Genomic DNA, 71,772 nt, shown 5'->3' with positions numbered 1-71,772 from the left:
GATCCCGGAGCAGCAGAGTGCATCGAGGAAACAATTTGCAGGAGCTCCGACACGTCGACCTCAGGATAGTCCGAGCGGGGGGTGAGAGTGTGCAAAGGTTCTGCTTTCTGTACCTGGAAACGTAAGGCCAGCCCCTGCGCGATGCGTTCAAGGTTTTGCTTAGCCTCCTGCGGAGACATTACCATTGACCTTATGCGATTGGAGGCCGGAGAGCTGTTATTCTGCGCCATGAATCTATAGAGAGCCTTCTTATTCTGGGGTTTTGAGAGATACGTGTTTAAATTTTGATTATAATCCTCCTTTGCCTTTTTAACAGTTCTTTTGAAACATGCAGAGAAGAACTTATAATTTATCCAATTAGCTGGGCTCTGATTATAGGAAAGGCTTTTCCAGGCTGCTTTTCTACGACGATAAGCTTTCTCACACTCCTCCGTCAACCAAGGAGACGGCTGTCTGGCAGGAGCAGTAGTGCACACCGAAAATACAGAGCTCTCAGCAGCATCTTGCAGAAAGGTAATTGTCCGCTGAGCTCTTTGTGCTCGACCTGAGCTAACTATGGAGGGGAGTGAGGCAGATATCAATTTTTTGTACATAATGTGGCTTACAAATTTTATGGTTGCACCACCTTTTCTGATAGGCGAGGATATAATAGAAAAGGTTATTGGAAAGTGGTCACTAGATGTACCTGAGTCTTCAGTTGACCATGCAGATACGCCAACCCCACGAGATGCTAATGTTAAATCTATGATTGAACGGGATCCTCCTCGCATAAAGGTGACTGCTTCGGAATTACAGCAGCGCACGGCATTCATTGACATCCAGGACCACAGAAGGTGGCCGCAGGAGTCAGAGCGACTTTCCCAGACTCTGTGGTGCGAATTAAAATCTCCTGCGATGACTGTGCTGTTTGCGCCGCTCAGTAAGGTATCCAAACAGTCAGTCCTGTGAAAACCGATTGGGAAGTAGACGTTAGCAATAGTGACTTTGGCGCACTGTGGAAGGGAGATTTCAACCGCCAACAACTCACAGTCAGGTCGCATAACTGTCTGCGAGATTGATGCCCGGTGACATATTTTCGTAGAGATCATAGTTATTAACCCACCACCCCTGCCATTAACGCGATCTACCCTGAAAACACGAAACTTTTTAAATGTGAATGATTTAAGTGGAGAGAGCCACGTTTCTTGTAAAAGCACAATATCTGGATTATGTTTATGAAGAAGTAATTCAAGATCCGGTAAAGAAGAAAGTACAGAGCGGCAATTCCACTGCATAACTTTTAGACCCGCCATGATTATTGACTGGTTAAAGAGGCATCAACAGCCTCCTTCAGCACATCAGTCTGGGGAATTAATTTGGGGGGTCCTTTCTTTGCTTTGACTTGCAGAACAGCTGACTTCGAGGGTGAGGAAGAAGCTCGACGCTTCTGGGAAGTGGTGAGCATTTCAACGTCCATGCTACAAGTATCTACGTGAGCGACACTGTCAGGAGCGCTGTTGGCAGGCGGTACTTGGGGCACGGTAGGAGGCGACATGGAATGACTCTTACTAGCAGCACTTGGGAGTGATGCCGGCGTAGCCGCCGAAACATGTGATTCAGTAGGCAAAGATTGGCCAGCAACAATTTGAGATAGAGCCTCGGTGAAACTGCCCAGCATTCGCTCGACCACCACAGAAAGAGCCTGTTCTACTGAGGACACTATTGAAGTAGTCAAACTTGACGGTATATCAGCAACAGAGCTTCGCGCACGGCTGGCATATGTAGTATCCCTCCGATCCAGAAGTGCATAAGCATCTGCTCTCGAACATCGTTTCGCTTGAATGATATCGAGCAGGCTTTGTTCGTCGGCTTGTTTCGAGCAGTTGACATCATCAGCTGAGTGGTTGCCCTTGCATAGGCAACACTGGGGCTGATCAGAGGCGCACCTGTCATCTGAATGCCCTTCTCCACAAACCCGGCAGCGGGTCGCCGACTTACACGCTTTACCACTGTGACCGAAACGCCAACAGCTGTTGCACTGAAGAGGACGGGGCTGCAGAGGGTCCACACGATACACTATCGGCCAAACCTTGAGTTCAGAAGGACAGGAGGAACCAGCAAACGTAGTGATAACTGACTCTGTCGCAACGCGCACACCATTGAATTCTCTACTGCACCGGTAGACAGAAAGAACCCCCACACCTGCATCCTGAAACTCCTTCAGTATATCCTGCGGGGAAGATGCTGGGTCCACGCCACGAACAATACCTTTGGAACATGCGAGCTGTTCCGGGATGAAGGCTTTAACCGCTAATGACTGAAAAATTTTGCACTGGAGCAGGTCTGTGACACAATCAATGTCAGCGGACCTGCAAACAATGCCTCTCCGGCCGAACGGTCGCACCTCAGAGATCTGGAGGTAGTGGGTAGTGAGAGATCTTAGCTCCTGCTGAAGGGCTTTGGGGCTTTGCATCTTGATCGTTCCCTCACCGATCGGCACGATAGCCACAGGGATGATGTCAATTCCATTTTTACGAAAATTTTCTAGCGGCAAGCTTTGGGTGGGCAAGCTGGCAAACCAGGTTGCCGACCCTCCACCCGGGGAGGTCAGCGACATACCTGAGCCAAACGCACCCTCAAATGCACATTAACCTGGCCTACAGACCTAACCTGAGACCTGGCCAAATCCCCCACACAGAACGGCCTCACCAGAGATGACCCCGTAGGCACCACCAGGACACCACAGTTGAGCTCGAAGCCAAGCACCAGCAAGAACACGTCAGCACAATACAACACCTCGCATCCCACGCTGTTTTCTGTTCCTGCCCTGTTCCTTGCGCGAGGTACGTGCCGAGTGAGTGATGATGATGATGTCCTTACGCTTCATGGCAACAACAACATACCCACGGCGGGGGATATTGGCCAGGGTGCATTGCGGAAACAAACGCACTCGTGGACAAGGAGTGGAACATTTGGATAATTTTGTGTTAAGACTAGAATTTGTACCAAAAAATGAAAAAGAAACGGAAAAGAAAAAGCAGTGAATTCTCATTCTAGCAGAGGAATCTAGTTGATGGAATCATACAGTCGTGAATACAATCGCGCACTGGTTTATGGTCATATCTGGTGCTTGCCACCAAGGACAGGAGAATAGGAATATATAGTGGAAGCCCTAGTCGAGCGAGAGGGATCCCCAAGTAAATTCTACGGAGAGAAGCGAACCACCGGCAGAAGAGGAAAAAGAAACCTATGGACTCAATTTCGCCACAAGACTCACAAAGGCTGGTCATAAATAACTCCGATCGACGTAAAGATTTAGTCGCGGTATTCTGCAGAGCAAGAGAGTCATGGACACCTCACATTACCTTGAACTGTACATCCTCACAATGTAAGGAAATTCCAAGTGTTAAAAATCCGCTGCATCAAGGCTAATCGCTCAAGTAGTGGAGACGCTGGCATTGTTGACAGCGTGCTATCTGTAGTCAAGTTCACAATATTTAGTACGAACGTGACAATAGGTCTGCGAAAGGCACACTTTGCTAAAAAATCAGCCCTCATTAGAAGCGATGGGCATATTCGATTTTCCAGTCCCGGACTACTTGCTGAGTGGTCTCGGCTTCCGCTGTGACAAGAAACTCCGTCTTGGTCACATGACCTACTTGGGAGGGACTGCTTGCGGGCTCGCCGCCGCAGCCGGGCTCCTTACCGTAGTCTGCTTGCTAGCAGATGACGCGACGCAGGGGCGAACGCAGTTCTTTCGCAGCGACGCCGCCCGTATGTTTGTCTCCTGACGTCCATGTGATGTATAATCTTCACACCAGAGGCGAGAATTATTCGCTCCTACTCGCCAATGAAGCATGGAATGCCTGAATGCCAAGCGTAGCAATACCGTGAGGCGGACCACCCGCCGCCAACATGGCCAAGTAGACGCCTGCGTTACACTGAACTAGAATATTCTAGTTAACTATACCTGCGTGGTCCCAGCCGACGGAGGCGTTCTCACAGCCCACGAGCAAATAGCCCTGGACTAGGTGCATTGTAAATAAAGGTTGTTTACCACCACCACCACAAGAACAGCTTCCCTACCCCGAAAAGACAATCTACAGATTGCTCCGCAATTAAACACGAGCCGTAGAATGCTCCTCTCAGCTAAGCCAGTAAATTGTTCGAGCTCAAATCTCAGAGATAAATGGAATTTGGTGGGCAGAGTGGTTTTATACCGCATTTATTTGGGCAACTTGCCTGAATCAATAAGAAGAAGTCGAATATTCGCATCGTCTGCGTGACTAGGAAACGAAACGGGTCGCTCTCTCAGTGATTGCACTGGTGGCGCCATCTGGTTGGCCGACCGTGAAGATTAGGCGAAGGACAGGGGTCTTGTGCGGGAGGTTTGAAGACTTTTCAGCAGATGCTTTATCAATGATCATAAAAAGCTTACTGTGGCCAAAATTGCACGAAGTTCGAAGACTTTCGTGGTACATCATCGTCAAACCTCCCGAAAAACACTCCCCAATTTCCTTTCCTAAATCTTCACGGCCGACAAACGAGAAGGCGCCACTGGTGAAATTGCTTAGAAAGCGTCCCGATTAGTTTCGTCGTCGCCGCAGACGATGCGAAAATCCGACTTTTTCTTAATGACGCAGGCAAGTACCGCAAACAAATGGGGTATAAAACAATTCTGTCGACCAAATGCCCACGAATTGAAAACAAAAAACATCCTCTATGCTCCTTGGTTTCGGTGACTGTTGGCTTCCATCATGCTGTCATAATGAGCCCCTCTTTTCCCTTCCCTTGTCTGCTCTGTCTTTAGTATAAGATAGAACTATTGGCGTTTTTCCCCTGAGAACACGGCTTCATATCAGATATAACTGAATGAGCAGGCTGTGTGAATAAACAAACTCTGTTACAATGTGGTAAAAATAACTTCTGATTGTAATTCTTCCTCTTGAATATGTCGTATCACACACTCGCGGGAAGAAGCCCTATGTGTACGTGCAATAAATTAATGATCTGAAAAAAAATGGATATGTGCATAAGTAGGTTGGCGTCGGCTATAAATGACAGCAAGGCCCAGTGTTGGGGCCCATGCATCCAGATTCTTGTGTCTGATGGTCGGCTGGAGTAGTAACCCTGGCTGCCGAGGTGGAGTTGCGTGCTGTCAGAAGTCTCGGGAAAGTTAGCAAAAAGCGTCCTGCCATCACCTCTGTAGCGGGAGAGGGGCAGATGTGCAGGTCGGAAGAGTGTGTTGTGTTGTGCTAGGTTCAATGGCGCCTAAGTAGCTAAGGTTATCATGCGCCAATCTCAAGGTATAAGAAAATTTGTTTTCTACAGATTTTTAGAAATATTTAAAAAAGTACGGTAGTGTGGAAAGCTTAAAAAGCTCTTTCCTTCTACCTAGTATTGAGAGCAAAAAGAAGATTTATAAAAGGCTAACATTAAAAGCTTTAAATGAGGTCGGGTAACTTCAGCAGCCGTCCTTGGCTGGGCAGGATTGGGAGGCTCCCAACCAATCAAATAAAAACTTCAGCCTTTTTCTCAGGAATGAGAAAGTTGCTGACGAGCATCAGGCGAAGCACTGGGTAATGATTTACACTTTGTTCAAGAAAACCTTCTTCTGTTAAAAATCTTAAAAACACAGACATGTTCACATTTGCATTATCACCTAACAGCAGTGCTGCATGAAAAGGAATGCATTGGTAATAAAACAGAGAAAAGCACTTTTCCCCCAGCTATTCTAGTGGCGAGCATGAAAAAAAAATGTGATTAACTGTAAGTTCACCTCCACGTGTACAAACTGGTTTGTCTCGTTTTGCCAGCAGAAAGTTATGTGCAATGGTGTGTGTGGCCTATACGGAGACGGCAGATAATTGAAGCATTTCTGAAGAACACATGACTGCTATTCGCCTAAAACTGGTTTAAGTGTAGTTTGCTATTTATTTCGTTTCAAGTGGACTGACATTTTTTCCTTGCTTTACAGTGCACTAAGTTCATAAAATCTTTATAGGGCATGTTTACATTTTTAATTTGCTTGCTACAACCTTGAGCAGCGCACAAATTTGCTCTTTCGTTGCCTATTATGCTGACATGCCAACCCAGCGAAGTTTTATGTTTTGTCCATAAGTTCTGGCGGCTATTACGTTGTGTATGATGTCGCCTAGCAGCGGAGTGATTGCATTATGTAGTTAAGGAATGTAAGCACACTTATCAAGTTTATGTAAATAATGGTTTGCGAGGTTCTCATTTATTGTTTTTTCTACGGCTTCACAGACGGCGTAACATTCGGCAGTGAAGATGCATGCACACTGTGGAAGTCTTACCAGTTTATTCCAATTGCCCTTTTACCACTGCGCTTCCAATGTAAGCATCTGTTTTTGAACCGTCTGTATAAAAAGCTCTCAAAGTACTGTATTTTTCCTCGAGTGGAAGAAATTCTTTTGGTACAGCTGGCTGTGGAAATTGTTTTTTTCGGAAAAGTGTAAGAGTGAAATCGCATATTGCAGGGAAATTGTACTATGGCGGCAGTGAATCTCGTCTTCGAGCAATGCTTGGCAAAGCGTCTAGTACGCCGAGGTTTTGGCACATCTCTTGAAAACGCAAGAGCAGTGGCCGGGTAGCTTGAGGTTTGTTGTTAAAGCGTGTTCTATATGGGCACTTTGTAGCGAGGGGGTAACAGATTCTTCTGCAGTGAAAAGATTTTTAGAATGTATGAGCATGTGAGCATGGCTCTTTTGTCTGTAAGCAATGGTTTGTAGGTTTCTACATACAGACTGCGGGTTACGTCCTGTATGCACCAGTGGAAAGACGCAAACCTAAATTACGTACTGGATCCAGTTTTTAAGGTACAATAGTCTCGCTGACCCATAAAGTATATATCCATAAACTAAGGTAAAGCTTACGACAGAGCGATATATGTGCAAAAGATATGTCCTATCAAGACCGCAGTGCTTTCAAGAGAGTATTCTAATGGTGTCTTCGATTGGTCGCTGCCGCGATCCGGTTAAGATCTGGCAGAGTGGGAGCCGCTCTCCCTCTGAGCGCATAGCGAGACTAGTCAAGCCGAATGGTCAGCGCGTTTTTAAAGCGGAAGCGCAGGAGGCAGAAGGGGGACGTAACTTCCGGAACCACTACGCGGCAGCGCTGCTGATGTCAACAGTAGCCGCACGTAAGGTCCCTTGATTACATTTAGCCGCACGTGGTCGCACATAGTTTGCATCGCGGTCGCCGCTTAGTCTGTATTGATCGCTACCCCGGCTTTCCGTCCCACGGGACGCTCATTTTTCGAACATCGCATTGTGGATAGCACTGTCGTCCTCGTCTGAGCTGCTGCTGCAATCGCTGTCGTCATGCGACAGCAACACAGACCGCGTTCCTAGCGTATATGCTTATCCGGCGTTTCTTGAACATTTTGCCTCACACAGCGCGGCACCCGCAAAACACAGCGCAGCAAGCGTGACTGCGTCAAAAGCCTACACTTGCTTGTGCCTACGCGTAGGGAACGCCGAGGCTTCGCACCGCTTTCGCGAAATGGCGAAAGTGGCTCTGTCAAGTGGACACATCTCGGAGCCGCTCCGACTTTTTTCTCGGAGCGCGTCGGAGCGATCTGAGCTGGAGGCGAGCGCTCGGAAAGAACCAGCCGAATGTAGTCAGAGCGGCCGGTTTCGACCAGCCGAATGTGCGGTCGCCTCTCAGAGCGATCTAAAGCGACCAGTCGAAGACACTATTAATATATCCAGGGTTTTAAAAGCTTTCTTTTATAGGGTGTTTATATATGAGAGGAATGTGAGTTTTTTGTCAAAAGTTATTCCGAAAAATGTGTGCTCATCTTTTACTGGTAGTTTGACTTGTGGAGAACCTGTTTCCTCTCCCATTTGGACGCGGCCCACCTTCATCAACGTGCGTCAGGACCGCACCGGCTGGGCGAGGAGGGAAGTCTCCCTCACGGGAGAAGCGAGAGCAGCTACGGGAGCGCCACCTCGAAGGCTGTGCGGAACTCCGCGGAACCGGTTAGAGCCTCTTCGGGATCCGGCCAACGTCACGAGCGGTTGCAGCCGCACGCTCTCGTCGCCTCTGCTTCGGGACACCACCCTGGTCCTCAAACAGTGAATTCTGCCCTCCCTCACCCTCGCCCTCACCTCACTGAGTGAAATCCTCATGGTGAGGGTGAGGACGCCCTCATGAGGGTTTACCATCGTGTGGGTTGAGACGAGCGGACCGGATTGCGGATGGTCCGCGCGCGTCAGCGCAGTTATCGCGACACGTGACCAAGCATCCGCGACTCGGTCCGGACGTCGAGCATTCAGTCGGATGCCGCAGACAATCCGCGCGTCCTCTCTCCCCCAGGGTGCTTGCTCTCTTTGCACAACTCCGAAAACTCTGCTACCCAGAGTTTCAACAAGGACGCCGAGCGAAAATGTCGTCTCGCTGCACTGGCTGTAGTTATTGAAGTGTCTGAGGACGACGAGGAAGCCTTCGCGGCTGAAAAGCGGTTATGTTGGATGAAGCCATAGTTGGAAAATAGCAAGAGTAAAACCTCAACTTGCCAGCACAAACTACGTCGGTGCCCCGGCCGCTTTTCGTCGGTCTAAATTTTTTACGTTCATTTCGAAACGTCCGGCGCTTATTTCCAAACAGCGCCTTCAGGAATCTTGCGTAGGGAATCGTAATCAGAGGTGGGCAAATGCCCTCATTTTTACTTTTCCTCCATCACCCTCACTTTTGAATCCATGGCCCTCCCTCACATTTGCCCTCATTTTGAAAAGCTCTCCGGCCCTCCCTAGCCCTCACCCTCACTTCGAAAAATTTTCTGGCCCTCCCTCACCCTCACCCTCACATCGTTGGCCCTCCCTCACCCTCGTTAACAGTCAATTTAAATTTCAAGTTATATTTTCTTGTATGCAACTTCTAGCGATATCACTGAGTAAAAAACATACAAGACAAGCCATCAAGGCTCTGTTGAACGAGAGGCTAGATGCTTATACTGTTGTGTATGTGCGGGTACGTGTGTGTGAGATGTTTTGAGCTAATACATGAGACAAAAACCGAGACAGTTACGAGTTGGGCCCTAAATATCACTCTGGCTTTACTTCCGGCAGGCACTTCAATCATACATGTGCCCTGCAGTTATAACATTTCATTGTTATCTATATTTATTTGCTTATACCGAAATTTCCACTGGTTTTTTTAGCAGGGTGGAATACAGATAAGTAAACACAATGTAATAGCACAGGCAATGAACACATGCAAGAACAAAGTAGAGGAATGTAGCTTGAAAATCTTGGAAAAAAAGCATACACAACAGATTTCGAAACAATACTGGAAAGAAAACTGGCCATAGATGATTTCAAAACGTGGTAATTGGTTAAGAGATTCCCTTCAATTACTGTTCGTGGAAAGGATACCTAAAACGGTTATTACGCGTGGTAAATGGCGTTTCTGAGCGGCTATTTCTTGCCTAGTGGCGTAAGGAGATGAAAAAGAAATTCTTCTCGTGAGGTCTGTCTTATAGCGGCCGTTAATAAACTGAAAGACAAATTTTTTTCGTGACACGCGGTTTCTTTGTGATAATGAGGGCAAGTCCGCTTTGGTTAATAGCTCTGTCACTGACGTATGTCCAAATCTATTTTAAATGAAGCGAGCTGCTTTTCTTGGCACCATTTCCATTTTATTAGTGTATGTTTTAGTGAAAGTGTCCCAAATAACGCATGCATAGTCTAGTATCAGCAGAATTATGTTTTTGTATGTGAGCAGCCGGACAGGAGTAGGAAGCTTGTTTTAGGTTTGGTTTAGGGGGTTTAACGTCCCAAAGCGACTCAGGCTATGAGAGCCGCCGTAGTGAAGGGCTCCGGAAATTTCGACCACCTGGGGTTCTTTAACATGCACACTAAACACGAATCACACGAGATGGGAGGTTTATCCGTGTTCGTCCGCTTTAAAACACCGCATCGCCAGACGAGAACACCGGTAAAACGGTGCACATGATATCATAAACACCGAAGCAACACCAGCTAGAACTGACGGTGTGCTAACGAGGTCGCAATCATTCATCAGCCGTCTCCAACGGAGTGGTTGTCGCCGTTCGGAAGGTAGAAAAAACACCGTACGGCATCTGAGACGGAGCGACGTCGAATTCCTGCTGCTGTTCAAAAGAACGCGCCAGTGGAACTCTTTACTTTTATCTGTTTCGCTTAGTTAAGGAAGGAAGCAGCAAGTTTGGGTTTCGGTCGAGATGCAATCGACAGCAGGCGGCGCAAAGGATCAGAAGACGGCGAGAGAGTCGTGAGTGCGGACGCTGTGACTGTGAGCGACGTAGGCGCTAGGCCTAGCAGCGCCAGCGGGGACGTCTCGGGTTGCGTCCCAGAATTGAGCGCGGTGGGTTGTCTGGAGCCTCTCTTGGAACGGATATCGTGAGCGGCGACTGTGCGTTTGCCGCTGCTGCTTTTCTATGCGCGACAGAGAAAGGATGAATGGATGCTTAACAATTCCAATCTGATTATTTGTTGCTTTCAGTCAATGGAGCAATCTCTTTGTCACTGGAACACGAGTGAAAGCGAGAGAGCAACGGCTGTCAGTTCTTGCCTTATGTGCTGCGGTTCGTTGCCGCCTATCTTCGATGGGTGCAGTATAAACATGCTGTCACTATTTGTGAAAATATAACAGCTGCTTTAATTTCAAAGCATCACGTACATCATTGCCTTGTTCACCTTCTCATTATTGGAGTGAGTACTTCGAACAACATACATTTTATTCATAATGATTTGTTTAGTATCAAACCTGACTGGACATTGTTCTATACAGGTTCTAATCTATGAAGAACTCCAAGGTTGCATCAGTTTAAGCTACAAGCAGTACCAAACAGTTCATAGTTAAGTCGCAAAGAAAGATGCCCCCTGCAACACTTGTAGGTATTTTTGTGCAAATTATTGGTGGACATAGGTGGGAACTGAAATTTGGTATGAAAATAGCAGCTCAGCATTTATCTGAGCATCTGATGACTGCCTTTTAGGCGCAGAATTTGCTCAAATTTAGTCATTGATGTCACGAGCCTTAGCAAAGCTTGGGTTCTGTGATTATTTATTTTAGAATGGGGCTGGCACAAAGCCCTGGTGTTTCGTTATCATGCAAAGAGGCGAGATGCAAACAGTGATAGTAAGGAGCTGCTGACCCCCAAGGGATTTTCGTTAAAATTCACGCATAGTTCCTTGTGCATTTAAAAAAAAGACAATAGTAGGAATAAGGAGCAAGTGTAACTGCTGCAAATATGCTTAGTTCTGAAAATAGAGTGATTTCACGACTAAACCAGATACAGCGTACTGACACGCTGCTACTTTGGGATTTGCATTGCTTTTCATGCGTGTTCACTACCACTCTTTTCAACTAACCAATTATCCAATATTGAGACGGTTGTGGTTTCTTTAGACTTGCACGAAATTATGGAGAGGTGATCACCATTATTTGCTTTTGCGACTGTGGTTTTGTCATTTTATTGACAAATGGTAATGAGGTCTGGATACGGTGCTGCTATTTTTATTTTCAATTGGAAAATAGTGTTTTGTGTTGTAGTCTTCGATGGCATCCAATAATTGTATAGTGCTACTTCCCATGCTGTGTATAATGGCGATATACACTTTGATCAACACCATACCAGTTTTTTATTTTTAGGTCTTCATTATACACACGCAAATATAATTCATGGGGAGTACTGATTGTTGCATCCCGGGCTGTTATAGGTGCTCAAAATGTGATTCCCTAGAGAACATTTGCTTCTTCGATGCTCAGCAAAAATTCCTGCAGTCGCCATATGTATCAAATGTCACGGATAAAGCAAGAGTGGTATATTTCGTGTGCAGCTGTACCTTTCGAATACGCACTTTCTATCACGCTCCCTTATGAGCAGTGGCTCACCATTGTTTCTTTAGCCTCAAGTTCGATTACAGTTAGGCTGTTGCTGCACTGGTTGCAATTAAATGAGATATTTCGTTTTTAATTTTGCAGGACCAAGCACTTACAGCATGCCTCCTCACCTATCAAGGCGCAGTTTTCCTGTTTATTGGCCATCACCCTGTAGTGAAAACCTCATCGCTTCTTTGGGGATTCTGCTGTTTGCAGCCTTCTGGGTGTTCCGTTTGGAAAATCTAAAGAAGGCATTCTATCTGCTGACTTTCTTTAGAGTGTTTTAGATATTTGGCTTAAAATAAACCACGCTTCGATACTTTTGAGCTCATCAGTTTTTAAAAACACATCGTCGTTCCTTCACAGCTGCCTCTTCTATCTGCCTGTACATGTTTTACATGTTTAGTTTTTTAGTACTGTTTGGAATACTGGTAGTGGAACACAAACTGTGCTGCTATAACTTATCAATGTTCACATGATACAGTTGGCCCGAGCGAAGAAAAAGGAAAACAATGTCAGCATGAATCTGTGGAAAAACTGATGTATAGCCTTTGTCGAAAAGTACAGAGCCAAAGGGTTTGGCTTCTAAGCCGTGTAATAAGGCCGCTGAGCATCCATGGATGCCCAACATTTACAGTGGTCAGGGCAAAATTTTCTGTACCTTCAAGAGATGTGGAATGCTAGCGATGCACAAGGCTCAGAAGCGAGTTCTTTGGACTCTAAACTTCGACAAATGCTGTACTCGCATTATGTGACAGCATGGAAAGACATGACAAACAGGAACAGCAACATTTCGTTGACACTAAGCATCATCACCCCACTGGTTTCTTGTCCCTGCATGGGCTAGTCATGGTTTTTATCTTTTTGCATCTAGTTCGGACAGCTTCCTGGGAGCACTGTCAGCATGTTGTAATTTTTTGTTTTTTAATAGACTTCCCGTTCTGCCACATGAACCATTTGCTAGCATTTATACATATACTTTAATTAGAAAAAAAAGGTGATAATGGATTTGGTGAAGAATTAAGTTTTGAAGCAAATATGTGCTTAGACACAGGTCTTCAGAAATTCAATTACTTATTTAATCTCAAAGCTACTAGTCCTAAGTCTGATCAGTTGACATGGGAACTTTTCTGGAATTTTTCTTCACTTCGTCCTAAAGTGAAGGTGATGAATGCCTTTCTCGCGATCAAAGAGAATGCCTGTGACCTGAGCGCTTTGACCTTAGCTCATGTGTTTTTGCTTTGCTTTAGTGCGCAGAGTCACGTAATACCAGGTTGACTAATTCCTTGTGTTTCAGCATTACTCATTACTTGTTAGCTAGATTGAAAAGCATGTCTGCATATGTTTCTGCATTCTAATTTTTCCATATAAGTTATGAGTGCTGCATTTTATTTCTGACAGGCTCCTTCAAATGGGTGGCTAACATTTTTTTCGGGGCACATAAACTTTCTCTAGAGCATAGGCCTCCATATATTGAGTGTAAAGTTTTGTTTTGTGTTCTTTTTATGTGATTGTGTTAAATTGAATGTATTGTATACGTTTTTTAAGGTTATGTTCATTCTATGTATTTCTCAAGAACAAACACAAACATTAGAGGTTGAATACCTGTGATATTTTGCTGTAGATTTAGTGGGCTGCTTTAGGGTGTCTGTTTAGTATTTCTTTTAATGTAGTTTGTAATCTGCATCTTGAAGTTAGCCACTTGGAATTAGCCACTTGGAATTGTCTGGTGCATAACATTTTTTTAGCTAATCTTATCTGATAGCACCAGTTAGCCTGAAGTGTAGGGAAGAAGTTTTCAAGTCAACTCTGCATTGTTTTTCAAGATTTGCTATTGTATCGTTTTGATTACTTTTAGGTGCTGATTTCAAGTTAGTCCTTATCTCTAATACCTGTCCGTGAAATGTGGTTTCAAATATTGTTTATTGTCCTCCATATAAAAAAATAAAATTGTAATCTACAGGTCTTTGTGACCTTTTCTTTACTTTACGCAGGCTCTTCAATTTCTTTTCAATTGAATAAGCTTGACATGTTAAGCAGCCTTTTAATGCTGCTGGTGTTAATATTTCAGATATGTTGTAGGTTAGTAACTGACATTTCTGATAATCCAGTGCTATTTGTAGCGGCGGTCCGTGTAATTCATTATTTTCGAACATGCAATGGAATGAATGTAAGTCGCATGCACAAGTTAAATTGCGAACAGTGTTTTGAGGACGTGCTAGTAACAATGTTCTGTAAAGCGCTTAAAACTGCAGTCTCGAAAAAAAAATGTCTAACACTTTCACAGCTACCTTCCACTATGAAGGTAAAATCCAAGAACTATATTTTTGTTCGAAAATAAAACCACGGAGCACAAGCTATATGCAATGTTTTTGTGTAATCCGTACTACGAATCCTGCTTTTATCGACTTTGAGGACTTATAGACTGAATGAAAATAGTGCTCGAAAATTATTTTCAATGCGCGAGTGGAGCACGGATTTCAAAATTTTCTTTAAAAAGGTCCATTATGGAATGCAAAAACAAGTAACAGTTACACTGTAAAAAATTTCCGTACCTAAAACGTACACTTTGTACGTTTTAGAAACTGAACCATATCTGTTTTGAAAGAAACGTATGGACAGACCGTACTACAGTCAAGTATTGAAGGAAATGCCCGTGTTCCACCGTAGTTGCTGCAGGGGATAAAACTTAAAATATTATATTAGGCAGCAAAACTTGAGACAACACGACTGTTGACCCCATCGGCATTTTGTACCACCAAACAAACTAATAACTTGCTTATAGGCAGCAAAAACAAAACAAAGATGCTCATGATGTGACGCCACTTTTACATGACGCACCATTGGTCCGCGGACTAGGCGTCATAATCAGGTAGCAAAACTTAATACAAAACGGTTGAATCCATTCGCGCTCTGTACCACCAGACGCACTAATAACTATAGTGGATTGCCAGATATGTCTGGCTGACACTGTATCAATGTGCAGTATAGATTATTAAAAGCTCGTCCGGAACTGCAATCTGGCTTGTATACCATGGACTATGTTCGTGAACCTTTATTAGACATCGAGTCTAAGCCAAAAGATGCTCACTGGCTATATATCCTGTAGCTGACTCTAGGCAAGGACCCGCATTTTCATTTGACCCTGAAGGCCATAACAATGGCCAGTAGCTGACAACTACCCATATTGGCAACACTCATGGTTTCTGCTGTATGTTTTCGTCTTGGAAGCTCTTTATAAAGCACACAAGTTAGAGCTTGTACAGCAACTTGCATCCCATTTGAAAATGTCCCTTTTGGTTACACCTGATCAGCTGAAAGGATTGTTTTGCAAATGAGTGCAAGTTAAGATAGAGGCCCCGCTGCTTTTAAAATTTTAATCCTAAAATGCCGACTGTAAACAATTTCATGCACAGCATGGCAGCGCTGAAGCATGGCTTAAAATGGTGTCCACCCGCAAAATAATTGAAGTTCATCAGTTTGAGTTGCTATCACAACATTTTATTGAACCTCATCCAACAAAAGAAGCAAATACTGTAACTAGTAATTGGAAAAATACTTTGACATGAATCGTGCATACTGTTATAACTTTTGTTAAGGTTAGAACTGTAAAAAATGGCTAGAAAAATAACTAGAAGAGTGGCTTGAAAAACTCATCAAGAAAAGGAAATACAGTAAAACCTCCTTGATACGTTCCCAGTTCACATGTTTTCCCGGTTCGCACGCTCAAAATCACAGACCTTTAAAATGTCCCATATAGTGACACTATTTCTCCTGGTTAATACATTCCCGGATAACACAGTTTTCCGGCTACTGCGTTTAAAATTTTGACAAATTGTGGTCGTATAATACGTTTATCGACCAAATGCACATGTTAAAAAGATACAAGTGGGCCGAACATGAGGGCATGCGACATGAAAAGCTGAAATGCAGCGGCAGTCACCCGCAGTGATGGCTTCTCTGCTACCCCTAGATGCAAGGTGGCGAAGCACAACCACCACCACTACTACCACCGCCACCACCAACAAAAATAAAAACGGCGCGCTAGCATTCGAGACAGCCGTTATTGCGGGGATGGGACATGAAGAGAACGCCGAGGTTTCTTCGCGGCTGCGTAAGGGCAAGGGGACGAAGCATCTACTAACTACAGTGATGCGCTTAGAAACTCTACAACAATCAGCCGCCGCGGTGGCTTCTCCGCAGTATTTATGTGCAGAGAGGCGAAGCATCTAAAAACGACAAGAATATTTTGGTTACTTTCGTCATTGCCATCGACGGACCAGATGCGTTACGAAGTTACTTCCCCGCTTAATAGAGCACGAGCGTGGGCTGAATTCTGCGAGCACTAGAAATGGATTTGTTCAGATCCTGTGCTATGAATTGATTTTTTATGAAGTGAAATTGTCGATAAATGTCTTTGTACCTCATTCAGCAGTTACATTTCTCAAAGTTTGGTAGTTTGGATCATACCTTTTCCCAGATACATTTTCTTCTCGCAGATTTTTAAAAACATGTCAACGAGGTTTTACTGTACATTACAAAACTCTTGAATGATTAACTCTCTGCACAAAGCGGTTCAAAAACAAAACTGAGACATTAACAACAAAATTTCAGAACATTCTGCAATAAAACCATACAAAATAAAAATATTACACATGACGACACAAAGAGAGAGCTTGCTGTCTTCACAACAGTCCATAATAAATCAGTGACACAGAAAAGCACCACACCCACCATAAAATAATCATTAAATCACCATTTTGGAATTATGTAGCCCTTTTTAAAAACATTTTATACATCAAGCAAGCAAAAAAATTAAGAAACTGATTCATTTAGTATCACTGCATCACTGGTGCGATTTTAAGGCACACACGTAAGGCACAAACAGGCGATGATATATGGTCTCACACATGGCCAACACATACACGATAAGATGTGGGCTCAAACATGGAGTGCATATACACACTACAAGAGGTGGGCTTCCAGACGGGGCACAGCTGCACACACGATAAGACGTGGCCTGGCCTGGGAAGTCATAGAAAGTCGACTCAGTTGACCTTGGGCTTGTGTAATTGGGTGCTGGCCTGCACAAGCTAAATACAAAAACAGAAAGCAGATTAGGTTTGGTTTATGGGGGTTTAACATCCCAAAGCAACTCAGGCTATGAGGGACGCCGTAGTAAGGCCTCCCAAAAATTTCGACCACCTGGGGTTCTTTAACATGCACTGACATCGCACAGTACGCTGGCCTCTAGAATTTCGCCTCCACCGAAATGCATCCGCTGCGGCCGGGATCGAGCCCGTGCCATTTGGGTCAGCAGCTGAGTGTCATAACCACTGAGGCACCACGGCAGTTCAATATGTTTCACAATATACAAGTCTTAAATTATCTTTATTTTCGCCCCTTTTTTTCAGAATGTACAAAAAGATCTAACTAAATAGTTCATTCTTAGCATACATAAGAGGCTGATAACTTGGTGAAGGGCTTGATTTTAATCAGTAGCGACATGTTTTCAGACTTTCCTGCTGACCCTATAAGGCCTGCAAAGACTGCAAAATCAGAGCTTGGGGACAATGAATCAAGAAGAGCAAGGGTATTGTAGTGGTAAGCAAGAAACGTAATTCCCTCTATGCAAATTTAATAAAAATGCTTTCTGCATGACACCAATGACAAATAATGTTAGAATCCATCAAAATACAACAGCACGATTCATTTCACAAAACTATAACTACACCATTCAAGCACCACACAGATTAAAACTGATCTTTCACTGCAATCTTCAAGCACATGCCATGACATCACTCTCCCAACAATATTTCACAAGTATGTACACTTCAATAGACCAAGTTCATTTCACCTCCATGTTCCATCCCACATACCCAAAGACTGCACAATCACCTCAGTTTTACAAGGATATATTGTGAAACATTAGCTTTCAATTCATTAGCACTTTCATGAGCCATCAGATTCTGGAACACCCTGAAAAAAAAACATCGTTTCTCTGTTTAATCTAGATACGCTCCATCACCTTTCACTGAAGCCGTCATTTAGCACGCCTCTGTACCCATCTCTGTTTTTGTTTATTTGGATGCGGCTGTTAAGTGCCGTTTTGATTTTTTAACTTCTGTGTACCTATTATGCTTCCAATTTCCCTTTTTTCTCTGATTTGTCTGCCTTAACCGTGCTATATCACGCAATGATAGTACATTCCATGTGCATTCTAGTTTTACCCTGTGTCGCACATTTTATTACATTATTTCCATGTCGTTTCTTATGCTCTTCTGTACAGTGATCATGTGTTCACATATTATTTACCATGTATTTTTTCCCTTTTTATTGCTTATTTTGGTTACTAATGCACTGTTCAGAATTTTATGCTAACTTAAATAATAGCCAACGGGCCTGTAAAGAAGGGTAAATACACGTTCACAGCGTCATGGATCATCAGTAGGTCACGTGCATTCCCACTGCATGGCACGAATAGAGTGGCGTGATGAAGCTCTGGGACAGCTCACATTTTTCAAAGCGCCTGAGAAAAATCCATATGCCAGGTTTGCGACTTCTGCTGTTGGTTCCAATAAGTCAGCTTTGTCAAAGCCTCACTGGTGGGTCACACCACACCCAAGAAAATTTAAGGGTGGGCCACAGGTGGGCCATGAAGTACACGCATTATGTCTCCAAAAATCATTGCCACAGTGAAAACGTTAATGATTTCATACATGAACATAATGAAGATACTGCTCTCAACTTCAGATGTGTGCCCAGATGAAAATTTCAACTCAGGTAAAGAATCATGATTTGAACAGCGCGAACTACAAGGGACAAGAAAAGAAGGGAAACAGGACAAGCGCTGACTCGCAACTAAAAGGTTTATTCAATGAAACCTTCTTATATGAAGAAACAATCAAAGAGAAAAAACAACACAAAAAACTAAAAACCATGAAACGCAACATTCGTCAGGTGCTCCCGAGATAATTCATCTCCCTATCGCAAAGGAACACAGAAGGTTTGCTGACGCAATTCAGTTGATCCCCTGCGATGTGAAAAGCCTCGACAACTTCTCGTGTCGTCTGATCACTGTGGGTGTATAGCACACGGGTTTGATTGAATAATGCAGTGCATTTTTTTTCTTTTTCATGGCTTTACATTCTAGACAATGTTTGACCAAATGCGAAAGGTCATCACCATTGTTTAAGTTGTTCCTGTGCTCTTGTAGGCGCTTGTTAAGGCAACGCCCTGTCTGACCAACGTAACGCGCTCCACAGGAAAGGGGTACACTGTATACGACACATGTTTTACAGGCCACAAACTTATCCCTGTGCGCAACGCCACATCCTTCTTTTTTCTCCTTGGCCTCTTTCTTTCTTTCAATGGCAGGGCAAATCTGTTTGAGCTTGACGGGGGCTGTATGGAACACGCCAACTTTGTACCTACTTGCTACGTTCTTTAGTCCGTGGGAGACGCGGTGAACATATGGCAAAACGGCAAATTTCTTCTTTTCAGGCTGGACGTCTGTCGTAAGCGGAGTGGCCAGACGCTTTAATGTCTGAATTAAACGAGAACACGCCCCTGCTATCATCTGGTCGTGATATCCAGCAAACTTAACCCTACACAACTGGGTCTGGAAGCTATCTTGAATGGTGTGATGACAGGACTTGGTCAAAGCACTTCGCAAGCAGGAACTGATAATGCTATTTTTTACCAATTTGGAATGACCGGAGTGAGAATTAAGAAGTGTCTTTGACGACCTCGGGTTATACTTCCAGCAAACATGGTTCTGCTCGAAATGCAGCCGCACGTCTAAAAACTGCAGTTCGTCGTTAACTGGTGCCTCAAACGTGAACTGTAACCCCGACCCACACTCCCTGAACACTTTTAGAATGTCAACCATTCGAGCCGGAAAACGCCCACGTTCTACAAAAATAAGATAGTCATCGACATATCTGACAGTCTTGAGATGTAGGCCAGACAGGTTCTTTTCCAGATCCCTGTCAACGTACAACAGAAAAATGTCACTTAAGACAGGGGCGACGCTGGACCCGATGCATACTCCTGATTTCTGCGCAAATAGCTTGCCTTGCCATCCTATGAAAGTGGAATGCAAATAAAACCGTACCAATTCAAGGAAGTTTTCCACAGACATCCCGCATCGTGTTACGAACGCCATTTCGTCATTATCATCTGTAATATACCTTTTCACACGCTTTAACAGGCAGTCATGTGGAAGGCTATAATACAGGTCTGTGACATCGATACTGAAGGCTGCACAGGCACTCGGGTTGTTCTCCTTCAAGAAGGAAACGAGGGCGTCGGAGTTGGGGATCTTGAGAGGGTCGAATGCATCCAAGGACGAAAGATGCCGTTGCAAAAATTTTGACACGTGGTGTTGCCATGTGCTCCTTTCCGATACAATCGCTCTGAAGGGTACATCAACTTTATGCGTCTTCGCGGTGAAAAATATGTCCAGGTGCAATTTCTTGCACTGCCCAACCTGCTTGGCCAAGCGTTCGAGGCCGAGAGTGTTCAGAAGGGAGACGCCTTGCTCCTTGACCTTGGCCTCTTTCAGCGGAGACAACTCGAAGTGCTTCATGACCGCGGCAAGGGCTTTTTCTTGGAATTGGCTTTCAGAAAAGATGGTAAAACAGCCTTCCTTGTCAGACAACAGGACCCTTAGGTCCTTTGAACACATCCACTTCGCTATGGTGCCGACTGGATTGCGTTTGGCTGCTTTTGTCATGGTGCGCTCTAGGACTTCGACGCACTCTGTAATGCAACGGGGCCTATCATTTTCTTCCACCTTTTTGGCTATTGACCTTGATAGGGTGAGCTTTTCCGCCTTGTCTAGAGTGGGTTCAAAGGCATGCTTCGGGCCTAGCTTGAGTACGCTGCTGATGCTCTCGGGAATCTGTTGGTCAACAAAAGAGAAAACCTTGCCTTCTTGTAAGCCGCTCTTCTTATTCTTGGTCGGTAGTCGAGGACGAACATTGTTCCAGAGGAACTCGGTGAGACGATCAGATGTGGCACACCAACCACGGTAGGCACGGCCCATGCGCTGACTACCGTAGATGCGCCCGCAGGAAACAATCAGACAGTCCTTGAAGTGACGGACTTGTCTCCACGACTCCGAGGCCAGGATGCGGCACAACCTTCGGCTATGTCCTGAGGACGGCTGAAGGAACCCAAAGGTAACCACGAGTTCTGGAGGTGTTGAGCCGAGTCTCGCATACCACGATGCCTTCCTTGCTTGGCATACACAAATGGCTATGAGCGGCGCGAGCAACGCGGGGTTGTAGAAGGAAATGTTAGGACAGTGAAAAGAGCCCGTTGCATAAGAAATATGGTTTAGCAAAACGTTCATTTGGGCGAGTTGGTAGATATTCATGATTTGAACAGCGCGAACTACAAGGGACAAGAAAAGAAGGGAAACAGGACAAGCGCTGACTCGCAACTAAAAGGTTTATTCAATGAAACCTTCTTATATGAAGAAACAATCAAAGGGAAAAAACAACACAAAAAACTAAAAACCATGAAACGCAACATTCGTCAGGTGCTCCCGAGATAATTCATCTCCCTATCGCAAAGGAACACAGAAGGTTTGCTGACGCAATTGAGTTGATCCCCTGCGATGTGAAAAGCCTCGACAACTTCTCGTGTCGTCTGATCACTGTTGGTGTATAGCACACGGGTTTGATTGAATAATGCAGTGCATTTTTTCTTTTTCTTTTTCATGACTTTACATTCTAGACAATGTTTGACCAAATGCGAAAGGTCATCACCATTGTTTAAGTTGTTCCTGTGCTCTTGTAGGCGCTTGTTAAGGCAACGCCCTGTCTGACCAACGTAACGCGCTCCACAGGAAAGGGGTACACTGTATACGACACATGTTTTACAGGCCACAAACTTATCCCTGTGCGCAACGCCACATCCTTCTTTTTTCTCCTTGGCCTCTTTCTTTCTTTCAATGGCAGGGCAAATCTGTTTGAGCTTGACGGGGGCTGTAAGGAACACGCCAACTTTGTACCTACTTGCTACGTTCTTTAGTCCGTGGGAGACGCGGTGAACATATGGCAAAACGGCAAATTTCTTCTTTTCAGGCTGGACGTCTGCCGTAAGCGGAGTGGCCAGACGCTTTAATGGCTGAATTAAACGAGAACACGCCCCTGCTATCATCTGGTCTTGATATCCAGCAAACTTAACCCTAGACAACTGGGTCTGGAAGCTATCTTGAATGGTGTGATGACAGGACTTGGTCAAAGCACTTCGCAAGCAGGAACTGATAATGCTATTTTTTACCAATTTGGAATGACCGGAGTGAGAATTAAGAAGTGTCTTTGACGACCTCGGGTTATACTTCCAGCAAACATGGTTCTGCTCGAAATGCAGCCGCAAAGAATCGTTCCATGCGACACCCGCGGTAATACAGGCCGCACTATGTCCGCTGCTATGGACGAGGATGTGCTGGTGATCATTCTCAAAGTTAGATCGCATGCAACATAAATACCCCAAAAGTAAAAGATTGGAAAGCCGTCACTGTTACCGAGTTGGTACAGCACAGGATGCATAACTTAGAGGTCATGGGTTCATGTTCCCTTGACAGCGTGTGGTTGTTTTTTCTTCTACTTTGTAATGAATGATGTTTAAACCAAATTAATTGCACTATAAATTTCCCACTGATAAAACCCACAAATAATTTTAAAAACGAACAACGGAAAATTCCCCCTTGGTTTCGGTGGTTTTTGCTTTTGGCATTCTTCAGGAAATCAGTCAGTTTTCTGAACAACTGCCACAGTCTCAGAGTGGCAGCGGAATTATATTACAGCACTTCAGCAGGGCATCACTTTTAGATAGACTGGACAAGTACAAAAAAGTGAGAGTCACAGCACTGCATCAAATAATTTCATTACACTGCAGTGTAACATATGGTACGTAACGGGCAAACATTGAAGGGAGAGAAAGGGATGACGTGCTCAATGCCCAGTGTCAGAACACTTCGGTACTTGGTAGCTGGCAGGCTTACTGTGCCAGTAAAGGCAAGGATAGTTCATATACATGCACTAATGTGGTTGGGGCTCTGAACATTCCTATTGAAAATGTGTTGTTGGCTTCTGTTAGACCTAAATTTGGGAGGTCAGGTGTATGCATGCATTATCTAAGGCAAATAGGAAAGTGGCCAGAAATGCAGCATGGAGTGATGTAGCTCATGAATGCCCTGGCCATGAATATTGCTTGGTCAGTACCATGTCCACAGCCTTGAAAGACAAAGAAAGTTCCACCTGGCAAATGCTATATGTTAAAGTAAATGACACCAGCCATCGACCACATGAACCATTTCCCACCTACCAACATTGACCTACCATGCATGAACTGTATGTTACAGTGTAATGTAATGATGGCATTGTGCTTCGTGTGTTTTGTTGTGCTTGTTCTATATTCTTCAAGCATGAGGTAAAAATAAAATCTACCAACTAGCTCTTTTTAAAACAGGGCACAGTTAAATTCAGCCTATTTATGAGCATATAACTACCACTTGCTACTGATAAACACCCAGGAGAGCTTCACTGAACCCACCTTTCCCAAATCCTCTCGCTACCTTGCAGGGGTGTGGCACAGCCATTCTTTGATAGCAATCGCAGCAGCAATGTCACTGCAGTTGTACACCCCTTTGGCAGCATCTGAAAGAGAAAAGAAAATTTGCCGGCAGATTTTGGCTTTTTCATAAGAGCTTTGTTGCTAAAATGATAAAGCAGCTGGCCTGGTACTAGCGCCAACAAAGGTTTGTTGTTTAACAACGGTTATAGATATAACAAAACAAATGATTTTCACATGAGTTCACATTTTCTTGCAGATGTAAAGGTTGAGCATCAATGTACACTGCCCATGCTGTGATCTCTGGAAGCAACCCCTGACCTACACATTTCACTGAACAAAGTTCACACTGGTTGTAGTAAATGTTGAAAATATTGTGCAAATGGCCCGTTCCATAGGCTTACTTTAAGGAAGTCAACATTCACGCATTCTCATATCAAGACGCCTGACTTTATGACTTTCATATATACACGCAGAAACTAGGAATGGCGAACATAAGTGACCTCAGCATGCTCCAAGATACTTCAGCAAGATATACTGTTGACCTATTTGGTTCATTACCTGTTTGAAAAATAAAAGAAATGCTGATATAACAAATACATGAAAAGGAAAGCACCCATCCTGCTCACTTCCTCTTCATGCCTTTGTCTTATAGCAAACCTGAGCTCAAGTTTGCCAGCACGACAACAGCGCTGCCTCACTATAGGCGAAATTGTATGGAATGCAGAGACGTATTTAGCCGGATTAACGCGCTTTGAATGTAATATTCTTTTTACTTTTGACAATGGCATCGATTTCTTCATTTTCACAGAATTCTGGAAGTCATTACTGTTGTCTTGTGAGGTGCCACAACAGTGCGCAGAATTCATGAAGAGCCAGGAACCACCCATAAAATTTCACTGCTTCTGAGGTAATTCATATGAAAAGCAGAGGCCCAAAACGTGAATCTCGTACATCCACAGAGTATTGTGTTTTTTTTTGCAGTAGATCACCTTAATGCACATTGTATAAGAATATTAGTAATCACAGGCATACCTCAAGACACCTCTGACCCTTTCAAGGTTAACTATGGAAACATCTTCTCAAATGATACTTCTTTTATCTTTTTTTTGTATCACAGTGTATTTTTGTTTCATTGTTGCTACAGAGCTCTGTTTTGGTTTCTTGTCCGTCTTAGAACTTTTACAATGACTGACGTTTCTAATATGACCACCGCATTTTTTGCTTAGATGTGTATTTGCCATATGTCCTGCATTCATACTATTAAATGCCCATCAGGCTATTCTCTATCATTAGTTGCACACCAACATGCCTAAGTACTATCACAAAATTCCTTGCAGTGATAGCAGCGGAGCACATGTGTAACAGAAGGCAATGCTCAAGGTACCCAGCTGTAATACCGATAAAGGTGTGAAGCAGACAGTGGAAATGCACTAAAGCACCCTGCCCTGAATCCCTATAAGAACTGCACACATCAGCCCATAGTAATACTGCATAGCTTCACATAGTATGCCAAATAGAAACAAATATTTTTTTTTCCCTTGAGGACCACGATGATTTCACAGAACTTACTAACAATGCACTTCAACAGAATGAAGTACTTAAAGGCATTCTTTCCCATCTTCCCATACCAAGAAAATAGTGATGCCAGCTTGTCTGTCATGACGGTACACAGTATCCTCCTTTTGTATGACTCGGCGTTCACACCTCCACAATACCTGAGAACTGGCAAACCTACACTGTTTGAATGACAAATGTTTAGTAAAAAAATTTTGTGAACGGTAAAAATGCACGCGACATGAGCAAAAGCAAGGACACCTTCCTAGGTAACATATAACCTAGCTATGAGTAGCAAGGAGAATTCTGATGGAGTGAGCCAACATCTAAGGCTGATCTTAGCACAATGACCTGTACTCATACTGTGGTAGGACTAATACAAAAGACTCAAGGATAAAGGCGTTCTGGCCTGTGCCGATAAGTACAGATAGATTGTATGTGACGTCATGGATGCCATCTTTGGGTGTGCAGGCTAGCTCCCATAGTGTATGCAGGAACTGGTTGGCAATATACTGATTAGGGAAACGCCCAGGCTTTCATAGCGCTTTCTGGACCAAAAGATAGCGGTCGCTCTGACGTCAGAGCAAACTATGCATAACAGGTTTAATCCAATTAGAAATGGAAAAAAATTTATCAAGAAAGAATTTTTCACAGCAAAAAACCAAAGGAAATAAAAAAAAGGTATAAAGGAAACAGGAAAAGCCGCAGCCGCAGCCATTCGAAGGGCTGTTAGAAAAATGGGAGTTTAGGGAGACTGATTTCTAGCACACTTGATTTTGGCTTCAGTGATGTGAAGAGGCCTGAGTGAAAACGTTAATAAACACTAGATGTCATCACCAGGAGCTATTATCTGTGCTCTTTTCAAGATCAAGTTAGCCTGTTCACATTTGATGCTGACAGTACCCATGCATACATGGAATTCTGCTGATGTCTTTTCATTCAACAGTCCCAACTCACAGTCAGAAAAGGATAAACAAATAAGTCAGCATCGCTGGGCGTTGAAGCACTATCATATGCACAAACTACAAATAGCACAAGCATGTGAAAGTTACTGAAATGTACTAAACAGTGGTGGTCACAACTGCTGTCACGAGCTGTTTGACAGGGGCAGCCCATCAACATTAAACGATAGGCTGGCTACATGTGGCAGATGTGCGGCGCTGAGAAGCAGATCCCACAATTCCACCTCCAGGCCAAAGTGACAATGATGCCCAGGAAGCACCTCTTTGATATCAGCAACATTCTGAGTCCTTGGTGACTTAAACTGCACGTAAGAATTGGAAAGTTTAAAGAGCAGCTGTGCATTTTTAGCAAAGCCAGAAAAGAATTCACAGAGCGATGTGATGTTTTCCTCCACAGCGCAAAATGCTAAATTTTCCAGAAAGGCACTGTCACTGTTGGCATATTTTCACAATGATGATGATGATGATGCTGGCTATCCCTTTGTATCTGGAGATCGACAGCTTTCTATTTATTTATTGATGACCACTTCTGTATTGTTCATTAATTGTTATTTCGTTCTGTCTGCTGCTGCCATGTAATGGTTTCCTGGGCCTTCGTCAAGCTGTTCGTATAGCTTTTAGCCCAGGTGACCATCCAGATACTTGCTGGAGAATACAATATGATTTGATCAAGCCAAGAAGGTAACAAAACAAAACAATAAAGAATAAAAATACCTAATACATGCCCGTGGCACGTTTTGGACTCCCTGAGCCTTCAAGGAGCGTGACCGTGTCGTGTGCGCCACCAATGTTCCAAACGCCGCTTGGTTCGCTCAACCAACTTCCATTGCGGTGGCTCGCCGGGTTGGCAAAAACCGAGTGCCATCGCTACTGCCCCGAGGCTGTTGGATCCGCTGATCACGTCAGGTTGTATGGGGCCAACTGTGGAATTGTCCTGTGCATCCGAAACCGGCGGGTAAACACTCAATGAAACATGCAAGTGTTTGTGGGCCTCTTGGACGCTGACCGCTCTCAAAGAATGCACATTTAGCCAAGGTGCGCACACGAAAGGACACACAACCACTGTCTCATTCAATGAGCACTGATGACACTATTCCTCGGAACAATGAGCAAGTGCGAAGCATTTGGGTAAGGACACTTGTGGTAACCAGAGGTGTTGCCAGTTACAAGCTAACGTAACCAGACCTGCTGCTCAGTGGCACACCTATTCATGTTGTCTGGGAAGTTGCTTGGGACAGCAGTAACCTACACTAGCAGGACCTCCTATAATGGCTGGGCACTGGGAGCCTTAGCCTATACGTGCTCGAGCTTAGGTTGGCAGTAATAAGACCACTGAGGTCAATAGCCTTGAAATAAAGGAGGCAGCTCAAGTGCAATTAGACAAGACCGCAGAGTCACAAGACATCATGACAGGCTTTGAGCAACGCATCAGAAAACATTGAAGTGTGCACAAATGAGCAGCCAAACACGGCTGCCACACAATGCATGTTGTCAGACATATGGTACAGAAGCAGCTGAAGACTGCCGCACAAGCATATGGTCTCCACTAGAGCCAGTAGTTGTTTTTTTTAAGCGTACTAAAAATGGTGCGTTTATACAGAAATATTCGCAAAATTTCTTTTATCGTTCCCCGCCAGATCACTCCTGCGGTTGCTACACTGCTCATTCATGATGCAAAGACATCATTGTAATCAGCATCAATATAACACCTGTAGCATTTGCTGTACGAGATCAGAAACGCGCACTCTACCTCACAGTATCTCACAGGAAGAAAATTTACTTTGCACGCACGCAAGCAGCTGTCCTTGCCATGGAAGAACCGAGCAATGGGAGCTGTAGCTCAATTTCTTCCTCCCAGCGTGCGATGACAGTTATGAGGCACAACAACGAAGCACCAAGAACTGGGAAGACAATAAAGCCTATTTCAAACGCCGATGTAAAGGTGAGCCAAAATTCTGACCGAGGTGGGGAGTAGCTGGATTTTGAGTTGCGGCGGTCGTCACGGCCAGACTACACAGCCAGCATCGGTGCCCACTTGCTGCGCCGTTCGGCTGCCCTAGCGTTAGCTCAAAATCAGCTGTCACGATTCCATTGAACTTCAGCATATTAGAAAAATGCGCGTAATACAGTACATTGTTCTTGCACAATACGAGGAAACAAAAAGACAGAGGCGTTTATTTTTACTCACCGAACAGCCGCAGGACCCGTGCCTTGTGGAAGCGGCTTTGCTCTGCGTTGCCGGATGTCGTACCACATAGTCCATTCAAACCCACGCAGATCTTTCGGACAAAATGCTCTAAAACCATTCATACTGATGACGACTTTTAGGTCATTTAAAAAACAAAAACGAATTAGCGCAAGAACACTACAGCTCCGTATTAGCAAACACCAGTCCTTCCCGCCATCCTGACCATGGAGGAAAAAAAAAAATGTTCCTGCCCGCCGCTCTTGATGGTACTGGCTAGTGTTTGGAGTGGCTACTTTTGACTAATGGTGCTGATGGCGATACTAGCTCCGAAACGCTTCCGGAAACGCGCGGCATTTGAAAAGGTTTGCGCCCGTGTAGACGACGCTCTGCGGTCACGGCGCTGCAGGGCCGACAAGAGGGAGACAATTCCTCTGGCTGAGCCCCTGGCCCGAGGTTCATGTCGATGTAAATAAAGTCCCCCCCCCCTCTCTCTCTCTCTCTTTCTCTCTCGACGCGTGTCGCGATGGTTTTGATAACGCAGCGCGGCATGCGAAGCATTCCGCGCTGTGTTCGGTTGTTGTTTAAAGAGGTTATTAATGGTCGTGGGGAACGGTCGAGCACCGGGTACGTAGGGAAAGAGGGGGGGGGGGGGGGCGCAGCCCGGTAACTGCCTCCTTTTGCAGGGGTACACCGCTACTGAGCCGCGCGGGGAGTGGGTAGAAAAAAATGAGCAGAGAGGGGGCAGGGAGGAAGCAAGGAACCCGTTTGGGCGCGCGTAGCGTTGCTGGCGGTGCGCTCACACAGCACTAGTAGTGGCGCACGGCTTCGGTGGGTGATCAAAAGCGGCCGCAGATGGCCGCTTCATCGATGTAGCGGACCAGGTGGCGAAGGGCGCTGCGCGATCTGCAGGCAGAGGTGGCGAAGAAAAGCAGCTAACCCGCGATGGCGAACGGAAGCCGCAGCTCTCCATAAGCCGCGCGCAGGGCGGTTCACGCGCTCGAGGATGCGGAGCACTCACACAGCAGATGATCAACTGTCTCCAGCCTCATGGCACACTTCTCGAATGAAAAAAAAAAACTGTCTCCAGCGCGCCGCAGTCCGCGCAGAGGCCATCTCTTTCGCTTGCCTCAAATACGATGGCATATATATGTATACCCACGGTGGGGGATTGGCCAGGGTTTGGTGCAGATCCAAACAGGAAAAAACTCATCCAGGTTTATCTCAAGCGGCTCATAAGTATAGAGGAATCTTAGGGGAAAAAATCACGAATTTTGAGAGATCTTGAGGAAATCGGAATGAAAATCAAGGAAACAAAGCGGTGTGGTTTGAATAACTAAATTTTAAAGAAATAATCAGAAAGGAAGTAATTTTGAGAGAAAAGTGAAGGCATCGCGAAGTTAACACAAAAATCGCACCAGCTTTCGATGCTTCTCGTTTTTTTTCCATGAGTAATTGCTTTAGCTTGAAACACGTGGGCTCTTCAAACAAATATATATGTGTGTGTGTGCGTGTGCGTGTGTGCGCGCGCGCGCGCGTGTGTGTGCGTGTGTGCGTGTGCGTGTGCGCGCGCGGTGTGTGTGTGTGTGTGTGTGTGTGCGTGCGTGCGTGTGTGTGTGTGTGTTGAAAGATGCTGTAAAGAGTAAAGTAATGGAGAAAGGTTAGCTGATCCTATGAAGTCCAGTAGTGGGCGATGGTATGGTCTTCAAACAGGAAGTGTTGGATGGGTGGATAGATGGTGGATGAACTCATAAAGCTATACCATGGATGAATTATAACTGCTTTATCTTTTGTATTGCGCTGCAGCTTGCGCCGCCCAGGAGACTAAATTGCAGTGTAACCAGAACAGAAAATGTTCGACAAAACAGTGTATGTGTTTTACCTGCATGCATCTCGATAACGTTGCCCACTGTGGCTTTCGCTTGAAGCTCGCGTCGCCCGTTTGAAACAGCGCCTGTTCTTTTCTCATCTGCTACCTACACCGACGAGAAGTGCGGTGAAAAACTGCAGTTTGCATACCACATCTTGTCAGAGGGATATGAGGTTGTAGTATTCAATGCATCTTCGGTACATTGTTCAAAAATGACAATTAGTCTTGCATTTGGCAGCTGTGCAGCCAGTGCAGGCAAAAAAGACCGACAGAGTTTTTTTTACCGCGTATTAAAGGGACATTTATGCGTTCACGCATGTCCACAGAGATGAGCAGTTGCGTTGTTCAAATATGCCCTGTAAAATAAATATCTGTAACCGACCAATAGCACCAGCGCCTACTGGTTATTTGGTTCGGTTTTATGGTTTATGAGGGTTCAAAGGGCCAAAGCGACTCAGGCAATAAGAGACCGCGTAGTGAAGGGCTCCGGAAATTTCGACCACCTGGGGTTCTTTAACGTGCACTGATATCGCACAGTACACGAGCCTCTAAAATTTCGCCTCCACTGAAATTCGACCGCCGCCGCCGGGATCGAATCCGCGTCTTTTGTGTCAGCAGCCGAGCTAACCACTGAGCCACCGCGGCGGCCATGGTTTGTTTTTATAGGGTTTACCGTCCCAAAGCGACTCAGGCTATGAGGGACGCCGTAGTCAAGGGCTTCTGAAATTTAGACCACCCGGGGTTCTTTAACGCGCACTGAAATCGCACAGTACACGGGCCTTAGCATTTCAGCTTCATCGAAATGCGACCGCCGCGGCCGGAATCGAATTCGCTTCTTTCGGGTCAGCTGCCGAGGACCATAAACATTGAGCCATCGCGGCGGCTAACAGGCTATTTGACCAACACACCCAATAGATTATTTGACCAATCGCTAATGGTACAATGTACAGATTGAAATTTCTGTGTCGTATGGAAAGTCAAATAAAAAGCAATAGAATCCAAACAGGACCCATATAGAACTAATAATAATCTGGTATTGGATCAAGTATACATATATTTCTACTAGAATGTTTGCCAGTTAAAATGAATTCGATCAAATGGCATACACTAGCGTTCATGCACCTAGCATATGTAACCGTCGAATGCACGTATAGTGCATTAATTTGACAACGCGCAATAGACATACCGCGCCATTATATACAATGTACACAGCACATGACGAGCGGTTTAATGGGCCGAAAGCACCTACGTTACATGAGCAGCGGGCGTTATAGTTTTCTCCAGGCCAGACTTTGAGAAAAAGAAAGGCGTGTAGCTGGTTCACTTTGTTGGTGGACGCCCCAAGCGCGCCACGACTGCCGGCAAAAACACGGAGTGATCAAGCTGTGTTCGTGGTGCGCTTGCGGTGCCCACCAACAAAGTGAACCAGCTACACGCCTTTACTCAAAAGCGAGAGAAGTTATATACCACTAATACGACTAGACTGGGAACAAGACTCTCTTCCTTGTTTTGTGCAAGCCGGCCCAGCTGGTTTACTGCGTGCGCCTATCACAGCCCCTTTACTCAGCCCTTCTTATTTCCCACTGCGGTGGCCCAGTGGATATGCTGCTCGGCTGATGACCCGAAAGACGCGGGTTCTATCCCAGCCACGGCGGTCGCATTTCGATGCAGGCAAAGCGACTAGAGGCCAGTGTGCTGTGCGATGTCAGTGCACGTTAAAGAAATCTAAGTGTGCGATATTATTCGAATGCCTAGCTCCACTACGGCGTCCTTGGCCTGAGCCACTTTGTGACATTAAACCACAAAAGCGAAACAGAAACCGATTTTTTGCGGAGTCATGCACGGAGTCTTCCGGTTCCGGATTTTGTGGAGCTGTGCCGAGCGCGGCGCTGACAGCAGTGTTGCCGACTGAGCCGCTGGTCGAACACGAACTGGCAGCGCTGACTGAGGAAAAAGAGGTCATCCTTTTTGAAAACAGGTAAGCAAGATTTTATTCTTTACTCGTTGTTGTGCACATAATTAGCCAAGCCTCTCGTATCATCAGATGAGGTTTCAATGAGTTCGTTCGCTTTGTGCTTTCTTAGGATTACGGGCACTCATACCCGCCGCTCACAGCAATATATCTTGCCCAGTAACAGCAGTTTTAATAAAGGATGTCTCATCGTTGAATGAATTTAGTAGCAACAATCTATGCGCATCTGTTTTGTTCAAGCGAGTGCAAAAACAGCGAGCTGGAGTACCTGTGCTGCACTAAGCGATCATCGTGGTTTTGGCGCCTTTTGCCATGCTCGGCATTTTCGCGCCTTTTGGGAAGCTGGCGGTTTTCGCGCCTTTTTGCGAAGTTTACAGATTGCAGCAGCAAACGCACCTCTTAGCGATAGGAAGTTGCACAAATTGAATACTAAGCTAAAACAGTAATTGAATACTCCACCCGGGCGCATCACATGTCCCTGTAACAGCGAGTGGCAGCATATCATTGCTTCGCAAAGCTGCCCGCATCGGCGCCATGCTTCAAAAAGCGGCGCACCGCATACAATGTAATGCATGCATGTGGTGCCTGAACGTGAGTGCACAACGACGCGGGGAGCGGGGACAACATTAAGCAGCATGGTGCGAACGGAACCCTGGGACAAAAAAAAAAGAAATATTAGGGCGATGGACTTTGCACGACCGCCGGCTGATTTTTCGCCGACGAGACTCGGTATTCGTGCCGCTTGGCAGTAGCGGCGACTCGCTCCCGGCGCGCGTCTGCAACAATGCTGGATCAAACTCGATCGCGTCGTCCGTGTGTCTTATGCTTTTTATAATGCGTCCAGTTAGCGCTTACAATGGACGCAGTGCATAAAACGCAACCGGCATCATAACGCATGCGGGAATAAAAGTACATTAACGCTGCTAAGTCGCGAGCGGAAAAAAAAATCGTGCCGGATTACATTGATAGGTTACGGTCGCGCGCTACTTGTTATGTTCGTTACTGTCCCAGTGCAACTCAACAAGTAAAATTAACATTTCTACTGAATTGTGTCTGGTTGGGTTCGGTAACATACAAATTGAGACGTTTACGGAGGGCTCGGCTCCTTTTTCAGGGGTGACGGGAAGATTTGGTTACAGGTGCAAGTAAGTGCGTAGTGGAGGAGGAGGGGCAAGATTGAGGATGGAGTGCGGCCGGTTTGGCTTTGTGACGGAGTGAAAGGGTTGTGGGGAGAGTGTTGACTTGAGGGCTGTCAGTCACGGCGGCCAGTTTCCGAGGGTTGTGCGGGGATTGTTGCTGGCGTCCATTGTTTCGATTTCCGTTCCTCGAACCGCGGAACGAAATCCCTGCGCGTACACAGGGGGTTCGTTGTCCCGTGAACGGTTGCATTGTTGGGTGTATTATTTGGTAATAAAAAAAAGGTATTGGTGGAAGTAGGTGTCTCACAAGTTTCTGTAACGTAAACAACTTGTGAGAAACCACAATAAATGACGAAATCCGGCCCACGCGATTCCCTTCTAGCTTTGCCTGGTGTCGGTCATGCATGAGATAATTACTGCGGGCTTGCGTAAAGTATTAATGTTTTTCCTTTTACGTCCGTGACTTGACAGTATGCATGCGCTTCTGTATAGAACAGCATTGAGCAATATTGTTCTGCGCCTCTCGCTTTGCTGATTTCATCAGTTGCTTTCCTGGTGGTTTCGGAAACTGTGGTTTAGATGGTTTAGGAAGCTGCAAAATCTGTGCGAAAAAAGTTACACAGTCACATCAACCTTGACTAATTGCAGCAAGAGCAGACCTGGCAATCAGGACAAAAACAGCCAGGCAGGACCGCTGCATAACAGCAGAAATGGCATCCACAGTGCATTGAAACATTTTGTTGTGGGCGATCAGGATGAAGTGACAAGAGCAAATTGAGGGCTCAAACTATCAACAAGATTCAGGGGCATACACTTGGATCATTTGTAGACACTTGAAAATGAGCATTAGAAGTTTTTTAAATAAGTGGCCTGATATGGCACTAAACAACTTGTGGGTTTATTGGGTCCGAATGCTCTTTCTTATTCCAGTTCTGTCACCTGTGTGGAATGGCATCTTGCAATCTGTGTTCAGGAAATTTTTCTACACTGGTGGCCTACTTTGACCACTTCACCTACCACAGCAGTGTTTTGGATGGTGTTCTGTGTCCCATCGATGCATGTTCCGTGGTTCTGAAGAATTATGCAAGCTTCAGAAGCCATCTGTTCAGGCACCATAGAAAGCGACACCATGAACCAGAACTGAGCGACGCCTGTTTTGTGTGTCCCGTGCCGTCATGTAGGAGACACCAGTCATCTCGTACCAAAATTGTGTCGCACATTGCTGGTCATCTGGACACTGGAATAGGTGCTGTTGTGTGCCCTTTTCCGGGATGTGTCAGTGTGTTAAAGTCTGCTGGTTCATTCAGAACACACGTTTCTAGGTATCATCAAGAGGCCAGAGACACCTTACATTGCCTCCAAGTAGTGAACATGGACATTGAGATGGAGGCAGAACCTGCGACAGCCGTAGCTCAGACCAGTTCTTCAAATCTTTGTTCTACTGACAGTAGATCGGATCAGGAGCCAAGCACCAGCAGTCACTCAGAGCAAAAACTTTTCACAGATAACTTCGCACTCTTTCTCCTCAAACTTGAAGCACAACTACACGTGCCTGCAAAAACAGTGCAGTATATCATGAAAGAGGTGCAGAACCTTCATAATCTAAGCCAGCAGATAGTGTCGAAAGAGATTGGTAAAATTGTTTCAGGTGACGTGTTTCATAGGATACAGTCATTGCTTAGAGCAGATGCAGTCGACATTGCTGCATCTATGTCTCTTAGGTCATCTCATTGCCGCCACAACTATTACAAAGAAAAATTTCATTTTGTGCGGCCAGTGGAGATTTCTCTAGGCCTGAATAAAGAGAACGCAGCCTCTTTGTACCATTATGTGCCAATTGAAGGCCTGATACATTTCTTGGTGGCTGTGGTGCCTGGCAAAGAACATGATGTGTCTGATGATTGCTTTAGTGACTATGTCTTGTGTCGATCTTTGCGACATGCTGCAGAAAATGAGGTACAGGTAATCCTGTACCAGGATGAATTTGAAATAGCGAATCCACTGGGCTCAGCAAAAGGAAAATTCAAGCTTCTAGGTGTATACATGACACTAGGCAATTTGCCTTTGCATTGCAGGTCACGGGTGGAAAGCATGCAACTAGTGATGCTTTGTCGCCAGAAAGACATGAAAGAGTTTGGATTGTTTGCAGTGTTGCAGCCATTGATAAATGACTTGGTCCATCTAGAGAGACATGGAATGCTGATCAGTGGAGTAAATTACACAGTACGCTTGAAATTCATTATAGGCGACAATCTTGGACGCCATACAATTGGTGGCTTCACCCAAAATTTCAGTTCATCAGCTTACTTCTGCCGGTTCTGCCTGGTCACACGCACGGACTTTGACAAACAACCTTATGTAGTCGGGGAAAGAAGGACTCCAGAAAACTACAGTAAATCCATTGAATGCCTTGCAGAGGATAGTGCAGGAACAAGTGATCATGGTGTGGTCACTGATTCACCATTCCACTCTCTACAGCACTTTCACGTGTGCAGCTGTGGCTTGCCACCTTGCATAGGCCATGACCTTTTCGGAGGGGTAGTTCGCCATGATCTGGCTTTGTACATAAGGTACTTTGTAAAGAAAAAAGCATGGTTCACATACGAACACTTGAACACAAGGATTCTGACTCTGAAATATGCTACTCATGATTTGCGCAATAAGCCAGCAAAGGTGCCTATACAGGGTGACAAGCTCGCAGGTCATGCAGTCCAGAATTGGACATTGTTGAGGCTGCTACCTGTATACTTGGGCACTAAAGTCTTTGACTCAGAGGACCCAGTCTGGCAGCTTGCGCTCTTGTTGATGCAAATTGTTGACCTTCTAATGGCGCCCAGGATAACGCCTGCGCAAGTATCGTACCTGAAGGTCTTAATTGAGGAGTATATTGAATGTCGAAGTTCACTGTTCCCGGCCCACAAACTGAGACCAAAGCATCATTTCATGCTTCACTACAGCGAGCTCATACAAGAGTTCGGCCCACTTTGCCATGTGGGGACACTGCGATTTGAATCCAAACATCAGTACTTCAAGAGGTGCATTTGCTCTATTGGAAACTACAAAAATGTCACCAAGACATTGGCCGAGCAGCACCAGCTTTGCCAGGCCTTTCTTGACGCACGAGGCCTGTTCTACACACCCAGGGAGCTCGTAGATATGAGCCAACATGAGCAGTCAGAATTGCAGAATAAGCTACCGGAACAAGTTTTTGAGGGTGTTGTTTTGTTAAAGGAAGCCTCTCTGGAAGGTTTCACTTACACAGTTCATGATTATGTCCTTGTGTCAGGAACGCGATTTGATGTTGTGTTTGGTTTTGTGGTTGCCATTCTGAGAAAGAACTGTGGTCAAATGCAGTTAATGATGCACTGCACTCCTGCAGAGCTTGTGCCGGGCCATTTGTTTTATATTTTGCAAAATTCGACTGAAGAAACAGTATGCCTCAGCCCGAGCAACCTGGTTGACAGAATGTCATACCAGCCATACTGCTTTAATGGCGATTCTGTGATACGGTTGAATTATTCATTTCCTGAAAAGCTATGAGTGGCAGTAGTTGTACTTTCCAGCGGTGCTTTTCTTACTCTGGACAAAGAGATAGGCTGTGTTTCTTTTCATTTTGTTTTTAGGCTGTCTACTCTCATGAACCTTTGTGCTTTGTTGATATGTTAGAGATATTTTAGCAATTGAGTTCTAGAAACTGAAAATGAGTCACATTATGTGTTCATAATTTTGTCTGCTGTATGTTCATCTGCGCTAGGAAGGGCAGCTTCAAATGTAAGACTAAAATGTGTAAAATCATTCTGTATATTGCCATTGTACCTTTCATTGTTGATAACATTTCATACTACCTTTCTGTACAATAAACTAAGTTCACTTGTTTAGCATTAAGCTGCAGTGGTTTGGTACTTGTTGCCTATTTTTCATCATACTGTTGCTTCCACAGTTTCACGTGTGATGGCGATAGGACAGAAAATGGGCTCGTGTGTTGTTAACCTTCATAAAACAAATTGGCTGACTGCATCCCCAGCAGACATTTCATAAAAGCCATTGCAGTGGCTCCATGGTTATGGTGTTCAGCTGCTACCCGAAAGACACGGGTTCGATCCCGGCCGCGCCATTCGAATTTAGATGGAGGCGAAATTCTAGAGGCCCGTGTACCGTGCGATGTCAGTGTGCATGCTAAAGAACCCCACGTGGTCAAAATTTCTGGAGCCCTCCACTACAGCGTCCCTCATAGCCGGAGCCGCTTTGGGATGTTAAATGCCACAAAACCAAACCAAACCATTTTATAAAAGTTCGACCTCAGCCAAGCCAGTTCATTTGTATGATATGAAACATGGGCATCAAGATTGTGTTTTGAGATTCTCTAATTTAAAGGTGGCTATACTGAACAAGAGTTTAATCTTAAAAGCAATCTTTTGTCCATGGTTTTAAATGCAATCTTGTGTTCATGGTTATGCTAATCATAGGCTCTCTAATGCTGCTGTTATCAGGTAACGAGTTATATTGACAATGAACTGTGGTGAGTGTGAGGTTAAACACTTATTTTCTGCAGCGCAGAAGTTTCATCATCAGCGGCCTAACTACATCCACTACAGTACAAAGGCGTCTCCCATATCCCTGCAATTTACCCTGCCATGAGCCAGTTGTGGCCACATTACACCTGCAAACTTCCTAATTTCATCGACCTATCTGATACTCTCCCACCCCCTACTATACTTGCCCTCTCTTAGATCTACTTTTAAAGGACCAGTGGTTGTCTTGCCTTCGCATCACGTCCCGGGCCATGCCGATTTCTTCCTCTTGATTTCGACTAGGATGTCATTAACCCGCGTTTGTTCCCTCACCCACTCTGCTCTCTTCCTTTACCTCAACGCTAGACCTATCATTTTCCTTTCAATGGCCCACTGCGTTGTGCTCAAATTAAGTTGAACCCTCTTTGATAGCCTCGAAGTTTCTGCCCAGTAGGTTCGTACAGCTGTTGTCTACTTTCCTCTTGGAGGATACTGATGAACTACCATTCATGACCTGAGAGTACATGCCAAATCAGTGATGTTCCTTTGTGGGAAATTTCACATTTTTTGGGAGTTTGAGGAGTAAAATATGGTGAAAAGGGAATTTTCACAGAGATTCAAGGAATTTTAAGAACCAAAATTGTCTCGCTTTTTCCAATTTGACGGGGCTTTCAAGTTGCTGCAGGGAAAAATGGCCTGAAAGGAGGAATTTTGAGTCTGAGGGAAATTTCGATTATGGCATGCAGTATCACTATGCCAGATTCGCCCTACCCCATTCTTATTCTCCTAGTTAATTCACCCTAGTGGTCCGGATCTGCAGTCACTACCTGTCCTTAGTAGACGCAACCCCTTGCCACTTCCAATGCTTTGCTGCCTACCGTAAACTGTTGTTTCTTCCTGAGACAGTGGAACATTATTTTAGATTTCTTCATGTTAATTTTTAAACCCACCGTTCTACTTTGCCTGTCTGGGTTGCTGACCGTGATTTGCAATTTGTGTCCTGTTTATAATGGCATGAGGTGAGCTTTTTCACAGGAAGTGCTGTTGGCCCATTTAGCGTACTGAAAGTTTGGTAGATAACTGGTAATCATACTGTGACAGCAAATGCATAATCTTGCTTAGACTTCAGCCCCCTGTCATTTCACATGCATTTAAAAGCATTCACACCAGTATGTTCAATAATGTGCTTGCAACAGTTCTGCCTAGAAGCTAAACACTACTGCACATACTGAGACGCCAGCAGGTGTAAATTAGATTTAATATGATATAGGAAGCCAGTGGTCAGTAATGTGATCATGGCAACTGGTTACTGCCTGAGTGGGCTATATTTCTTTCAGTGTCATCCATCTGTTTTTTTGTGATTCTAGGAACATAACAACAATGCCACCATTGAAACTTTGGAGTGGTTACCACACCGTGAAAAAAATTGGTAATGCAAGCACACTTTCTGAAGTTGTGAAACAAGCTCAAGAAAAAGGCGTCTGTACCTCGGAAAATGCAAAGGCAAGTTTTCACTGTTAAGTAGTACTTTGCATGGAAGAAGGCTAGTAATGGAGAAATAAGTAATTGCCGCTTGCTGAAGTGCAGTACGTGAGCTATGCTGCCATTTTGTACCTGAATTTTAAAGTTTAGTTGTTCAGTTTTTTTTTTGAATGGGGCTATATGTCTGCATCTGTTGGGAATCTTAAATACAGCACTGAAGACCCATGGAAGACAATATAGGCACCAGGGTTGGACATCAATTAGTAATTTAATAATCCTCACCATTTGAGTGGTTATAAAATTTCAGTTAAGCAGTTGCATTGCTATACTGGTTTAGCATCTGAAAGGGGCAAAACTACACAATTTGCATTTCAAATTTTTTTTTCAGTATGAGTTCAGTGTAACGCACATTTGCCTATTCCAGCTGTAGGCACAAAGAATAAGTTTTCCATTGAAGCACCAACTAGCCGAGGCAGCATGCTCCCCTTAGCAGTGACATTGCTTGTGATAAGTGTGCTTTGGGTAACAAGAAACATCTTCCATCACCACTGAAGAGCCAAGCTGCCAACCTTCTAGTGTGGAATGAGAGGAAGGTGCTGTCAAGCATGAGTTAATTATTGTCATTACTGATAGATCTGCACTAAAACGTAAAAGGGATTACAAAGTGAACAAGGGAGGGGAAAGCTTCGGGGTGCTTGTCAATGTTTCGACAAGAGGATTTGTCTTCATCTAGGCAAAGCGTTCATCATTCGTGGGGTTTAAATAGGACCTTCACTCCAATGAGGAAGGCCCAGTGAGGGGGACGAGGGTGGTGAGGCTTGTCCTGGCTTTATGGCTGCTAAAGAGGATTGGCCGAAACTGTGGAAAGAGAAGGGCCAGCTCAGGAGAAAGTCATCTGGGGGTGTGGAGCATGAAGAGATAGCAAGCCTGGGCTTGAAAGTCTGTGTATCTGGCTGTGACAGGTGGCTTGGTATGACTGGCTGTGTTGACCTGACAAACTCAAATAAAGGAAATACACAGCATGATGGAAGAGAAGACCGAAGGGCTAAAAAAACGGAATTGAAGAACAAAGAAAATGGTGGAGAGTTCAGAGAATGCACGAAATACAGGGGAGGGGTAAAAGAATATGGAAGCCAAGGGTTCCTGAGAAATGACAGAAGGAGGTGCAGGGCATAAGTTTAAAAGTAGGATAATAAATTGAACAAAGAGAGAAAAAAGCGGTGAAGAAAAACAGGTGACTGAGGTGAAAAAGAGAAGTCTGGGCAGAGGAGTAGGGTGAAAGATACGATAAAGCGGCGTTATATATGAAGTACTGAGAAATACTCTGACCATGTGCAAGACCTGTTTAAAGAATTATGCCAGTGCCGGAATGTACCTGAGAAATTTTAAGTTTTCTCTGGATATGTTGGTCCCTGCAGGTTGTCAAGTTTTAAATTCGTTGATTAGGAATGCCACTGTATTTTATATTCCTTGCATATTTGAAGCCTGACTGAAGAATGAACAGTTATGTTCATCGAAGTTGTGACCATGTTGATTAAAGTGTTCCGACACTGCCTTCTATACATTCCTTGCTGTGTCAGCTCAGTAACTTGGGCATAACTTCGATGAACTGTTCAATCTTCAGTCCAGCTTCAAATCTGCAAGGGATATAAAATACAGAGAAGCATTCCTGATCCATAAATTGCAAACCCTACAACTAGCAGGTATCAACAAATCCAGAGGAAACTTAGAATCTCTCAGGTACATTCCGGCACTGGCATAATTCTTAAAGCAGGTCTTGCACATGGTCAGTGCGTTTCCCAGTACTTCATAATGCCACTTCATCGTTTCTTTCACCCTACCCCTCTGTCCCTCCTTGTCCTTTCCCACATCAGTCACCTTTCTATCCCCCTCCTTTTCTCTTTGTTCAATTTATCCATCTACTTTTAACTTATGCCCTGCACCTCCTGCTATCATTTCTCAGGAACCTTTGGATTTTGCATTCCTTCTCCCCACCCCCCAGCCTTTAGAGCATTCTCTGAACTCACCCCCATTTTCTTTTTTCCTTCAATTCCCCCATTTTTGCCCTTCAGTATTTCGTTCTGCCATGCTGACTAACTTCTTATCTGAGTTGTTCAGGTCAACACAGCCAGTCATACCAAGCCACCTGTCGCAGCTCGACACACAGCCTTTCAAGCCCAGCCCATGTTCGCTATCTCTCCACGCTCCAGGCTCCTGGATTCCTTTCTACTGAGCTGGCCTTTCTTTTTGCTTTCTACAGTTTTGCAGGTCAACCGGTTAATCCTCTTTAGAAGCCATCATATCTGGACAAATTCATCCTCCCCATCCTAACACCCTTCCCACTTCACACCATCCTCCGCCTCATCAGGCCTTCCTCCTTGGAGTAAAAACCCAGACGAAAACAAGTCCTCTAGTCAAAATGTTGCCAAGCATCCTGAGGCTTTCCCCTCCCTTGTTTACATTGTAATTTTCAAGAGTCATCTGCCCACCCTCTCTCTACCATGTAAAACGGATTAGGCAGCTGTCCAATGAGATTGGTTGTTTTCAGAATACGAAGTTTTTATTCCGTCAGGTTTTCCTTCGAGACTGGACGGAAGTTGAAGAAGACTTTTTTCAAGAAGTCATTGAACATCTTCTTTTGGAAGAAAGGATTTTTATTGTCACCGACACTGCACCCACAACTGAACCTACACTGCAAGGTGCAACAATTTTTGTGTTCTTAATTTCTGTGCATTATTATGCAGCTCTCTTTCATCTGCATAGTCTTAATATTATTCGCATGCTTTCAGGTGTATGAGGTATACAGGGTGTTTCACCTAAGGCTTTAAACAATTTTAAAAAATAGGCTTTTTGAGTTAAGAGAACCACTGTTTTCAGCATAATATTGTCAGCTATACAGCACATCAGAATACAGGTAAGATGTGCTCTAGCAGACTTGTTATTTACTACTGAATAGTTGACTTTTAAACTCTTACCATTAGGCTTGTTAATTACTGTGGGGTGTGTAGCCCACCATAATATCCATTAAGATTTTACAATTTTCAAAATGCGGTTACCCTCGGCGCTGTGGCCTAACAAATTTTGGCTATTTCGACAAGTTACGTGCACTGGAGAGGTTGCTTTGCCTGCAAGCTTCTCGAAAGCGCAGGTATTTTGGTGCGATACAGGCAAAATTCCTTTAGCAACAGCGCTGAGGGTAACCGTGTTTTCGAAATTTAAAAAAATGACATGGATGTTAATTACGGTGGGTTACATGGTTATAAATAATTAAGGAATCTGGCAGTAATAGTTAAAAAAGTTAACTATTCAATATTAGTTGAGACCGCAGCGGTGGCCAAGTGGTTGAGCATCCGCCTCGCATGTGGGAAATGCAGGGTTCGATCCCCAGTGCTACCGGGTACCCACTGGTGATACAATGGGTACAAGCTTTTTGTCCTGGTGCTTGGCTTATCTGGGGTGAAATGCTTGGGAAATGGGCCTTTGACCCCACCTTGAGTAGAAGACAAAATACCTTGTGCCATGGAGCTCTTTGGCCAGAGATGCCCTTGCGCCATAAAAATCCATAATTGTCATCATCAATATTGGTTAATCAGCCTGCTAGTTAACACGCCTTAGCTGCATTCAGATGTACTACACCACTGACAATGCTACACCGGTAAAAGCGGTCCTCTAACTCAAAAAGCCTATTTTTAAATATTGTGTACATTCTTGGGTGAAACACCCTTTATCTGTATATACTACAAGGCTATGTTATAGGCAACATTCATTGTTGAAACATATGTGCCTGATTTGATGTTGAGTGTCCTTGAATGGAGCTAAAGCATCTGAATCTGATAAGAAAATTGAACCGGCACTGAGGCATCTGTTGATCGAGCGATTATGAGCCGCAGCTGCTGCAGGAGTAGCGTGAATGTCAGTTTTATTCTAAGCCAGTGGACCTTCATGTTACTGCTCAGCTTGCGCATATTTGAAGAGGTACAGCTATCAAGTTTCAGAGTTTAAGTACACAAATGATGGTTTCCTGTTCATGCAGTGTTGTCTTCCAGCAAGTTTCAGTAGCCACTGTTGCCCACAATATTTTTCCAGGCAACACCGGCTCCAACTATGCATGATGGCTGTTACAATGCAAAGTACATTTGTAGCATTGCCAAAAATTGCTTAGATGACAATGGGTAACTGTAGTGGTACCTAAATTCCAGTGTATTTAGCTACTAGTATAGCAGAGCAGCTTTCGTGTTGCTTGCTTCCAAGTTTCTAGTGTCACTATAGTGAGCCGACAAAAGTAATCTTGGTGTTCCATGTGCTGAGAATGACCTTATGCTGAAGTTTGCACTCCCATTTGCCAGATAGATACATGAAAAGAATTATCTTCATTCTTTTTTGTGATACTAAAGTATTTTAGTTATGTGATTCATGAGTTAAGAAGTAATAGAGTAAAAATAAATCCTGAGCATGGATATTTTGTGGTACTTGCACAATTACTTGATAAACAATGGACACGATACATTCATCATGATGTGCCACTGCTATCATGTTGGCTCTTTAGAGCGCAGGGAAGTGAGATTGTGGTATCAAGTCATTAAATTTGGTTATTTCTGTGCGTGAATATATTCGCTACAGAAGTAGACCAGGCATGTTATTGGAAATTGTTTGAGTCATTCTAATAGTTTCGGTGCCCATAGCTATCCACATGCAAGTCACATCATATGAATGACTGCACTCCAATGCATTGTCAAGGGCACCAGACAGGCTCTTTATATATGACAGTAAATTGCTGACAAGTACGATAGTGCCCGACTGCTGCTGAAAACCCAACGAGGCAGGAGTGCAAGTCTTGCATAGTAACCAGAACAAATACTTTTTGAGATATAAGTACCTTACTTTACATGCAGGACACAGTGGTCAACCAGTAAATATAGTGTTTGAATTATAAGTTTGTGTATTTATGTGTCTACTCCTAGCCAGCAATTCTAGCATCTTCATTTTGCTGGATTGTTTAGTTACTTATAGCCAGTGTACTATGCCATGCTTGAGTTATCCTCCAAATTTAATGTGCTGCCAAATACTTGTTTCACTTGCAGGTCACTCAGGCACACAGAATATGAGTAGTTCAAATCCTGAAGGGGAGACTGCTGCACTTCAGGTTGACTTCACCTTTAAGGTTGACACCGGCAGCTTTCCAGAAACTGTGCTAGCCTGCCTGAGGCCAGGCGGTCCCCTTCTTCGCCCAAAAGACAGACGGGACCTTGTGCAATGTATTGTTGGGCAAATGGTTGCAAAATGCTCACTAAAGGACAGGGGTGTGGATGGGCACCTGCTAGGCCGTGGTTATGATTCGCTGTTCCAGCAAATGGAAAACAGAGTTGAGAATATGACCCGGGGCAAAAGGCAACCATCCCAAGTACCGGACCGAAAATCGAAGAAGCGTGCCAATGTTTCCTATGGGTGCCTAAATTGGCAGCCAATCTTGAATTCAAGTGGCGATGCCGCTCAAGAGAAAGTAAGATTTTTGAGGCAGGAGGGACTCAAGAGTGCCAGAGAAATCAACTTGCCATTGGCACTGCAATATATGCAAGAAACGTATGGTGACCAAAGAGACTACATTAATTCGGATAATCCGGTGCACCAGACCAGGGAAATCAAAGCACAGTGGCCTCTGCTTTTCCATGCCCGCTTTTTTTATGGACATGCAGACCAGCTGCTCGGAAAAGATGTAAAGGTGAATGTTGCTAATACTGTATTAATCAAAAATGTTTTTCGTTATTTTGATGATGAATTTTTATGGCACAAGGGCAGCTTTAGCCGAAGAGCGCTATGGCACAAGGTAGTTTTTCATTGCACAAGGTGGGGTCATAGACCAATTTCCCAAGCATTTCACCCTAAAGAAGCTGAGTGCCAGGCAGGGGAAAGCTTTATTGTACCCATTGTATCACCTGTGAGTACCCGGCGGCACTGGGGATCGAACCCTGCACCTCCCGCATGCGAGGCATTTTCATTATTGTGATGCTTATAACGTGACAGGATTATTGAAACATATTATAATTTAGTAAGGGTAGAGTGCTTTTTCACATCATGGTACAGTCATTGCTCTAAATCGCTTTGGCAGCAATGCTTCAGAGAACAGTAATTTCATTTGACGCGAAATTCTGTGAGCTCTTCATTGTGGGCAGGCACGTGTTGCAGAATGAGAGAATAGCTGTGACTTAGTCCCTTGCAGTAATCAATACTACACATTTGCTTCAGCTGTCTCCTGCTAAAATGGCAGCAGCCTGTGTAAAAACAGACTTAAATTTTCATGGAAGCCAAGAAAACTTGTGCTGAACTCTTGCAAACTCTTCAGATGGGCTGCATTTATGCTGTACTTCTATACATATAAATCAAAGCACCGTGGTAAAGCTATCCGACAATCATGCCAGCCATTTATGAAGCTTTTGAGTCATTTGCAATGCTAGTGCCCATCACCGTCAAGAGAGTTGAAGAGTTCTCTTTTTGTACAATTTTTCACCACTTGAGACAGATGTTGCTGGGACCTTTCATATTGAATGTGAATGCAGTTTTACTCATCTGCTGAGTTTTTCCAGGCCATATCTGAAGAATAAACAGCACTCTGTGCTTCCGCACTGGCCAACTTTCTCAGAGACAGTAACAAAAAGGAGGTGCTGTACTACTATGTACAAATGGAACTTGAGGAAAGTAGGGGCAACAGAGGAGCAAAAGAAGCCGCTTTTTTGCCACTTCTCGCAGCCCTTTTCAAGGACGATATCGGCCAACTCTTTCGAGTTTTTGAAGTGAGTTCTTTGCTCTTTCTGACCTCAGAACTGTATTAGGATGCGAATTAAATTAAGAGAAGCTGGCTGCAGTTACCCATGTCTAGCATACTGCTATGTTATTCTTCCAACCAGTCGGTATAGTGAAAGAAGTTAACGTCATATGATTTTCAAACTGATGCCACATGCTTCTCTTAATATTTCAATTATTCAGTGCCATAAAATGTGATTTTGTATTGATTGAAACTGTCTAGAAGGCAGAAATTTAATTATGTCAATAGGACACGCTAATATGTTACGTGCTGCTGTCATCCCGTGGATGGATAGGACACGGAGCAGTACTAATGCCTATTATCTTGTGTTTCAGTTAGAATGCATTGTGTTGTCTTTGTTGGTTTTCAGGAAGGAACAAGCATCACGGAGAGGCTGCATGAGTTGCCATGCACTCCAACTGTTGTGGCACTTGGTAAGCTTCTCTATACATCGTAATTATTTCTTCAGTGCTACACTAAATCCATGGGATGTCATTGTTGTATTCACTTTTGGAGATGTCGTTATGTAACAATTTCTTTATGTCAAACGTGACACAATGAGCTCCATTACCTAGAAGTCAGACTACATGCTTTATGCTGAAAAAAGTTGGATTGATTTCGTATGGGAACATTGAAAAGTGGTCCTATGAGCATTATACAGGGGGAAATGAACGGCTACGCAAATCAGGACACAGACAAGAAAGAGACACCACATGCGAGTGCGCATGTGGTGTCTCTTTCTTGTCTTTGTCCTGATTTGCGCAGCCGTTCATTTCATCATGCACCAACTCGCCCCTCAGGCCGTTATTCTGATTATACAAGGTGTTTCACCTAAGACTTTACAAAGTTTTTAAAAATAGGATTTATTTAGTTAGAAGAGCACTGTTTTCGACATAGCATTGCCAGTGGTATAGCGCATCACAATACAGCTAATATGTGCTAACTAGCACACTTGTTAATATTGAATGGTTACCTTTTTTAACTATTACGGTCAGGCTCCCTAATTACTGAGAGGCGTGTAGCGCACTGTGAGTAATGTCCATATCAGTTTTTAGAACTTCAAAAAAGCGGCTACCCTCGGCTCTGTGCCCCAATTTTTTGTTATTTCAACGGTTGATGTGCACTGGAGAGGTAGCTTTTCCTGCAAGCTCCTCGAAAACGCATGTATTTCGGCACAATGCAGCCAAAAATTGTTAGGCCACACTGCTGAGGGTAACCACATTTTTGAAATTTTAAAAACTGATATGGATATTTATTATGGTGAGCTACATGCCTCTTAATAATCAGGGAGCCTAACATTAATAGATAAAAAGTTAATTATTCAATATTGATTGATAAGCTTGCTAGTTAGCATATATGTCTTAGTTGTATTCTGATGTACTACAGTATTGACAGTGCTATGCCGAAAAAAGCGCTCTTCTAACTGAATCATCCCATTTTTAAAAATTGTGTGAAGTCATAGGGGAACAGAAGAACACTGTACGTTGCGTGCAAAGTAAAAAGCCTACTCTAAGCTAGTTGTGCTGACACTGAGTATATTTTTTAGAGCTCGTACAGGAAAATATCTGCAGGAGAAAAATTTCTTGCATAAAAAACTTCGAATTGCCACTCATTCGATCACTGAAAGCATAATTTGCACAAGTGACTTTACCGGGGTTGCAATTTGATTGTAGTACTCCTAATTGTCATACTACATTCTTACAGGCAGCTTTTTTCAGAACCAATGCTATATTATATGTGAGCAACAAGTGCTCTTTTCTGAGCCAACTGGCTTTGGCGAGGCGACACGGCTTGCTTTCCTTGCCTACTATGTCTTCAACATGTCCTACCCTGTGAAAGCTGCAACAACTCTTGAATTTCTCCAGAGGTGAGTTTCCCGTTTATACTTTCGAAACATGCCAGATTTACTCAGCACTTGAAGCTGATACATTGTACTGGTACAATAACTCTTTAGGCACTGACATTAAGGAGTGCATAATGCTCATGTCTTAGCACTGCTTCACAGCTTCAAACTACCAACGTGCCACTGCTTATGCTAGTGAATAAAAGTGTCTAATTCACATCTTGCCATTTGGCGCTTGCATTAAGCTGTTAGTGCCCAACATTTCGAATTCACGAGATGCTGTCTGTATGCTGTGTGCTCATTACTACATAAAGCGTGCATTCAAAGTATGATGTTAATGTTCTCAGCAGCCAGCACTATATGATCAATATGTTTGGCGTTACTGTGAGCAAGCTAGATGATGAGGAGGGCATGCATGTGCAGACTCCAGCCAACATCGAACAATTCTTCATCTCTCATTCAACAAAAATTGCAGGGGAAAAATAGGAACCGATTTGTCAGATAAAAAACATATTTTTACTGTGCGTGAGCCTTCGAGTTGGCTCGAGTTCTTTGGTTTGATCCTTCACACTACTCAGTCCAGATGCACAAAATGGACCAAATTCTAATTGTTACCATTCGGTGACATGCTAATTTCTCAACTTTTGGAGGCAGTGCAAAAGTTTTAACTTTGGCTTTCAAATCTAGGTATGTTATGGCGAATTCCACTTCTAGATCCGGTCGACTGATGCAAATGTCCCCAGAATTATGCATGTAATATGCTTCCATTATTTTTCTAGCAAATTGGTCGTTGTACCTAAAAAGAATGGCTGTAGCACAAAATACCTGGATGCAGCCACACAAACGACGGTGCAGAGTGAGGTCAATGTATGACTTTGCTGAGTTATCGCAGGAATTTTAGTGTTCCTGAAGCCTGTTATTAACACATCGTCCGGTCTGTCCAATGTACGGCACAGCAAGAAAGCGGAAACCTTAAACAACTCCAAAACTGCACGAAATGAAGTTTGGGCGATGCTTCACCTGACACCCATCTGTTTTACCATGCACTTCAGAATGTCATTCGCACTAGATTCGGAAGCAAGGCATGAATACAGTGTGAATTCTTTTTTTTTTCCCCGAGGTTTACTACGTTGTTAAAGTAACCTTCACCGCACGGCTTCACAGTCGTAGGAAGAAGCCAGCTTTACTGTGCTCAGAGCAAAGCGTGCAAGTGCAAAGCAGAAGTTGGCTGTGGATATGGAAAGGTGACGGTGCAGGTCGCTGAGAAATAGAAGGCACTGAAAGAGTAGACTGGAGTAGAGAAAGCAAAAAAGGGCAGAGTTGAGCAGGCCTAGGCAGCTGGAAACGCCAAGTAGCGGCAGTAGGGCAGTGACGGCGGCCGCTGCTGCTTGTAAGGCTGCGCTCCTTAATTGCGCCATTGGAGGTGTGGCTTCACCCGATCGCGGCGCACATCTGAAGGTTTGCCTCTTAAATAACATGGATTTATCCGCTACTTTCGCATTTTAACCAGCCATCTGCCTTTCTATGGGGCCCTCAGCTATGGTTGGCCTAAACGCCTTGGGATTGCATTATAATTATATTTCTTTTAATATTCTCCCGAGTTCTCAAACTGCCTCTTGCATATTTATGCAAATAAGATAAAACTCATTTTTTCATCGTATTGTAGGCCATACTGTTGTCTGTATAGCTAAAAGCATTAAAAAAGGATAATGTTGCCGGTAACACAGTTCGGTGAAAAATGCTTAAGTCCTCGGTCTTTGGCGGATTTTTCGCAGGCCACAAACCAGAAAAAGCTAGTCAGCAGATTCTTCAGGTCCCATCAATGGTCCTCTCAGTACATCTTGTGACATTTTATTCCATATGCTTTCATATCTTGGGAATGCAAAATGCAGTACTTGTTCCAGCAAACCCTGAAGTAATGTCTCAGTCTGAGACCATTCAGGATATAAACAAATAAATAAAGCATTGTGCTTTCCTCACTTGTCATTGGGCCAAAAAGGTATTCTAGGCACCATATCCTTAAAAGCACATTTAGAAAGACAGTCTTTAGCTTGCAGGCAATGACATATGGTGTAACTAAAAGTTTGTGATCACCTGCCAAGCTAGTGCACATGGATATGCAGTTAAACGTGATTAAAGATGTGATGTGAGTAAAGTGAAGTACTATTACTTGCTAGAAATAACTGGTAATTATGGCAACTTGTCTTTGCGTATGACTGTGTCTGCATGTTTCAGCAGTTGTAGCATGCGGAGTATCCTCTGCAATTGCTCATACTACAGAATGAGTTTCTGGAAAGAAACTCATTCTGATGCATGCTGATGTACTAAGCATTACGCATCTGGTCTCTAAAGCTGACAGGAGAATTTGAAAATGCTTCTGTTCTTCTTACAGAGAAATCTTTGACATCAACCCCACCAAATAGACCAAATGGAATGGGAAGCAGAAGTGCCGGACAATCGTTCATGCCAAAATTATGAAACTGGCGGCAAATCTTCGACTCAACACCTGAAAGTCTAAGTAGGCAAGTCATGCATTTTTTTTCAATGCTTTAAGGCATTTAGATTGTAAGCTTCAGTTTCTGAGCTCTCTCGTGGAGCACAGACTCCATGTTGCGCCTTGCTTTCTTTTTTGACTAGCAGAAGTTCCATGCATCTTGTTCTTCCATGCAACACACAAAACAGAAAGGTGTTTCATTCTTTCAGATTGTGAAATAATGCTAGGTTCTTGCAAATTTCAGAGTCGAACTAATGTTTTCAAAATTCTGATGTGCCACGAGCAGGTTTTTGCCTCTTTTTCTATGAAACGCTAAGAACAAAGCTGCTGCTTTAACAAAAACGCAGGTATTTGAAGCTCGAAATTTTTATCCTGTTATAAATATTATGCAATGTCGATATTTGATGTCAAACCATGCTCAACCAAGTACCTGAAGGTTTTAATTAAAGTTGCATGTAAACATGACTTAATGCTGAGAACCCCTTTATGTCTGGCTAGTGCATAATATGTGTTAGCTACTTAGTGCGGCTGCACATAAATGATTACACTATTTTATTACAATGCATTTATTAAACGGTCCAACTAATCCTGCACCTGACTTTTTTCCTCCTTTTCAGCCAGGCCACACGGAACCACATTATTTTCACATAAAAATATCTGCAGCTCATTAATGTACAGCATTTTTCAAGAATAAATAATTTGCTATTTCATCATGTTATTCTCTGTTATTGCATGTAAGCCAATATGTGCATGCTCTCTAGAATGCTACATGACACTTTCCTCAGACAAACAGACATGAAAAAGCTACAAGTAAACAAACTGCGTATCTGCAGCAGAAGCCATATGAAAAAAGTACATTAAAACAATACAGATTATTTCGTTTAAGCTCAAATGACTTCCGTGTGAACGGAGGAAGTATGCATGCACATGACGAAACCTTCGTTAAGAGTGAACAGAGGAAGTATGCATGCACATTATGAAACCTTCGTTAAGAGTGAACGGAGAAAGTATACATGCATGTTACGAAATAATTGTTAAGAGCGAACGGAGGAAGTATGCATGCACATTATGAGACCTCTGTTAAAAGTCAACGGAGAAACTATGAATGCATGTTACGGAACCTTTCTTACGAACAAAGCAGAGGAATCTGTTGCCAAAAAACGATTTCGTTTCTGTGCAAGCATGACGGAACTTTTCATCACCAAGAATATGACAACCGTCATACGGAACCTCTGTCTCTGGCATTTAGGCCGTAGCTCATGTTGCGGAAAACCCTCCGGCAACGCATTACCAGCGGGTTTCTCTGTATAGCGGAGCATATTTTTTTACAGTGTATGAACGGATTTTAAGAATACAATATACAAATGCATTCTTTTTAAAAACTTCGAACGGCAGAGAGATGGCAAACATTATTTGTCCAATGTGGAGCTGCCCGCAAGTGGCTTGTGCACCATTCAGGTTCTTTAACTTCAGGGATTCGGTTTTTGGACCACAGTGAAGAGATGGTATACATTTACGAGAAGAAAAATGTGTTGCAGGAATTTGGCACGTAGATCCGTTACCACGGTCTTGTTTTCAGTTTCATTGCCGGTCGTCTCCCCAACTCTGCTTTTCTTGCCCATTGCGAACCACCCCGTCAAGATACTTTCGGCTAGCGCCGTATCCATGGTTTGTGTATTTTTTACAGAAGTGCCGTATACTCAGCGGAGTCAGATTAAAAACGTTTCCTTGCCACCACCGCTGGTCTCGTTTTGTTTCCGCTATGTACGGCAGTACGCTGCGACGTGACTGGGACGTCGTGTGTATGCATGGCGCCACGAACGTGCAACGCAGGAATCCAGGAGGAGGTGACGACAGCGGTCCGATGCACTTTGTATCCAGCGTTCTTGCCCTGTTCCTTACAAATCAACTTCGTAACGGCATTGGCGGAACGAGGTTGGTTGTTATATCTCAAAATTGAAGTTCGATTGGGCTTTGTTCATGATTACTAAGCGCATTCGTACCTGATTATTGTGATCAACTAACTAGCACCGTTCCGCCTATATACTTAGCAGTTCTAGTAGCCCTGTAAGAAAGAGCAAAAATGCAATATAGAAAAACGGACCGCTGTCATCACCTCCTCCTAGATGCCGGCGTTGCAAAATCGGCGCCTGCATAAACACGACACTGCAGCCACCGCTCAGCGGATCGCCGCGGTTGAAACCTCCCATTGTCAACCGCAAGTGCTTCGTATTTTTTGGCGCAAAAAGTTACGCCCAAACTGCTCCCTTCGCCAACCGTAAGTCCTTCGCATTATTTGGTGCTGAAATCTGCCCCAAGTCTAACGGTGTATATCGAACCTCGATTTGGGAGGACGCTAGAGGACAAGCCAAAAACACCCATCTGGGTTGATTTGTGTTTAGTGTGGCATGCACTGACATTGCACAGTACACGTGCCTCTAGAATCTCGCCTCCATCGAAATTCGACCGCCGCGGCCGGGATCGAACCCGCGTCTTTCGGGCCAATAGCCGAACGCCATAACCACTCAGCCACCACGGCGGCGGTACATCAGCAGAATTAAGTTTTTGTATGCGAGCAGCCGGACAGAAGGAGTAGGAAGTTTGGTTTATGTTTGGTTTAAGGGGGTTTAACGTCCCAAAGCGACTCAGGCTATGAGAGACGCCGTAGTGAAGGCATCAAAGCTCTCCTCAGAAAGAACAACTTGCGCTTAACATTACCCATTAGGTATTCTATGTGCTTAATCCAAGTGAAGCCATTAGTGATCAGGAGTCCGAGATACTTATCATGTATCTAGAAAGAAGCTCGAGAAAAGTTTCGACGGGATGAATCATTTAGGTTACGTATCTAAAGCAGCGTCTGCAGCAGTGAGCAGTACAGCTTACTGGTCCCCTTACTGGTACAGCTTACAGCCACCTTTACCATCACGATCCTTTCGGTACGAACTGTAGCCAGTGGTAAAGAACTCACTGTCGAACACCATACTGTTAAGCCAAGTTTCTGTCAAAACCGCTATTTCAGGCTCATGCAAAAGGAGAAGGGCTTCCAACTCAGTTGTTTTGTTATGACACTTCTGCAATTAACATTTACTATTTTCAGTGTCTGAAGTCTCTTAGTCCAGAGTCAGTTTTTCCAGTCAGCTGTCCGGAGACAGCTTTTCCACTTCTGTTTCCATGTTTCCCTAACTCGTTTTTAAAAGTCCTCAGCTAATGATTTTCATCATTTTTGATGTTTGTATTTTGAGCTGATTTTGCTGTTTTTGAGTTAATAGCATGGTCATAATATTGAATTTTTTTCACGGAAGTCGAGTAGTTTCAAAACGACTGGTCGCGCCTTATTTATGTATTCATTTTTTACCCACCCTCTGGCCTCTTTCGACACCACTCACTGCTAAAGGGACACTGAGGAGAAATTGAAGTTGGCTTGTATCGATAGAATACCAGGTTCTGATCACAAAAATGCCACTCTTAGTGAAAACAAAGCTCTTGTAAGGTAGAAAATAGCAAGAACCAACATAAAGGTATCACCGCCACAGGCCGATCTCGCAAGTACAAACGTGCTGACGTCATAGGACAAGATACGCCACCTTGGAGGAAGTTTCTTTCCTGCATGGAGGGCGCGAATTTCTTAGGCTGACAAAGGAAGGTTGCACAGTTCAGTATTGAAGTGTTTTGTTTAAAACCGATAGTGCACTTTTATCGCACAAGGAAGACGTACAAAAGAAAACATTATTGTTGGAAGCAAAGAAAACCAATGCTTGGTGGCGCTACAGGCAGCCAGAAGAGTTTCGCTTTTTATGGCGCTTCGTTTCTGCACACTAAACGCAAATCAACCCAGATGGGTGTTTATGGCTTGTCCTCTAGCGTCCTCCCAAATCTAGGTTCGATATACACCGTTAGACGTAGGGTAGATTTCAGCACCAAAAAATAAGGAGGACTTACGGTTGGCGAAAGGAGCTGATTGGGTGTAAATTTTAACACCAAAAAATACGAAGCACTTGCGGTTGACAATGAGAGTATATTTGGTGTAGATTTTTACACCAAAAATTCGATGCACTTCCGGTTTGCAATGGGAGGTTTCAACCGCGGCGATACTCTGAGTGGTGGCTGTGGTGTCGTGTTTATGCAGGCGCCGATTTTGCAACGCCGGCATCTAGGAGGAGGTGATGACAGCGGTCCGTTTTTCTATATTGCATTTTTGCTCTTTCTTACAGGGCTACTAGAACTGCTAATTATATAGGCGCAACGATGCTACTTCATCACAATAATCAGGTTCGAATGCTCTTTGTAATCATGAACAAAGCCCAATTGAACTTCAATCCTGAGATATAACAACCAGCCCCGTTCCGTCCATGCCGTTACGAAGTAGTAATGTAAGGAACAGGGCAAGAATGGATACAAAGTGCATCGGACCGCTGTCTTCACCTCCTCCTGGATGCCTGCGTTGCACGATCGTGGCGCCATACATACACACGACGTCGCAGTCACGTCGCAGCGTACTGCCGTACATCTCGGAAACAAAACGAGACCAGCGGTGGCGGCAAGGAAACGTCTTTAATCTGACTCCGCTGAGTATACGGCAATTCTGTAAAAAATACTCAAGCCATGGCTCCGGCGCTAGCCGAAATTATCTTGACGGGGTGGTTCGAAATGGGCAAGAAAAGCAGAGTTGGGGAGACGACCGGCAATGAAACTGAAAACAAAACCGTGGTAACGGATCTACGTGCCAAATTCCTGCAACACATTTTTCTTCTCGTAAAAGTATAACATCTCGTCACTGTGGTCTAAAAACCGAATCCCTGAAGTTAAAGAACCTGAATGATGCACAAGGCACTTGCAGGCAGCTCCACATTGGACAAATAATATTCGCCATCTCTCTGCTTTTAGAAGTTTTTAAAAAAAGTGCATTTGTATATTGTATCCTTAAAATCCTTTCTTTGCTGTTACTTATTTGTACAGTCCATAATGGACCTTTTTAAAGAAAATTTTGAATTCCGTGCTCCACTCGCGCATTGTAAATAATTTTCGAGCACTATTTTCATTCAGTATGTAAGTCCTCAAAGTCGATAAAAGCAGGATTCGTAGTAATGATTACACAAAAACATTGCATATAGCTTGTGCTCCGTGGTTTTATTTTCGAACAAAAATATAGTTCTTGGATCTTACCTTCATAGTGCAAGGTAGCTGTGAAAGTTTGTTAGACATTTTTTTTTCGAGACTGCAGTTTTAAGTGCTTTACAGAACATTGTTACTAGCACGTCCTCAAAACACTGTTCGGAATTTAACTTGTGCATGCGACTTACATTCATTCCATTGCATGTTCGAAAATAATGAATTACACGGACCGCCGCTACAAATAGCACTGGATTATCACAAATGTCAGTTACTAACCTACACACATATCTGAAATATTAACACCAGCAGCATTAAAAGACTGCTTAACATGTCAGGCTTTTTCAATAGAAAAGAAATTGAAGAGCCTGCGTAAAGTAAAGAAAAGGTCACAAAGACCTGTAAATTACACTTTTATGTTTTTAAATGGAGGACAATAAACAACATTTGAAACCACAATTCTTGGAAAGGTATTGGAGATTGGGGCTAACGTGAAATCAGCACCTAAAAGTAATCACAACGATAAAATAGCAAATTTTGAAAAACAATGCCGAGTTAACTTGAAAACCTCTTCGCTACACTCCAGGCTATCTGGTGCTCTCAGAGAAGATTAGCTAAAAAAATGTTATGCACCAGACAATTCCCAGTGGCTAACTTCAAGATGCACATTACAAACTACAGTAAAAGAAATACTAAACAGACATCCTAAAGCAGCCCACTAAATCAACAGTAAAATATCACAGGTATCCAACCTCTAATGTTTGTGTTTGTTCTTGAGATACACATAGGATGAACATAACCTTAGAAAACGTATACAATACATTCAATTTAACACAAAATCACATAAAAAGAACACAAAACGAAACTTTACACTCATTATATGGAGACCTATATGCTCTAGAGAAAGTTTATGTGCCCCGAAAAAAATGTTAGCCACCCATTTGAAGGAGCCTGTCAGAAATAAAATGCAGCACTCATAAATTATATGGAAAAAATTAGAATGCAGAAACCTAGGCACACATGCTTTTCAATCTAGCTAACAAGTAATGAGTAATGCTGAAACACAAGGAATTAGTCAACCTGGTATTACGTGACTGTGCGCACTAAAGCAAAGCAAAAACACATGAGCTAAGGTCAAAGCGCTCAGGTCACAGGCATTCTCTTTGATCGCGAGGAAGGCATTCATCACCTTCACTTTAGGACGAAGTGAAGAAAAATTCCAGGAAAGTTCCCATGGCAACTGATCAGACTAAGGACTAGTAACTTTGTGATTAAATAAGTAATTGAACTTCTGAAGACCTGTGTCTAAGCACATATTTGCTTCAAAACTTAATTCTTCACCAAATCCATTATCACTATTGTTTTTTCTAATTAAATTACATGTATAAATGCTAGCAAATGTGTCATGTGGCGGAACGGAAAGTCTATTAAAAAAACAAAAAAATTACAAAATGCTGACAGTGCTCCCAGGAAGCTGCCCGAGCTAGATGCAAAAAGATAAAAACCGTGACTAGCCCATGTAGGGACAAGAAACCAGTGGGTTGATGATTCTTAGGGTCAACGAAATGTTGCTGTTTCTGTTTGTCATGTCTTTCCGTGCTCTCACATAATGCGAGTACAGCATTTGTCGAAGTTTAGAGCCCAAGGAATTCGCTTCTGAGCCTTGTTGTGCATCACTAGCATTCCAGATCTCTTGAAGGTACAGAAAATCTTGCCCTGACCACCGTGAATGTTGGACATCCATGGATGCTCAGAGGCCTTATTACACGGCTTAGAAGCCAAACCCTTTGGCTCTGTACTTTTTGACAAAGGCTATACATCAGTTTTCCCACAGATTCATGCTGATATTGTTTTCCTTCTTCGCTCTGGCCAACTGTATCATGTCAACATTGATAAGTTATAGCAGCACAGTTTGTGTTCCACTACCAGTATTCCAAACAGTACTTAAAAACTAAACATGTAAAACATGTATAGGCAGATAGAAGAGGCAGCTGTGAAGGAAAGACAAAGTGGTTTTTAAAAACTGATGGGCTCAAAACCATCGAAGCGTGGTTTATTTTAAGCCAAATATCTAAAACACTCTAAAGAAAGTCAGCAGATAGAGTGCCTTCTTTAGATTTTCCAAACGGAACACCCAGAAGGCTGCAAACAGGAGAAACCCCACAGAAGCGATGATGTTTTCACTACAGGGTGATGGCCAATAAACAGGAGAACTGCGCCTTGATAGGTGAGGAGGCATGCTGTAAGTGCTTGGTCCTGCAAAATTAAAAACGAAATATCACTGACATTTCTAACACCTGTACAAGTGCAAAAAAATACTGTCGCATTTAAGTATAATGCACATTATGAATACACTATCCAAGGGATGAATTCATGAGGGGGTGCTCTCCCTTCCTCAAAGTGAGAATTTTACATAGAAAAACCATGCTCAACCCAATTTTTTCAAGAATAAAGTCAAAGAAATGCAAGGTTCAAACATGTCACTGACCAATTTTTAAAGATATTGGTAACAAGGCTAATGTACTTGGAGCTATCAACACTGTCTAGCTTGTGGGCTCTTCCTTATATGCCTCCGCGCACGGGGTCAGTACAGAGCCTAAGAGTGGGCTTCCTTATATGTCCCGGGGGCGTGCGAAGAGAGAGACCCACTGCGTGGTTCGAGCACCGAGCTGAAAGGGGTCCGGTCTGCTCTTGCCTCGCTCGTGCGCTCTCCATCCAGGAGAACTAGGACGTTCGCAGTACACGTATTTATTGCACAGACAACACAAACACAAGCAATGTATGGTACTCCAACTACTGCGCACCTGGCGTCCACCGCCACCCGACAACGGGCCGCAGCAGATGCGCGCGCGGACACGGGCTGGCGCGCGCAGACCGGTGCGGCGGGAAAACTCTGGTGCGAGCCGCGGCTGCCTCAGGTCAGCGGCGGCTCGGCGGGCTTCGCCGTGCGCTCGCAGGTTCCGCAAGGGCGGTGCGCGAGGCTCTCGGCGTGCGATGTTAGGGCCCTGTGCGACAAGGCACGCGAATGAACGTCGGCAAAGGCCTCGGGGGCAGCGAATAACGGTTGTTCACGTACCTTGCCGCGTGTGTCCGGCCCGTGTTCCGCCCTCGTCGCCCGCCTGTCTCCAACTCCCCCCCAGCCCCCCGCGACCTGCACCGGAGCAAGCACAGCTTTTCGCCTACGTCACGTCCCCGCGGCACAATCAGAGGAGAAGGTAGCACGACACCGCGGAGCGCTGCCGGGATCCCCGCGCGGCCGGAGGGCCCAGCGGGGGTATGGCGGCATACCGAGCCGTACCAGTCCTTCGTTAGCGGACGGGGTTTCGCAGGAGTCGAACAGGAACAGCACGGGCTGCCCTGGAGACATTGCGAATCCCCACATCCCTCTCTCCTTAAGTGCCCCGGTCGGTCTGGAAAGCCAGCCGTACACCCGTCGACAACATGCAATGACACTGCATGGACTCCTTCCTGCCAGCCTCTATTCCAGCCCTTCCCCCTTACGCGCTACGATAAAAAAAGGTGGATGCTAAATATGAATTAATGCAGAACACAGAAATATAACGACAAGGGATAAGCAGACAACGGACGGTAAGATACTGTACGGATGATCAGAAACCAAGTAATGCAGGATAACATTCACTCCGGGTTACAAAATGTTATTGGTTAGCCACTATACAAAGAAACGAAACAAACATAGAAAATCTAGTACAAAAATCACAAAAATACACTTTCATGGCACTAAAGAGCGTCCATCGACTGCCCAGCGTCCGCTGCGCTCGCGTCGGTCGCCTCCCTCACCACCAAGGCCCGCCTCTCCGCGGCCACCAGAGCTGCAAATGTCGGGTCGCCTGCATGCTGCCGCGCACCATCGCCGCCAGCTTCTCATTCGACATCGATGGTGCCTGCTCGCAGGACACTGCCGGCACGGTGGTGGCCTCCTTGGTCTCGGGATGCAGGCGCCCGGTGTAGTGCGAGGCGTGTACGACAAGCGTACCGCACGCCTCGCAGGTGACATCGTCCGGAGAAAGGGGCAGGTGGGCTCCTCCCGATTCCGCGTCCCGCTCGGTGATAGTGTGGGCCCGAAAAGGGAAGGGCACCCGGAGCTGGCCCCGCTCCACTCTTCGCTGGGCGGTCCAGGCGTTGGCCGACGCGTATGATAGCGGCGGTGCCGCGCCGTCTTGACAGGTCCAGGTGGCGACGCACCGCATCTTTGGGCCGCCGTCTGCTGGCCTCCGTAGATGTGTCGGAGCCGCTAACCCCACTCCAGCCGCCCCGGGCATTCGTCTTCCTTGGCGGCCAGCCCGTCGGCGACGACGATTGCGAAGATGACCGGGTCTGGTGGGCGTCGGCAGCGGTGGTGTCGGCGACATGACGGGCGATTTCGCCGCTGGTACGCCGCCGTAGTCCGTTGAGCCAGTGCACCTCTCCTTCGAGCTGTCCTCGAGCCTCGAGCACAGAGGGGACACTGGCGAAGCAAGGCGGTCTCTGCGAGGCCAGAGCCCACTTCCGCGCAAGCAGAGCCCCGGAGGAGGGAGGCACCGGCTACCCACGTCTTACGCTGAAGCTGGACAGCCATACGCCCCCCTCCCCCTACACACACACACACACACACACACACCCACCCACCCACCCACCCACCCACCCACACACACACACACACACACACACACACACACACACACACACACACACACACACACACACACACACACACACACACACACACACACACACACACACACACACACACACACACACACACACACACACACACACACACACACACACACACGCATACATGGTTAGCAATGATTCCGGGAGAGGAAGAGGCGGCACACAGGCAGCAGGTCCAGACGCCCCGGCCTGCTGGCCCTCTACCCTGCTAAAGGGCGCGAGGGGAAGAAAGGGACAACATCCCGTCCTGCATTGGAAGCTGCAAGTCTGTCCCCCGGATGTGGCCGTTCCGAGAAACAGCAGGCCGCAGAATCCCTCTTACAATGGCTCGAACGGCGGTTTCGGTGGCGTTCGTCCTGCTCTCCCCTCTCGGGCCACACATCTACGCTTACAGTTCACACTGGCGCACACATGGAAGAGAAACTAAATACATGAAACAACCGGCGAAAACTGTTCCGCATGCACTTTTTTTTACATTTATACAAATGCGCGCGCCCGCCTGTCTGAGAAAATTCTCGGAAGAGGCGAGCGCTCGCGGAGGCTGGAACGGACAGCGAGGCGTTTGTCTCCTCACCGGAAAAGTCCGGAGTCAAGGGCGCGCTGTCACTATGATGCACGGCTCCTGAGAGGGTAGCGATGCGGCGGCCGAAGGCGGTCGGACGCACCAAGCGTGCTCTGTCGCCTGGACGCGAGGTCACCGGGCCCCGGCGTGGACTCTTGCTGCCTACAATGGTAGGCTTTCAAGTCGGCGATATGAACGCGGCCGCGGGTGAGCCCCATTTGGGGATCCACCAGCTCATACACAAGGGGAGTAAGCCGTTTCTCCACCCGGTAGGGCCCCAGCCACTTAGGAGCCAAAGAAGCGGAAAACCCTTTGCTGGCGTCACTGAGGGCATGGTTGCGTTTGAGCACTAAGTCACCTGCCTGAAAGGAGACGTTTCGGTGGCTTTTGTCATACTGAGCCTTCTGCTGGGCTCGAGCAGCACCTAGGCTTTTCCGCGCCCTACTAAGGGCTTGCGTTAGGGCCGTTGTACGGTCGTTTCGGAGCGCCTTCCGCCTCGTCCGCTTCGCGAGCGGGCCTGGCGGATCCGCCTCGTTCGGCGAACGGATGGAAAGTTGGTCAACTTCAACTTTCTGGCGGACGAGCGCATCCGGCCGGGGACCGGATTGCAGCTATTGGCTGCTTTTCCCGTGACGTCAGTGACGTCCGAGCCCCTCCTCCCTCCGCCTCGGTTCTGCTCTGCCGGGGCAAGATGGCCATCCGTCGACCAAACTGGGGAGCGCGGCCTGGGCAGTGGCAGCGATGTCGCGAAGCGTGTTATATTGGCCACATCTTCATATTACCAGTGTTCAGAGCGACTGCAAACTTCGCCGCGTTCAGCAGTAGCGAGCGATAGTTCCACTAGTTGAATTCTGTAATCATCTACGTTGACGGAGTTGACAGAGTGCCTCTTCAAACCGATGCAAGACCTGTGCAGTGGCGGTGTCACGAAGTGTTTATTTCGAGCTGTTTGTGGTTTTTGCATGCGTTTGTAATTCCTGCTGCGGCTCTACAAACCGACGCAAGACCTGTGCAGTGCAATGGCGGTGTCACGAAGTGTTTATTTCGAGCTTCAACACGCACACCATGGCGATGCCGAAGCGCAGCCTACTAGGCCTAGGTGCAGGTCGCCGAGGAACGGAAGAAAGTAGCACGTGACCACGAAAAGAGGTTATTATTTGGGGGGGGGCGCTCGTACGGGAAGTAGGTAGGGAAGGGGGGGGGAGCGCAGTGTGCAGGGATATCGGGGTTTGGAGAGGGAGGCAGGAAAGGAGGCAAGGGAGAAGGTAGTCGGGCGCATAGCGATCTGACTCTTGGGATGCGGGAGCCCGTTTCGGCGCGTGGAGCGATGCTGGCGGTGCGCTCGTTCCGGCTAGGTTGCCATCAGCCGGAGAAGGCTATTAGACAGACGGATATGCCGGGCGCGCCAATCGGCATGCTGGGACCATCCGCCTCGCTCGCAAGCGCCAAAGTGATCGTACAACACCTTTCCGCCTCACGTCCGCCTGGCGGCCGAAAACTGGCGGACCACTCGCGAAGCGGACGTGGCGGAAGGCGCTCCGAAACGATCGTACAACGGCCCTTAGCCTGGTGCGAAGCTGCGCCGCGTAAGAAGAACGCTCCCCCGGCGCACTCTCAACCCCTTCTTGGCGCTGCGTGACAGCAGTCAGGGGATTTGACAGCTCTATCCCAAAAGTGAGAATTTCGGGGTAGAAACCCGTAGAACGGTTCTCAGCAGTCCGAATTGCGAACGCGAGCTCGTTTAGGTGGTCTGCCCAATCCTTCTGGCTCTGGGCAAAGGCCGCGAGCATCGACTTTACGGTGCGATTGCAGCGTTCCGTCAGATTAGACTGGGGGTGGTAGGGAGACGTGTGGCGGTGCTCTATCCGAAAGGAGGAACACGTTTCGCGAAACACCCGGGCCGTGAAGTACGACGCATTGTCCGTGATTAGGCGCTCTGGGAAGCGAAAACGCGTGAAAACTTCCATCAGCTTGTCTAACACAGCCCGGGACGTCACCTTACGGAGCGGAAAAAGCTCCACCCACTTAGTAAAGTGATCGACCACTACCAACAAGTGCTGAAAACCCTGTTTACTTCTAGGGAAAGGTCCCATTAAGTCGCAGGCAACGTATTGCCATGGCCGCTGACTGTCAACCGGTTTCATCAATCCGGATGGAGGGCCACCGCGAGATTTTACCGTCTGACAGACGTGGCAGGTCCGACAATAGCGGAAAATGTCCCGCTTCATGCCGGGCCAGGTGACAGTGCGGCTGAGTCTTGCAAAGACCTTTGAGCCGCTCAAATGCCCGGCCATTGGCTCGTCGTGAGCATAACGCAAAGTGGCGCATCTCAGACTTTTTGGTACCACTACCTTAAACGGATCAATGGACTCATCGTCGGTAGCGATGTACTTCAGCACGAGCCCATCCGGGTCCAGCAGGAACGAATCTTCGGGGCTACCAGAAATGCAGGCTGGCTCTGGCCCTTTAGCGCTCGTTGCAACGCCAGCAGAGTTACGGCGCTCTGTTTCAACCAAACGTCTTCTAATCTCTCTACAGAAAGAGTCGGCCTGCTGGGCCCTCAGGAGCTCTTCTCGGCTGAATATGATTGCGGTATCCCCGATGGGGGAGCCGTTTCCATTGCGGCTAGAGGGAGACGACGCAAAGGCGTGGTTATCTTCCCTCGCAGTGCGGAGCTTGCCCCAAAGTGGAGGCCCCTTCGGCATACGCGAGGTGGCAGCTCGTTCAACGCTTTGTAGGTCATTTTTTTGGACCACTTTCGGCTTTCGTACCGAACGACTGACACTGGCGCACCCCACTTAGTGAACCGACCCTGTCAGCCCCTCCACGGGGGAGGCAACTTCCGCGTAGCTCTTTTTGCCCCCAACAACCACGCTCCCGCTCTCCGTCTGCGCTCGTCAGCCGTTGCTTTCCCCAAGGGGGGGAGGACATCCGCTCTCCACGTCGACCCCCTCTTCCTTCAGCCGAGCGGGCGGAACAACTGTTCTTCCCCGCCGCTTGCCTCCGGCAATGGCGGTGGCTGGCAGAGGGGCGCGCGAAAGTGCGTCTGCAACGACGTTCGTGCTCCCCTTTCGGTACTGCACTGAAAAGTCGTAGTGCTGTACGAGGAGCGCCCAGCGCGCCAGCCGGCCCGCAGGTTCACGAAGCCTCATGAGCCAGCTGAGCGCGCTGTGATCGGTCTGCACCACGAACCTCGTGCCGTCCAAATAGACGTCGAACTTACGCAGCGCAAAAACGATCGCTAGGCACTCCTTTTCAGTAACACAATAGTTCTTCTCCGCGGGCAGCAAGGACCGGCTGGCAAAGGCCAGCGGATGCAGAACGCCATCGTATTCCTGAAGGAGGACAGCCCCCAGTCCCAGATCACTCGCGTCCGTCTGAACAACGAACTCCCTGGAGAGGTCAGGCAACCTGAGCTGCGCCGTCACGGCAATGGCGCGGGACAAGCCGCGAAACGCTTGCTCTTGCTCAGGGCCCCAGTGCCACTCGACAGCCTTCCCCAGCAGCTTTGTTAGTGGAGCCTGGAGTCTGGCACAGGACGGAATGAATGACCTATAAAAATTGGCCATTCCAAGGAAGCGACGAAGGTCGCGCACGTCCTTGGGTACGGAAAAATCCAAGATCGCCTGCAGCTTCTCCGAGTTTGGTTCAATGGAACCTCCGCCCAGTGTGAACCCAAGTAGCTGCACTTGAGTTTGCGCCACCTGCGCTTTCGCCGGGTTTAGCGTTATACCTGCTGCACTGATTTTCTGCAGAACGTCCCCAACATGTTGGATGTGCTCCTCAAACGTGCGCGAGTATATTACAATGTCGTCGAGGTAGCACATAGCATGTGACCATTTTGCTTCGCCAAGTACCCTGTCCATTAACCTTTGGAATGTGGCCGGCGCGTTGCACAGCCCGAAAGGCATCCTTTCGAACTGAAACAGGCCTCGATGACAGGTAAAGGCGGTCTTAGCTTGGTCCTCGAGCTCCATTTTTACCTGCAGGTAGCCCTTGGCGGCGTCAAGTGTGGTAAAATACTTGGCCGCGCCCAAGCTACCGACATGGACTCAATGGTGGGTAGCGGATAAGCATCTTTCCGGGTCAGCGCGTTCAGTCGACGGTAATCGACGCACAGGCGAAAATTACGATCTTTCTTTGGGACGAGGACGACCGGTGACGCCCAGGGGCTATCCGAGCGTTTGACGACACCAGTCGCCAGCATTTCGTCTAGCACGCTGTCGATAGCTCGCCTTTTGGACAGACTAACTGGTCTGGGGTTGCTCTTAAAGGGGAGCGCGTCTCCGGTCTCGATCTTGTGGCGCACCAGATCGGTACAACCTGGCTTGTCGGTTCACAGCTCTTCATACCGGAAGAGCAAATCCGACATGCGAGCCTTCTGTTTCCGTCCAAGCGCAACTGCCCTAGCAATCAAGGGGTGCAAAGCCCCGTCTTGCGCAGGCGCGCCCCCCTGCAGACCCACGGAGGCGACTGTCGGGGCCGGCGAGGGGCCGGAATCATTTCTCACAGCGCTGCGAGGAGGAGGCGCCCACCTCGAGGGGGGAAGAACACGAGCAGAGGGTGGGCTGGCGAAGGGTTTCAAAGAGGACACGGGGCCGATCCGGTAGCCACCGTTCGCAATGTCTACCATGATCCTGGACTTGCGAAGAAAGTCGCGCCCAAGGATCACGGGGACAGTCAGTCCGGGAAGGTGAATAAAGCGAAAGCGCCCCACTTCTCCGTCCCATCTGACCACCAGCTTCGCCGCGCCAGCCGCACGGACGATGCCGCTGGCAAGGCTAAAAGTCGCACGACACTCGCTCAAACGAACAGAACGCTGCTCTAAGAGGGAGGAAACTTCATCTCCAAACAAGGAGGCACTGGCCCCCGTGTCAAGAAGCGCCAGCACGGCATTCGGAGGGAACAGCAATTATCTCGGCCAAGCGTGTACTCATGCCTGACCCCCGACCCCGTTTCCCTGCTGGACGGGCCCACGTGTGCAGAGACGAGAGATATGGCCCAGCTCGCCACACTGAAAGCACCGCACTCCGCGTGCAGGCGTGTTTCCGCGTCTAGGAAATGCCTCCTCCTGCTTGGTGCACCCTGCTGAGCGGCCTTCCGGCCGTTTCGGGAATGTGTCCCTTTGTTCCCTGCCCTGCGAAGAGGTCCGACTTTTGTTCGGATAGCAACTAGCAGCAGCAGCAGCACTGCTTGCACGCCGGTGAAAAGTAAACGGGTCAAGAGCGCGTTCGCTCAATTTCCACTCTTGGCGGGTGTCCGCGCCGACTGCGTACACTGCTTGGGCGGGGGAATCATGGCGCGCATAGGAGAATGCTCCAGTCCACGCGCAGCGCGGCTCCACAGCTTCGCTTGCGGGAGGTGGAGGGCGATAGGCGCCCATGGCGAGGATGTCGCCTTGTATGCGCTTGGCCTCTGCAGCCAGATCCTCCAGGTCGCGAAACCGACCGCCACGCAGGTAGGCCGCAAAGGTGGGATGCGCCTGCCTAACGACTCTTTCGACACGTTCGTCATTTGAGGCGCTCGGTTCGGCGATCTGGAAAAGCTCCTCCATCGTCCGCACATACTCGAGCAATGACTCATCAAGCGCCTGCGTCCGCAGTTCAAGCTCTCGCCGCATCCTACGCTGGTAGTCTACGGGCAAGAATTCCCGACGTAGAGCCGCCTTAAACTCATCGAGCGTGGTTGCTCGGCGACCGGAAAGCCGGTACCACTGCGCTGCTCGCTCCACAAGGGCAACAGGCACGATGCGTGTGAGCATCTCGCTGTCATCCAGCCCTACCGCTGCCTGATAGTGCGTTAGGCTTTCGATGAAGTCAGTTACGCTGACCGTGTCTGCGTAGCCGCGGTATGTTGGGACGGCCACCTTCACCGCCGGCCGCGAGTGCTTGGATGCTTCCAGGGAAGCCTGAAGAGCGCCCGATATAGACTGAATTAGCCGCGTCGCATCCTGCAGCAGCGCCGACGCGTCTGGTGCGGAGCCTTCAGTGAGAGCTCCCGCCTTTTGGGCAGTAGTATGTCCGGGATCCACAAGCAGCTGCGCTCTTTCTTTCGCCTGCCTCGAGTTCTCAGGAGCCTCGGCGCGACCAATTCCTCGCTTTGTCCGAGCGGGCTAGCAGCCTTTTGCTCGATAGTGCGGGCCTCTCTATGTTCCCCATTAGCAAGTGGCGTGCTCGGCAATCTGCCTTCTTCCATCAAGGATTGCAGTCCTCCATTACACAGTTCTACTACAAGCGGGCTCAAACCGGAGCGAACGGGTGTCGAACCTTCCTCTGTTACGCCCGAAAATGCAGCCCATTGGCCTGCTGATTCTGCTCTCCCCGACATTGAAACATCACCGGCGACGATAGAGTTTTCCCACTGGGCGACGCTCGCGAGAAACGTCAAAGGTGACGCCTCCCTAAAACTGGAGTACATGACGCGGCAAGCTGGTCACACCGGTTCTCAGCTCGTTGTGCGTGGCAGCAATTGCACAGGCAGTCACTGCCCCACGTTGGGCGCCAGAAATGTGGGCTCTTCCTTAAATGCCTCCGCGCACGGGGTCAGTACATAGCCTAAGAGTGGGCTTCCTTATATGTCCCGGGGGCGTGCGAAGAGAGAGACCCACTGCGTGGTTCGAGCACCGAGCTGAAAGGGGTCCGGTCTGCTCTTGCCGCGCTCGTGCGCTCTCCATCCAGGAGAACTAGCACGTTCGCAGTACACGTATTTATTGCACAGACAACACAAACACAAGCAATGTATGGTACTCCAACTACTGCGCACCTGGCGTCCACCGCCACCCGACAACGGGCCGCAGCAGATGCGCGCGCGGACACGGGCTGGCGCGCGCAGACCGGTGCGGCGGGAAAACTCTGGTGCGAGCCGCGGCTGCCTCAGGTCAGCGGCGGCTCGGCGGGCTTCGCCGGGCGCTCGCAGGTTCCGCAAGGGCGGTGCGCGAGGCTCTCGGCGTGCGATGTTAGGGCCCTGTGTGACAAGGCACGCGAATGAACGTCGGCAAAGGCCTCGGGGGCAGCGAATAACGGTTGTTCACGTACCTTGCCGCGTGTGTCCGGCCCGTGTTCCGCCCTCGTCGCCCGCCTGTCTCCAACTCCCCCCCAGCCCCCCGCGACCTGCACCGGAGCAAGCACAGCTTTTCGCCTACGTCACGTCCCCGCGGCACAATCAGAGGAGAAGGTAGCACGACACCGCGGAGCGCTGCCGGGATCCCCGCGCGGCCGGAGGGCCCAGCGGGGGTATGGCGGCATACCGAGCCGTACCAGTCCTTCGTTAGCGGACGGGGTTTCGCAGGAGTCGAACAGGAACAGCACGGGCTGCCCTGGAGACATTGCGAATCCCCACATCCCTCTCTCCTTAAGTGCCCGGTCGGTCTGGAAAGCCAGCCGTACACCCGTCGACAACATGCAATGACACTGCATGGACTCCTTCCTGCCAGCCTCTATTCCAGCCCTTCCCCTTACGCGCTACGATAAAAAAAGGTGGATGCTAATATGAATTAATGCAGAACACAGAAATATAACGACAAGGGATAAGCAGACAACGGACGGTAAGATACTGTACGGATGATCAGAAACCAAGTAATGCAGGATAACATTCACTCCGGGTTACAAAATAAATGTTATTGGTTAGCCACTATACAAAGAAAGCTTCTCTTCTGTGGTTGTCCTTTTTTACGCTGTCGTTCATTCCAAGTATGAATCACCAACTAGCCCACCACTTTGTTTTATTGAATTACTTGGGCATTACAGATATCACATAGAAATTTATTATCTACTTTGCTACTTCCCTTCAGTGTCCCTGTAGAGAAACAACAGTTCGCAATTACAGCTTATGATCCACAGATTGCTGTATTACTCCACTGTATTCAAGCCCAGTTGCTAATAGAATCAATGGACGATGATGAGTATCTACAAGAGAGAAGGATGAAGGTGAAGCTGCATATGCACAGGTGTGAAAGATTAATTGTCATACAGCAGTAGCAATAATAATATATCACGCAAATAAAGGCACCAAAAATCTGGTGCATATCATAACTTCATCTTACTAGAGACTTAAGTTGTATCCATCTGCAGTGTGTGCCTCTTGACACATGATTCCCACCTGAAAAACCTAAACCAGCAATGCACATTGAACTCCCTGTAGAACAAAGCGTTCTTTGCTCTGGCATGGTAACATTAAGTATATGGGGAGACAACCAGCTAACTACCGATATGTAGAATTGCTAGAAAAAACAAGGAATTATGGACGAGCAGTGGGAGTTGCTTGCGTAGTTGGTTCACGTTTCATGACAAAGAACAACAGCACAAGGCAAAAATGTAGACGTGGAGGCCAGTGCCCATGTTTGTGGGAGTGGTTTACACAAGTGCTCGAGTCTGTTCTTTATTACCTATTGTTGGCCAGCATTTTATAATGAGTATAAGTTCCGCACTGAGAAATGAGCAGCAATAGAATTCTGAAGTGATCTGAATGACAGATTACACGCAATGGTATAAATCACAATTTACCTCTAAACTTTCCTCGACTCGCCCATCATCGTTGATGGGAAGGCAGCCGAGGAAACTGGAGCTGCCAGTAGGAAATCCATGAGACACCAGGCGACCCAGTTGAAGTGCCTGTCCATCGCAGCTGCCTGGACAAATAAAAATGATGTGAGCTTGAAATGCGTTGCTAAAAACATTTTAAGGTTATGATCACAGCATTTCTCTCAGTGGATGAAGCTTCACTGTACACATTCTCAATGCAAGAATAAAATTTCGTAGATAAGTGTCTAATGCATATGCACAGGTACTGGTGAAATTAATGCATGCAATTTACATTTGCAATGTGGCTAAACTACATCCTGCTAGTTGCTGTTTTGCAATTGAAGCCACGACTATGCATTATGGTTCAACTATTGTCATTCTAGCAATATCTTACTTGGTTAATTTCTAGATTTATTTCTTTCATATATCTTTCCCAGGCTGCACTGTGTATACTTCTTCACAAACAGTGAAGCCTGGTAAAGAAATATGAAATAAATATAGAAATTCAATTAACTACATTGTTGCTCTAGCAGATGGCAAGAAATAGTGACGCGTACAGCAATGCTGTCAGCGCTGCAGCACGCAATTTGCAAATAAAAACGACGAACAACACGTGTGTAACGAGGAAGACGAAGTTTGCATGCAGCGCCGTGCACGCGTGCACGAGCGGAGATTCTAAGTGCTGCGTATGATGCTCCTGCCTGAGGACATTACTCTCGAGTCCTTACTACCTCAACAATGCATTCTCAAGATCGTCTTCGACACTCCAGAACTGTGCGACGACGGCGAAGAGAATCGACGCGTTGCTCCAGCGACAACACACGCTACTGTCGCACATGCGAGGCTGACTTAAGCAGTTCAGCTGCACTATGAAAACAGCGCCAAGAACCCAATGGCACGAGCATCGTTCGGTAAAGGTCGCACTTACCGTGTTTCTTGTTGAGTTTTTTCATTTTCAGCTTCACTTGTTTGCTGGTGTATGGGCCTTGTCCCGGCGGCAGCCCGGCGTTCAGTTCCGCTACAATCACAGCATATATCCGAGCGTTGCGCGTGTTACCGTGTCAGATCCGTGTCAGATCCGTGTCAGATCCGTGTCAGGGTCGCGGTTGTTGAATCAAGCCAGATGACACAACTCTGGGAGGACGAATCGTTCAATGTTTCTGCTGCCCCGGGCGCCGCCATCTTGTCGGTTAAGGTAGCAAACGGTGGTCAGCATGCTCGGTTTGGGTAACTGTGGTTAGGTGGTGTAACTGCAGTTTCGTCTGCCGTGTGAGCGCGGCTAACTATAGTTACGGGGAACCGTAGTTACCTTAACTGTGGTTAAGGTCGCCCGTGTAAATGCGGTATAACGCTGGCAAGAAGCCGGTGCAAACGTAAACGAAGCGACGGTAGCGACCCCCGATAGATGCCTCCAACGTGCGGCGGCGGTAGCTTTCATTTCGGCTGCTGCTAGACCGCACTGCTAGCCACCAGAAATCACGGAGTCTGCGTTTACATCACGCTTCACGTCACTCCATCCTGTGACGTCATAAGAGTTCTCCGGGACGTCATAAGAGCGCGCCGAGTTTGAATGCGAGGGCGGAAAAAAAACTTTTTCAACTTGGAATCCAAATTTCTTTGAAATAAATTCATCTTTCGCTCGCGGACAAGCGGCAACAAAGCCGTGAAATGCCGAACTATCAAATGTTGCTAGCAAGCAAAAAATTGGCAGAGTTCTCTTCAGTGTCCCTTTAACCCTTGTTCCAGTAAAAAACAAATTTCTTTCCCAGTTCCTCGCTAGTCTCCTCGCTAAGCTCTTCTGTTCCGCAAATGATCAGATTATTTCTCCTGCCAATGTTTTCTAAATCGTCTATCTGGTTCTGAACTGTACTAAGCTGCTCCTGAAGTTCCGATATTGCCGATTCCATGTCTTTTACCTTCGTGGCTAAGACATTTAGGCCCGACAACTGTTTCTCAGCGCCATCAAATCGCTTAGTTAAACCGGAAAGTTTATTCTCAGATACGTTTTCAGACGCCTGCAGGCCCCCATTGTTGAATTAATCTGGCTCTGGGCTTCTAGCAATTCCGGTAGCATTTGTTTTTCAATCGGGCTTGGATTTGTTTCAACACCGCCACAGGACAACATATCTTTTGATAATGCGATCACGCAAGAAAGAATACGCTGAACACACAATGGGCAGGGCAGCAGCACTAGAAAGCAATCGTCACTCATGCAGCAATGTGTATAGATTTGGAATCACTAACCTGGATAGGAAAGCAAAAAGGATTGCTTAGCATACTGCCTCGTTTGCTGCTGCCATGTCCACTTTGCTAAAATGGACTGCTAAAATCAGTCAGCGCATTGTTGTGTCTGTGTACAAAAACTAATGTATGCCAAGAGTATTTAGAAAACAATTCAGTAGCGTTTACCACGATAATTACAATAAGTGCTAAGCACATAATGGACTCAGAACGAGGAAATTTTGTAGGTCGCCTAATTACCATCACCCGATGACATTGCGATTGCACTGGGTCTTTTCAATTTCACTGCTTCTAATCTTCCGCCATTTCGTGCGGTTTGCTACATGCTCGTCTGATGACGCTTCCACGCGCACGGATGGAAGATGATAAAGAGAACGCTTTCAAACTACAGCATGAGAG

The 71,772-nt window shown here is 46.2% G+C and overlaps 2 protein-coding genes and 1 long non-coding RNA gene across 3 annotated transcripts; 1 reads left to right on the top strand and 2 right to left on the bottom strand.

The window, feature by feature from the left end:
* Window positions 1-16,146: 16,146 nt before the first annotated feature.
* On the bottom strand, window positions 16,147-28,403 carry LOC144115761 (uncharacterized). The gene is made up of 4 exons (XR_013311534.1): window positions 28,162-28,403; window positions 26,688-26,907; window positions 23,437-23,540; window positions 16,147-16,961 (listed from the first exon to the last, which is right to left on the bottom strand). It is a non-coding gene; the product is annotated as an uncharacterized LOC144115761 (long non-coding RNA).
* A 3,526-nt stretch (window positions 28,404-31,929) lies between these two features.
* LOC144124134 (uncharacterized) lies at window positions 31,930-50,981 on the top strand. Its single transcript, XM_077656798.1, has 10 exons — window positions 31,930-32,006; window positions 39,018-39,153; window positions 41,705-41,831; window positions 44,214-44,851; window positions 45,714-45,727; window positions 45,770-45,920; window positions 46,302-46,365; window positions 47,636-47,798; window positions 50,167-50,296; window positions 50,886-50,981. The coding sequence occupies exons 2-9, from the start codon at window positions 39,031-39,033 to the stop codon at window positions 50,195-50,197; spliced, it is 1,311 nt and encodes a 436-aa protein (XP_077512924.1). The 5' UTR covers window positions 31,930-32,006; window positions 39,018-39,030; the 3' UTR covers window positions 50,198-50,296; window positions 50,886-50,981.
* Window positions 50,982-65,546: 14,565 nt separating this feature from the next.
* On the bottom strand, window positions 65,547-67,938 carry LOC144124113 (uncharacterized). The gene is made up of 3 exons (XM_077656778.1): window positions 67,870-67,938; window positions 67,376-67,576; window positions 65,547-66,614 (listed from the first exon to the last, which is right to left on the bottom strand). Exons 1-3 carry the CDS (start codon window positions 67,936-67,938, stop codon window positions 65,547-65,549), a joined length of 1,338 nt encoding a protein of 445 aa, XP_077512904.1.
* Between the last annotated feature and the right edge of the window lie 3,834 nt (window positions 67,939-71,772).

The sequence above is a fragment of the Amblyomma americanum genome, chromosome 1 (assembly GCF_052857255.1).
Source record: "Amblyomma americanum isolate KBUSLIRL-KWMA chromosome 1, ASM5285725v1, whole genome shotgun sequence".
NCBI classification, from domain to species: domain Eukaryota; kingdom Metazoa; phylum Arthropoda; class Arachnida; order Ixodida; family Ixodidae; genus Amblyomma; species Amblyomma americanum.
The sequence above is the reverse complement of the archived record's forward strand: the minus strand, read 5'-3'. Positions and strand labels throughout refer to the sequence as shown.

Bases quoted from the DNA above. Each gene is read 5' to 3' on its own strand.
- LOC144124134 (XM_077656798.1), top strand. From the start codon at position 39,031: ATGCCACCATTGAAACTTTGGAGTGGTTACCACACCGTGAAAAAAATT. The intron at 46,366-47,635 runs GTAAGCTTCTCT...ACATTCTTACAG, and splicing joins TCCAACTGTTGTGGCACTTG to GCAGCTTTTTTCAGAACCAA. The intron at 47,799-50,166 runs GTGAGTTTCCCG...TTCTTCTTACAG, and splicing joins ACTCTTGAATTTCTCCAGAG to AGAAATCTTTGACATCAACC.
- LOC144124113 (XM_077656778.1), bottom strand. From the start codon at position 67,938: ATGTCTCCAGGGCAGCCCGTGCTGTTCCTGTTCGACTCCTGCGAAACC. The intron at 67,577-67,869 runs GTACGGCTCGGT...CTTGTCACACAG, and splicing joins CGTCCGCTAACGAAGGACTG to GGCCCTAACATCGCACGCCG. The intron at 66,615-67,375 runs GTGCGCAGTAGT...ACTGCCCAAAAG, and splicing joins CGGGTGGCGGTGGACGCCAG to GCGGGAGCTCTCACTGAAGG.